Here is a 72,089-nt window from a genome sequence, read left to right on the forward strand (position 1 = left end):
CCAAAAACGTGTGTAAACCCTTACAAGAACCTTAGCCACGTTTTTGAGCCTTAAGGGGTCTTTATATAGTTGGGCTATAAGGGTTATCTAACAAGGAAACCCTAATTTGGATGCTTAAGCCCTAAGAAACCCATAGACTCCTTGTATTAAGCCCATGGACGATTTCCTTATAGGTTTCCCATTAGAATTCGTCCATCCCTTAATATAAGGCAATCCATGGCCCAAATTATAATTATCTTATAATTACAATTCCAGTCCCTTAAGTTTAATTAATCTCTTTTAGTCACAAAACTAATTACCAATTAATTATTGACTAATAGTAATTAAACAATATGATTTCTCCTTTAATATATTATTCCCATAATATATTAATAAATCATATTTAATCCTTACTCTCCATAAATCATCCTATCAAGTTGCTTTCGTGAAGGCAACCCAAAAGGACCATGCACCATCGGGTCAAGTACATACCAAAATAGTTATGGACTTAGACACTAATCCAACAGTTTAGGCCCTCATCCACCTGAATATCATCCAATGAAATGACTACAGACTCGTCAGTGACACACTTTTGAAGCTAAGACACGTGGAAGGTGTTGTGAATCTGGCTAAGCTCCTCTGGCGGATCCAAGCGATATGCCACGTTGCCTACCAGGGTTGTGATCCTGAACGGGCCTTTGAACCGAGGCCCCAGCTTGCTCCTCTTCTGAAACCTGATAATTCCCTTCCAAGGCGACATCTTCATTAATACAAATTCCCCACCTGAAATTCAAGATCCGATCATCGTCGGTCAGCATAACGTTTCTGAAGGCTTTGCGCGACCCGCAGCCAGTCGCGCACCTGTTGAATCAGCCCGGTGGTGTTGAGCACTACTTCAATGTTCCCTATGACCCGGTACCCAACCTCGTCCCAAAAAACCAGGGTCTGGAACCTCCGACCATATAACATCTCGAATGAAGCTCGATCAATACTGGCATGGTAACTGTTATATACGAAAACTCTACTAGTGGGAGGTACGTGTCCCAAGTACCTCCAAAATCCAACACACATGCTCGAAGCATATCCTCCAGCATCTGAATCATCCTCTCGCTCTGGCCATCAGTCTGGGTGTGATACGCCATACTAAAATGTAGTTAAGTACCCAGTTCCTCGTGGAACTTCTTCCAAAACCTGGATGTAAACCTGACATCCCTATCAGAGACTACCGACACTGGCACCCCGTTCCTAGCCACCACCTTTCGTACATAAATATCCTCCAACTTCTCCACAGATATATCCTCAGAAATCGGAATGAAGTGGGCACTCTTCATCAGTCTGTCTACGATCACCCAAATGGCGTCCACGCCCCTAACCGTCCTTGGTAACTTCGTGATGAAGTCCATAATGATCTCTTCCTACTTCCACATGGGAATGGGTAGTGTATGTACCTTTCCATGAGGTCGTTGATGCTCGGCCTTGACCTTCCTGCAGGTCAAGTACCGTTCCACGAACCAGGCGATCTCCCGCTTAATGAAGGGCCACCAATAACGTAGTCTCAAGTCCCTATACATTTTCGTAGCCCCTAGATGTATAGAGAACTTGGAATTATGTGTCTCCTCTAATATCTTCTGTCTCACTTCCCCCCCCCCCCCCCAAGTCACCGGTACCCACACCCGGCCACACTACATCAAGAGGCCACGACTATCCTTAACAAAAAAAAAGGATATTGTCCCAGATTTTCTCTATCTTCCAATTCTCTTTCTTCACTCCCTCAACCTTGGTCTCTTTGATCATATCCAATAAAGGAGAAATCACTGTCATCCTCATACAAATGTTCCCAATCGGGGACCCTGCCGTCTTGCGGCTCAAAGCATCAGCCACCATGTTGACCTTTCCTGGATGGTATAGGATCTCACAATCATAATCCTTCAGCACATCCAGCCACCTCCTCTGACGCATGTTGAGGTTTTGCTGATCCATCAAATACTTCAAACTCTTGTGATCGGTATAAATAGGTCACCACACCCCATACAAATAGTGCCTCCAAATCTTGAGGACAAACACCATTGCCCCCAATTCCAGGTCGTGAGTGGGGTAATTCGCCTCGTGAGGCTTCAACTGCCTCGAGGCATAAGCTATCGTGTGCCCCCCTCTGCATTAGTACCGCACCCAAACCTGAAATCGATGCATCGCAGTACACCACCAAATCGTCTAATCCCTCGGGTAGTACTAGGATTGGAGCCTCACATAACCTCCGTCTCAGGGTCTCAAAATTCGTCTACTGATCTGTGCCCCAACAAAAGATCACATTCTTCTTGGTCAAGCAGGTCAATGGCACAACAATCTTGGAGAAATCCTGAATAAATCTCTGATAATAGCCCGCTAAACCCAAGAAGCTACGAATTTCTGATGCGTTCTTTGGTACTTCCTACCGTATCACAACCTCGACCTTGGATGGATCGACTGAAATGCCCTCTTGATTGATGATATACCCCTAAAAATTGTGCCTCCCGCAGCCAAAAATCACACTTGGAGAACTTTGCGTAAAGCTTCTCCGCCCTTAGGGTCTCTAGTACCTCCCTCAAATGCTGCTCATGCTGCTCCCTGGTCTTAGAATAGACCATGATATCATCAATAAAAACGATCACTAACTGATCCAGCATCGGTCGTCACACCCTGTTCATGAGATCCATGAACGCTATTGGGGCATTGGTGAGCCTAAACGGCATCACCACAAACTTATAATGCCCATACCGAGTCCTGAATGTCGTCTTCGGTATATCCTCATCTCGAATCCTCATCTGGTGGTATCCGGACCGTAGCTCAATCTTGGAAAACCAAGACGCACCCTGAAGCTGATCAAACAAATCATCGATCCTTGGAAACGGATAACGGTTCTTCACCGTTAGCTTGTTCAACTCTTTATAATCGATGAACATCCTGTGTGATCCATCCTTATTTTTCACGAAAAGGATCGGTGCTCCCCATGGGGAACTGCTCGGACGTATGAACCCTCGGTCTAGCAGCTCCTGAAGCTACGTAGATAAATCCTACATCTCAGGTGGTGCCAACCGATATCGTGCCTTTGCTATCAGAGCGACACCAAGCACCAAGTCGATGCGAAACTCTACCTGCCTCTCTAGAGTCACTCCCTGTAACTCTTCGAGGAAAACATCCTGAAAGTCCTGCACAACCGACACACTTCCCACATCTGTCGTAGTCTCTACCCTCGTATCCGAGATATAAGCTAGAAATCACGTACAACCCTGCTGTAGAAACCTCTTAGCCCTCGCAGCCGAACAGAGAGTTGGCCCCTGCGAGGCTCTCTCATCATAAATAACCAGTTCTCCCACACTTGGGGTTCGAACCCTAACAAACTGGTGCTCTCAATCAATCATGGACCCGTTGGCTCCCAACCAGTCCATCCTAATGATCACCTTCAACCCCCGTAATGGTATCAGGACTAGGTCGACACAAAACCTCTCACCAAGCACATATAGGACACAGTCCTGATACATCCTCACAGCACTAACGATGCGGTCATCTACAATATCTACCTCGAGTGGGGAATCCAGAGTTCCAGGTACGTCCCGTAACTTCTTGCTAAGCGCAAGAGACACAAACAATCGAGTAGCACCCGAATCAAACAAAACATGAGCAGACATACCATTGACCAAAAAGGTCCCTATACAAGCATAAAGTAACCATAAGTCATACAAATCATAAGATCAGAGAATAATATACACGTACCAACCACGACATCTGGCGTTGTCCGAGCCTCTACGATAGTTAGTTAGAATGCACGACTCTTCACTGTCGGAGCGTCCACCTTAACAGGGTGGCCATTGGTGATCCTCAATGTGGCGGGTGTAGGCACTGTCACTTCTTCCCCCCCCCCCCCCTCCCTGCAACCTTGGACAGTTGGACTTTTTATGGTCAGTCTAGTTGCAGTGGAAACATAACAAGCCCTTCTTGGGGTAATCCCTGCTCAAGTGGCCCTGCTGACCACAAGAGTAACATCCTGATATTCTGATTGTCCGACAAGCCCCACTGTGAAATCTCCCGCACCTGGGACACTGGCCTCGACCCTGCTAGCCCCTGCTGGGAGTGTCTGAAGTCTTAGGCTTCTTAGCCTAACCCACTGTTGCATGTGCCTGCTTCGTCTTCTACTTGGTGTGGAGGTCTAACTCCATCTCCCGTTCTTGGGCCTTCTCCACCATCTCATTCAAGGTTTTGCACCCTGTAAAGCTCACAAACTTCCAGACATCATCCCTCAGCATGGAATGATATCTCGTCCTGCGTATATCCTCGTCAGTACCATAATGCGGGATCAACAAAGCTCGTTCTCGAAACTTTTTGGTGATCTCTGTCACAGTCTCGATGGTCTTTTGAAGGTCATGAAACACCCTCACAAGTTGCTGCACCTCAATGACTAGTGCAAACTCCAAGTCAAATCATCGAACAAACTCGGCCCAAGTCATCTCAACTACACTGGCTGCTCCCACCTGACTCGTAACCTCACCCCACCAATCATGGGCCCTGTCTCTCAGCATACAAGAAGCAAATCCCACATTTTCCGCATCCAGGCAAGAACTCGTGCGATGGGGGTTCTCGATATCCGCCACCTAGAGTTGGCTAACAATGGGGTCCCTGGCCCCGAAAAATCTGGTGCCCCACACGCCTTGAACTCCCAGAATGAGGGAGTTCGGGCCCCAACCTGACGCACAAAAATCTCAGCTCTGAATGCCTTGAGTCTCTCCTCCATAATCTCCATCATACCCTCCTTGACCGTCCCAAAGATGACTGGGGTAACGTCAAGGATGCCCATGGTAACCTCGACTGTAATAAGCTCGTGCAGCCTCTCATCAATCACATCAGTAGTATCGCCTGATCTTGACCCCCTGCTCCAAATCGTGTCACCACCATGCTGAACTGAAATGTCATAAATCATAACGATAAAAATTTCGATATAAGGGATCTTACCACTCCGATACTCCTTGAAGTCGTCAGATCTAACATTGGTTCGGGTACAGGTCATGTTCTTTTAGTAGTATGGGTCCAATACTACTTTCCACACCTACATGTACCTTTCCCTAATGCTCTACCTGATAACTCCAGTTCGTCCCGAAACTGAACCATATTCTACAACTACCACATACATCAATCTCAGGCTGTCCTAAGATTTACTCTACTCATATCAATCAAACCAATCATAACAGGTTACCTTTATGCATGCAAATTATACACAGAAAAGGATCAAATAGACTTTCGAATAAAAGATTCTACCCTAGGACCACAACTAGACAAGAAACAGGAAATAAGGCCAAATCAATCATTCTGAGGCTATAAGCTCCTAACCGTATACAATTTTAAAAGCATACACATAGCAAGTTCCATATAATCAACAAAGCTTAAATATCAGTATAACATAGCTAACATATTGGGGAACTAGTTACTTGGCTTGGATGATCATGTGTGTTGCACTCTCGTCTTTACATTTCTTTTAAAACCCTTTTTATGTTATTTCTGAAAACAGTTTTACCATTTCCTTAGTTTGAGTCCTGACACACCCGAGGGTGTGCCCGATTCCCTAAAACCAAGGCTCTGATACCAACTTGTAATGACCCAATTTTTCAAAGAAATTTTTTTCATTTTTGAATGTCAAATACATTTCCACAATTTAAAAAATCCAATCATAATTGTTTTCAAAACACATGTTAAATACAACTTTTATCCTAAACATCATATTGTGGATAAAACGCCTGGGAGAGAGTGCACGCCACACCATCACACCTTGCCTTTGCCCTTGCGATCTGAAGTACCTGAAACAAATTCACAACCTGTAAGCTAAATGCTTAGTGAGTTTCCTAGAGCATACCACACACACAATATACATAACACATATCCTGTTAGCTATACAAGCTACCTATAACACATAAGCCATGCATACATAAAACCTGTAAAGATGTCATGGGCTCCCCCAGGGTCTTACACCTTCGTGCCATGGGCTACCCCCACATGGTCTTTACCTAGGAACGCCATGGGCTACCCCACATGGTCTTACATCCAATGTCATGGGCAACCCCACATGATCTTTACCTAGGAATGCAATGGGCTACCCCACATGGTCTTACATCCAATGCCACGGGCTCCCCTTGGGGTTTTCCATGCAATAACACACAATCACATAGCATATAAAATCACAAAAATGACTAACACATATACCATAATCACATAATGGGCCAGCCATGGTGCCTTAAACCCATGGGTATGGTGAGAAGACTCACCTACACCCGAAGAATCTAAAACAGCTCTCCTAACTGTCTTTAACCTCCCGTACTGAGTAATAGAATTAACACATCTTAGGACATCACATAATCAAAGGGGAACCCAAACCCCAAGTCCTTCAATGAAGACCCAATTATCTATTCTTTGTTAATGGGTCCAAAGTCCATGTCTAAAATCAATAATGGGCTACCTGGCCCAATAAGACCCTACCATAACTCCAATGGCCCAACACAACGACACATATAAAATGGCCCACTATTATCAGAATGCAACCAAGTCCAATAAACAAATAAGGACCAAAAGATCAAAGGCCCAAAACAGATCCAAGCCTATCTGTGATGCGTACTCTTAGCGCACCACCCCGGTACACATAGCATACTAGGGTTCGGGGACTTACGCACAACGTACACTGGGTTACGCCCCGCCATTGGCGGAACTTTATAAGGGAAAGGGGGTTGTGCCCCCCCCCTGATTTTTTAGTTATAAACAACCCTTATACTTTCATTTTATACATTTGGCCCCAAAATATAAAATTTTGGCTGTGGCCCCCCTGCTTAACAATTGTTTTACATATTATATTTCCAGCCCTCCTGAAGCAAACGTTAAAGCTCCGCCCCTGCACCCTGCATACTAACAGATTAAGAACTTTTTCCATTAAGTGCTTAATACTCGATTCTTTTACATCTAAAAGTCAGATCTAAGCTTATTAAGACGGCCTATGGCATAAAGTTGGCAACTTTATGCCTTTGCATGCTTCATATGCTCCCAACACCCCCATTAAGACCTTTCTAAGGTTCTTAACCCATGCATGAAGTCAAAACACTCACCAATACTCCATTTTTATGTTGACAAAAGACCAAGGGACCTCATATCTGTCATTTCCATCCTCTGGAGTTGCTTAGCTCACAAGAGGAGGCCCAAAATCAACCAAAGGGACAAAACTAGAAAACCCTAGCTAAATCAAGTGAATAAGATGTCAAGGTCCAAGCTTTATACCTCCACAAGCTTCTCAAGGTCGACTGTATGTAGATTCTTGATGCCAAATGACACTCCAAGCTTCCTTGACAACATCTCCTTCTTGAATGAACACTAAAAGGACCACAAATGCACTCTTAAAGCTCAAAATGAACTCACAAGTGGTATTAGGGTTTCCAGAGACATTTAAAGGTGAAGGAGGCTATTTAGGGTGAGGCTTAAATGAGTTAAGGGTGTATACATAGGTCTTAAGTCTGGAAATTAGGGTTTTGGCCCTCTGTTGCATACGCCCGTCGCACCCTTACGTACCCCTTGCGTACACAAGGCTCTTTCACGATCCTTCTCCCATTGCATGCTAAGCGTACCCTTAGGTACGCCCAGCATACGAGAGGGACCATTTTTTCCAATTAATTCATTTTCAAGGGTTTCAAATATGCACCTGATTTGGAGTGTTACATAAAAAGCGTGCCATGATGCGCCTCAAGGCATGTCATGGCGCGATGTGTGGTTTAGGTGTTAAAAAACGTCAAATGCGGGTTTTTTAAGCGTGAAGAGCAAATAACATGTCAAGACGAGCCTTATCGCGTTATGACGTGAGTTTTTCAAGGCTCATTTTTTTTCTTATCGCGTTAGGCTTATTGCTACTAAACAAAATATTGTTACGGGACGTCCAAAGCACCCAAATCACCATAGAAATCACCGAATCTACAATTGTCCGTTATTGCCTAACATTCAGCCTCGCATCAATCTAGTACATCATGTATCTCATAGAGTGGAAAACAGGGAAATCCAAATCAAGCCAAAGACTAACCCGCCTCCAAACTTGAGTCGCAAGTGTGCATTGAATAAACAAGTGCAACACGTCTTCTAGAGTATTATGACATAAAGGAGACAATCCCGACTCAACATCCATCCCTCTCTCCACCATCTTCGACTTAACAGGGAGCCTATCCATCAACACACGCCAAAGGAACACATTTATTTTAATAGGAACTAGACGGTTCCATCGAGTGGGAAAGTTACCCAACGGAAGTCTCGAATCATCAATCTAATTCCTAGTCGATTTAACTGAAAAGCACCCTAAATTATCCAGGGCCTACACCCATCTGTCTGACTCCGTGCTAAGCATAACGCCTTCCAAAAAATTCATCAAAATCGCAAGCTGTTCCTCCTCAACCCCTCCTCTAATATCATGACGCCAAACAAAAATGTAACCTGATGAAGACCAATACTCCCTAACCAAAGAATTCTGATTAGAAGCTAGAGCAAAAAATCTACCAAATTACACCATAATAGTAACATCCAAGCACCAAACATCATGCCAAAACTGAATAGTAGCTCCATTCCCGACCAATCTAGACGTAGCATTCATGGGCACCAAACCACTCTCATGGAGATGATTAATAGACCCAACAATTTTTTGCCACATACCTCCACCACTTGGAATTCTCGGACCCCCTGAAAAACCTCCCCCTTGTACATGATAAAACTTTAACACTTTCACCCATAGAGCGCCCATTTTATTCCGATCCAGGAGGGCATCTCGGCTGAAAAGTTGGCTGATATTTACATCAGGGAGATAGTAGCGCGGCACGGGGTGCCGGTGTCAATGATATCAGACCGAGATGTGCGATTCACTTCCAGATTTTGGAAGAAGTATCATGACGAGTTGGTCACTCGTTTGCATTTTAGCACCGTCTTTCAACCGCAGACGGATGGTCAAAGCGAGCGAACCATCCAGACTTTGTAGGATATGTTGCGGGCATGTGTGTTGGATTTCGGTGGTAGCTAGGATACCTATCTTCCCTTGGCCGAGTTCTCGTACAATAACAGCTACCACACGAGTATAGATCGTCCCCCATTCGAGATGTTGTACGGATGGAGGCGCAGGACCCCGATATGCTGGGGAGAAGTTGGCCAGAGGGTCATGGGAAGCACCGAGGTGGTGCTCGAGACGACCGAGAGGATCCAACAAGTTCGGAGCAGGCTTCAGACTGCTCAGAGTCGGCAGAAAAGTTACGCCGACAAGCGTCGATCCGACTTGGAGTTCCAAGTTCAGGATATGGTTCTCCTGAAGGTGTAGTCTTGGAAAGGCGTCATTCGATTCAGGAAGCGGGGCAAGTTGGGCCCGAGATTTATCGGACCGTTCAGGGTGGTAGCCCGGGTGGGCAAGGTGGCGTATAGATTGGATCTGCCGGTCGAGCTCAGTCAGATCCACAACACTTTCCATGTCTCTCAGCTGCGGAAGTGCTTAGTTGTTGATTCAGCAGTAGTGACATTGGAGGATATTCAGGTTGACGACAGCCTGAATTACATTGAGCGCCCAGTCGCAACCCTCGACAGGAAGTTGAAGGATTTGAGGAACAAAAGGGTGGAGCTAGTGAAGGTGCAATGGCAGCACCACAAGGGTTCGGAGTGGACTTGGGAGCCGGTGGATGAAATGATGGAGCATTACCCCGAGCTGTTCCAGGATCGAGCAGCAAACTTCGAGGACGAAGTCTAAAATAAGTGGGGGAGATTTGTAGCACTTGGTTCCTGGTACGTAAATCTTATTTGAGTATTTTCCATTTTAAGCCTTGGACTCGGCGAGTCATAGGTCCGACTCGCCGAGTAGGGACGGGACCCGGGACACGTTTAAGTTGGCGACTCGGCGAGTCCATATCCTGGACTCGGCGAGTCACCGCTGTTGGATGAAACCCTAAGTTTCAGGGGTTTGCACCCTATTTAATCCCCCTTTCCGCCCCCAAGCCAGCCCCCATTCACCCTCAGAGCCATACACCTCGTTCTAAGCCTTGTTTTGTGGATTTGAAGCCATTTGGTGTGTCCTCTTGAAGATTGGAGTGAGTAGGAAAGGAGATCAAGAAGAAGAAGAGGAGGTCAAGCACTTGTGAGCTATTTTAGAGTGTTCACTAAGGTATGGCTCGTTTTCCCCCTTGTCTTCATGCTTATGGCCTCATTAAAGTCCTTCATGACTCATTTTCCAAGCTTGTATGTGCATCATATTTCGAAATAAGTTGATTGGCCTCTAGATCCAGACTTGGTTGATCTCTAGGAGCTTAGATCTACTACTTTTATGAACCCATATTGCATGAAAACCTTAGATCTACTCTTTTGGTGCATTTTGAACCCTAAAAACCCCATAGATGGATATTTACACGTAAAGTTGGAAACTTTACGTGTTATTCATGCTCTAGGAGCCCAGATCTACGAATGGTATGGACTGGATTCGAGCAAAATCGCATTTTTGGCTCTTGCATGAAACAGACTCGGCGAGTCGCTCATCGGACTCGGCGAGTCTAGTCGCGAGTCTCCGAGTTTGTCCCCTTTTAGCTATGTCGAGTTGCGTAGTGAGTCCAGGGTGGACTCGGTGAGTTGGAAGCCAAAACTCACCCATAATGGAACTCGACGAGCCGATGCCCAGACTCGGCGAGTTCAAGGCAATCTCCTTAGATCAAGATCAGACTCGACGAGTTGTTCATACAACTCGGCGAGTCACAGTATAACTTGTTCATCAGATGAAGATGAACTCGGCGAGTTGTTCATACAACTCGACGAGTAGGATGAAGGACTTGAACATCAGTTTGGAAGGAGAACTCGTCGAGTCAACGCCTAACTCGACGAGTAGAAACAGAATTCAGGTCAGTCGTTTGGATATGGACTCGACGAGTTGGCGAGCCAACTCGGCGAGTTGGGTCAACTGGAAGTTGACTCTGACATTGACTTAGGGCATGATCAGGGGTAAAATGGTCATTTTACCCAAAGGTCAGTTAGCAGTTTTTGACTAAGTGTTTGGTGGGAATTACAGCCGGAGGATTTCCGGAGCAACAGCAGCAGCAATCAGACTATTCCCACGCAGATCAGCAGCTACTCCGAGGTGAGTTACTTTTCAGTAGCGGTGGATCTAAGGCCACAATGCCGGCCCACAAGTAGGAGTTGTATGTTAGATGATTGTCTTTGTGATATCATCTAGGTTTGCTACTACCGATATGTTATATGTTGGCATGATATGTTGTACGTGATAGTAGTAAAGTTTGGTTGTTAGGACCGAAGGGTAGTCAAGCACCCCAGATACGTCTGATATTATGTTTGTGTTATGATATATGTGATGGTAGTAGTAGGGGTGAAATAGTCCCCGAGGTTCGGTTATTAGGACCGAAGGGTAGTCAGCACCCCAGAATAGCTCGACATGGGTAGGTCAACACCCCAGAATGGCTTGACATGGGTAGGACGGCACCCCATAATGGCCGCATGGGTAGTCGGCACCCCAGAACGGCCGTACCGGGTAGTCAGGCACCCCAGAATAGCCTGGCAGTATGTATGTTATGTATTGTATGTTATGTGGTACGATGGGGGAACTCACTAAGCTTTGTGCTTACAGTTTTCAGTTTTGGTTTCAGGTACCTCTTCATCGAAGGAGAAAGAACCGGCACGGTAGCAGCACATCATGCACACACACTGGTTTCCGCATCTATTAGACTCCTCTGGGATTTATACTTTGATGTTTCGATTGGTTGTATGACTTGACTTATGAACATGGTTTATGTTGTGATGTAGTTTGATCAAACAATGTTTTTATTTATTAATGTTTTCTAAAGTAATGTTTTAAAAACGAAAATTTTTGGACATGAAAATTGGGTCGTTACACATGCCTCCATGGAGTTTCTAGATCTGCACTAGGCTCAGGTACATGTCCTGGGCTTCTAGTAGTACATGCCTAATACTACCTTCCGCACCTACGTGTACCTTCCTCAAGGTTAGTCTTGATTCCTCTAATTCACCACACTAAAACCATAAACCAACCTTATTCTATACAACATTCATATCCAAAATTCTCCTAGGAAATCCCAACTCCCACCACTCGCAATACCAAGAACCTCAATCAACACCACTGGTTGTCTTATGTATGCAAGTTATACACAAAATAGGATCACATACACTATCAGATGATAATTCTACCTTAAGTCCATAACCAAACAAGGAACAAGAAATGAGGCAACATCGATTATTCTAGGGCTATACAATCCTAATCGTATATAACTTTGAAAGCATACACATAGCAAATAACTAAGCCAAAATCAATTCCAAGTAATACATAACATCAAGTTCTACTAGGCTATAAGGCATCACACAAATCAGGATATTCTATCATATGAATCCTGAAGGTATCCTTAGCCCTAATCTACCATGCAATTCTTATATCAAGCATATTACTCATAATAGATAGGTATGGGTAATTTGGGAACCACTTGCATGAGCTCTGTTGATTGCACGCATTGCCCCTCTTCTTAATAAAAATTCTTTTTAAAAGTTTAACTCCATTTTTATTAATAAAACTATCATTTCTCAGTTTGAGTTCAGACACACCCGAAAGTATGCCCGAATCGCTCAAACCAAGGCTTTGATACCAACTTGTAATGGCCCAAAAACAATAGTAAATTTTTTCTATTTAAAACTTATCAAATCATTTGATAATCATTCAGAATCAACATCAAGTCATAATATCTGAAATGTCATAGTACAAATATATCAAATGCGGAAATCGTGAGGGGAGGATGATGTGTCATCATGTCAGGCCCTTCCCTTTGGAACTAGATGTACCTAAAACCATAAACATAAACTGTAAGAATAAAGCTTAGTGAGTTCCCCCAATTACCACATACCACACATGAAAGAATATAAATGATATGGGCCAAATCATAGTCATATAATCATTTCCTGCTATAGGCCAAGCCATGGTCTTTTCGTTTCGTTTCGAGGGCCAAATCTTTGTCTTGCATACAAATGTTGGGGGCAGATCCTGGTCTTTCATATAACTGCCAGGGGTCAGACCCTAGTCTTTCATGCAAATTCCAGGGGCCAGATCCTGGTCTTCCATATAATTATCACAAGGTATCTAACATTCTACACAACAAGCAATGGTTTGACATTGGTGCCTTCGAACTAAATATCTAGTGAGGAAACTTACCTCAACTGTTGGAAAACCAGATAAATCCTCGGGCTGCTAGACTAGAAAAATCCTCATGCTAACTAAACAGACAAAGCCTCAATTAATAATTAGGACATAACCCATAGCTGAAAACCTACATTACTTGCCTAATGTCCAAGGTAAAAGGGCCAATTTATCCTTTTCTTTTAAGCATAATATAATCCTAAACCCAACCCCAAAGATCATCCAAAGTCCAAAAAGGACCCAAAATCAAAAGTGACCAATTACCATGAAAATCTATGGTCCAAGACCAACAAGAAAAACCCAATGATTTAAGGCCCAAAATCATCAAAGTTGGATTGGGTCGTACGCCTAGCGTACCAACTGGTACACATAACGTACTCAACCGATACGGGCATGGATTGAGACTGAGGTGCAGTACGTGCGACATACTATGAATTGCGCCCAACGTACGCACCCCTAAGGCAAAACCCATAATAAGGTCTTACTGCCTTAAGACCATACAACCAAAATTCAAATCTGAGCTTAATATGACCCCTAAGGCCATAGAGTTGCAAACATTATGCCTTTGCATGGCTACAAGAAGCCCAACACTAAAAACCTAGCTTACCCAAACCTTTTCTACACCATAACTCTTGCATGGGGACAAATCAGGATCCAAGCTTGCATTTTTATGACTTAAAATGCTTTAAATGTCTGCAAGGACACCTTAAAGACTTTGGAGTACCTCCTACTCACCAAGCTCTTGGTTTTGGGACAAAAAGGATGAAAATCAAGGCTTAACTAAGATCTAAAAAAACATTAGCCAAGTTTAGACCTTTATACCTCCAAATTGTGCACAATAAAGAGAAGATGTTGGATCTAAAGTCTTGAGAGAAAAACCTACTCCTTGAAGATCCTTCTTCATAAACAACGAATCACATAACTCATTTCAAAAGCTTAAAATGGACAAGGGTTTTCAAGGAGGGTTGATCTTGGGATGGAGGTTGATAAACGGAAAGGTCTTGGGGCTATAATGGTGCATAAATAGTGCATAAACCCTACATGTTAGGGTTTTGATATGAACCATGTACGCCAAGCATACCAGAGTATGCACAACGTACTGGCGCGTATCACAATACACCCAACATACCAACGTGTACACCCAACATACTCAAGCAGCACCCAAAAGTCAGGAAATTGCCATTATGGACCCTTATTGCAAACAATTCATAACTCAAGGGTCCAAAAGCAAATACCTATAAAAATAGATGTTACAAAAGTCTTCTTCGGCAGATCGCCACATCGTGGTCACTCATTATCCATGACACGGGAGAAAAAGACTAAATAATTGGGCAACCCCCAATCGCCACGTCATGGCCTCCCTTTGCCATGTCGTGGCGATTGGGTCTCAACAACTTAATGGATTAATATGTTTTTCTTCAACCTCAAGAGCTCCAAAGCTAAGATCTAGTCCTTCCCAAGGTATTGATGGGTAAAGTTTCCAACTTTACACATTAAGACATCCCAAGGAGTCTAAATCTCTTAGACCTAGAGTCTTAAAGACAACTTAAGGCATGGACTCAACCATAAAACTCTTAATAACCAAATCCACAAATCCATAACTTCCAGAAGGACTTCTCACTTCTATTCCATCATAAAAATTATAGCTTTACAGTCATGCATGTCTAATGCAAGTCTAGATCTCAATTTAGGTCAAATGGGGAAAAAAGACAAAAAAAAAAAAAAAAAAAAAAAAAAAAAAAAAAAAAAAACTCATGCATGAAGTTCAAAACACAATCAAACTTCAGATCCAAAAGATATAGTGACCAAAGAACCAATATGGGCTATAAAGTTGCAAAATTTATCTCATCAAACCAACCCAAACTCAAATATAAGCCAAGAAATGCTATAAATCTTATATCTATGAAGGAAGAACCAAAAAGGTGGAGGCTTTATACCTTCCAAAGCTCCACAAGATGTGTGAGGTGTAGGATCTGAAGTGATGCACTCTTCCAATTAGCAAGCACACCCCTACTTCTTCCAAAATGCAAGCTAAAGTTTCAAATTTCAAGAATCACCATTAATACAACAAGAATCGCTCCAAAGAGGATAGGGTTTTGTTTGAAAGGGTTGGAGGCTGAAAAAGATACCACAATCCTTGATATTAGATGTTTAAATATGGAGGAAACCCTAAAAATCAAGGGTTTGAGCCGCCACGTCGTGACCTTCCCTTGCCACATCGTGGTGACCAGCTAAATGCACGATCATGCACAAAATGCGCCATGTCGTGGTGCTCCAATCACTATGCCGTGACACCTAGGTTTTCCTATAAAAAAAAAATCTGATCTCAAATCCCACCAATCCTTCACCTGATCCATTCTGGAAGACGGGTGTTGTAATAGTAACATAAAATTCTAAGTTATGTTGCATTATCTTAAAAGCAATGGTTGATATCTTATATAAACATCATGATTTGAATTAAAATATGGACAAATAAATAATTTTTAAATTAATTAATCATAACAATATTTGAAAGTAACATCAAATCAAGAGTTATATTTAATTTTATTGATATACAAGTTGCAGGTAGAGGTTATTAAGTAATATGATTTTAATATAAATAAATTTTATCATATTGTTCAAAATCGATAGAGTTTTATATATCAAATAAGGATAAAAATTCATAATTAATGTTAATGACATAATCATTTTCAATAAAATATGTTTGTCAAAATTTTAACTTGCACAAAATGTGAACATTTGTCTATTATCTTATAAAATTTCCATATTCTTACATCATATATATTTGAAACTCACATCACTTTTCCTGTTTCAACATAACATATTTAATTTATCAATTTAAATATGTTATTGAATGTAAATATTATCGTGTTAACGATGGACTTTTTACATTATCAATATAACATATTTAATATATTAATTTAAAAATGATGTTAAATCTGAATATAATCAAAATATCAAATAAATTTAAAAATATTCAAAGACTATTTTTATTTCTAAATAGTCGAAGAAGGTTTATTTTTCTAAATGTAAAATTGACATTTCAATAAACTTAAAAAAGAAGTATATATATATATAAAAGGGTGAGAGATAAATTTGTTATAATATTTAAAATATTAATAATTATTTTTAAGGTGACAGTTAATTATAATGTTATAACTAATAAACAATAAAGAAGAAAGATCATTGGTTTCCTTTTTATACCATTTAACTATTCTTCCATAGGAGATTTCCTTACAAAATCACAAAAAGAAATAGATACAACAAATGATTCAACCCATCCTACAAGTTCAAAGATTCACCATGAGAAACAATTCAAAGGTTCATCACAACTTAGCATTGCAAAATAACTACAAAATTGATTATAGTCTACGTGCACAAATCAACATTAAACAAGAAAGCAATACTAATTGATAATAAATTAATTAAGAATAACAATTAGATGTTAAAAAAGAACTTCTGGATAATTAAAGAACAACCTACCTAATCAGATGATCTTTAATTGAACACATAAACACACAAAGATACTGATTGTAATTGTCGATGAACACGCATTAGACACACGCAAGAGTATTCTAGGTCAAGGAGGGTCCTTCAATTGGTTCAAACCGATGGGAATTGCAAATGATGAAATGAACACACATCCCTTGATCGATTTTTGGATGAACACACATACCAACGAGAATTGTAGGTCGCGTAATGGAGATCAGGAGGATGAAGCAACATATATGTATATAAGTTCACTCCATTTGAAAGTGGGATGAAGAAACAGTCGTTGAAGAGCACGATGAAGCAGCACCGACTGAAGAAGCATCTGCGAATGAGGAAAGAGAAAATGTTGTTTTTGTCGTTCGTCTTCTCTCTTCGTTTGTCATTTGGAACTTAAGAACTTTCTCTCTCTCTTTATTATTTTTTTAATTAAATTAATGATGGAGTTGTCATTATAAGTTTTTCTTCCTTGCATATAGAAAAACTCTATGGAAAAATATGATCCAATCAAAGTCATATATAGTTTTATTCAAATGCAATTGAATGCAACACTTAGATGATGTGATTCTAATAAATTGTTTATGTTTAAATATGTTTCAAAGTAATTACAAATTAATATATTTTTTATTGCATATTATTGTTGTTTATAAAATAAATATTTATATACGTTTATATTTTATTCTAAAAACCTATCAAACGCAAGTCTTTTTATTTAATTTAACCAATAATTATTACTTTACATTATTATTTTTTATTAATTATTTAATATCTATTGATCGGTCAATATCTTATTATATTGATTGGTTAATATAATATATATAATAATTTGTTTATCTAACTAAATTTTTTTAATAATATTTTATTTTATCTTTTTAATTTTATTTTACATTTAAATAATTTTTATTTCTTTAATACATAATTATTATTTATATTAAATGGTACAAATTTTTATATATTTACAAATTAGAATAAAATTTAATACAGACCATATATAATATATAATATTAAATAAATAAAAATATATTTATAATCTTTTAGATAAATAATGATGATCTAATTAAATTTATCCTTGGAGATGTAAATAATTAAACATCAAAAAATCAATGAAACGACGAGCAACAATAACTTTTATTCGCATATGCTTACCATCGGAGATAATGATATAAGCATCTATATGTCAATAGTCTAATTATCTAATTAGTGACGTACTTCTAAACGCAATGCACAGCGAAAATATACAATAAAACAACCAAAACGGTGAGAAACGTCGCCGCTTAAAAAATAAAATAAAATAAAATAAAGATATTTGAAGAAAAAGGACGAATGAAGGAGTCGCCGGAACCGTCTATAAATAGCGGCGAATGAAACCGTCATAACCTACCAATTCATTCACTCTCATCCTCCACATTTTCCTCATCTTCTTCTTCTTCTTCGCTCTTCACCTCCTTAACTTTCTCCCGCCGCTTGTAATTTGTGCATCGTTACTTGTACGGTAGCCATGTGTGGAATACTAGCCGTCTTGGGTTGCTCCGATGACTCTCAGGCCAAAAGGGTCCGTGTCCTCGAGCTCTCTCGCAGGCATGTTCTTGTTTCCCATACTTAATTTTATATTATTTGAAAACCAAAATTCTCATAGGAGATGAAATCGATTACCAAAATATCTTCTCAACGTTGTTTATATGTATGTGAACTTTGTACAGATTGAAGCACCGTGGCCCAGATTGGAGTGGGTTATATCAGCACGGTGATTGTTATCTGGCGCATCAACGTCTCGCCATCATTGACCCTGCTTCCGGTGATCAACCCCTCTATAACGAAGACGAAACGATCGTTGTAACGGTGGGTTGAGTGACATTAATGATCGATGAATCAGTTTGTTAGATTATCAAACCCTTCAATTTTAGCTCTAATTTCGATCGGAAATGCAGGTTAACGGTGAGATATACAACCACGAGCAGCTCCGAGAAAGCTTGACAGGTCATAAGTTCAAAACGGGGAGTGATTGTGACGTTATTGCCCATTTAGTAAGTAATTACGAATTGTGTTATAAAATTTATTGTTGAGATTGTGGGTTTGAATGTAATCGAGCTTGTTGACGTTTTGTAGTACGAAGAACATGGCGAAAACTTCATCGATATGTTGGACGGAATGTTTTCGTTCGTGTTACTTGATACACGCGATAACACTTACATAGCTGCTCGTGATGCTATCGGGATCACCTCGCTGTACATTGGTTGGGGACTCGATGGTGATTATCAAATGCTTTCGATCATACTGTTTTTTTCATTGATTATAGAGCAAATTAGTAACAGTAGTCCTCTTGTTCTTGTTCAGGTTCTGTTTGGATTTCGTCTGAACTGAAAGGTTTGAACGACGACTGCGAGCACTTTGAGGTGTTTCCGCCGGGCCACTTGTACTCTAGCAAAACCGGCGGATTCCGGCGGTGGTACAACCCACCATGGTTCTCCGAAGCTATTCCTTCTACGCCATATGATCCTCTCGTTCTCAGGCATGCATTCGAAGACGTGAGATTTCTTTCTTTAATGTTTTCCATATATATAATTTTATACTTATATCACCATCAAGTGTTGAGAAAACGATAAACGTGAACTGTAGGCCGTGATCAAGAGATTAATGACCGATGTACCCTTCGGAGTTCTCCTCTCCGGTGGGCTAGACTCGTCGTTGGTCGCAGCCATCACCTCCCGTCATTTATCCAGTACAAAAGCTGCTAAGCAGTGGGGAGCTCAGCTTCATTCCTTCTGTGTCGGCTTAGAGGTAACATACTAACATAAAGCTTTTCTTTCCATTTGGAAACATGAAATTTGTGATTGGAACTTTTCTGATTCCATTTTTTGACCTATAAAACAGGGTTCACCGGATCTCAAGGCAGCAAGAGAAGTAGCTGATTATTTGGGAACTGTTCATCACGAGTTCACCTTCACTGTACAGGATGGTATTGATGCAATTGAAGATGTAATTTACCATATCGAAACATACGATGTGACAACAATCAGAGCTAGCACACCTATGTTCCTGATGTCACGGAAAATCAAGTCATTGGGGGTGAAAATGGTTATCTCCGGTGAAGGCTCCGACGAGATTTTTGGCGGATATTTGTACTTTCACAAGGCACCCAACAAAGAAGAGCTCCATCGCGAAACCTGTCGCAAGGTATCTTCATCGTTGACTCTGTTTTTATTTTTTATCCTAATCAGGTCGTTAATTAAGTTCGCCGGAATCGTGATTTACATAACGCAGATAAAAGCACTTCACCAATACGACTGTTTGAGAGCAAACAAGTCAACATCCGCTTGGGGTTTGGAGGCTCGAGTCCCGTTTTTAGATAAAGAATTCATCAACGTTGCCATGAGCATAGACCCTGAAGCGAAAATGGTAAAAAACAGAGCTTTTAATTTCCCCTATAATTAAAAGTTTACGATACCAACAAGCTTCATGAACTTATTTGCAGATCAACATGGATGAAAAACGAATTGAAAAATGGATTCTTAGACGGGCTTTCGACGATGAAGATCACCCGTATTTGCCAAAGGTCTCCAAAATCAATCTTTTTATAAAAATAAAAAACAAACTCTGTTTCGACTTTCGAACCATAATCAAGTTTCTCCTTTTAACACGTGATGTATCATCTCCTACCTACAGCATATTTTATACAGACAGAAAGAACAGTTCAGTGATGGAGTCGGATACAGCTGGATCGATGGACTCAAAGCTCATGCTGAACTCCACGTAACAGACAAAATGATGCTTAACGCTGCACATATCTTCCCTTTCAACACTCCAGTCACTAAAGAAGCCTACTATTACAGAATGATCTTCGAGCGGTTTTTCCCTCAGGCAAGTTCTTTGTTCTTTGTTCTTAGTTCTTATGACTTGTACATCATGCAATAATTCAAGTACTTGGAATCTTTACACGTTTCCTTTTTCCAGAATTCTGCAAAGTTGACTGTTCCAGGTGGAGCGAGTATAGCTTGTAGTACAGAGAAAGCAATCGAGTGGGATGCATCGTGGTCAAAGAATCTTGACCCTTCAGGAAGGGCTGCATTAGGGGTTCATAACGATGCGTATAAGCAGCAGAAGGTGGCTTCTATTGCTGCTGCTGCAGGGAATTTGGCGACAAGTTTGATTGATGATGTGCCAAGGACGATGGATATTCAGGCTCCAGGGGTTGTGATTCGGGGATAAAAATTGTTGTTATTGTTGTATAATTAAGTAAAAGTTATTACGAGTTAGCAGCATGGCTTTTATGATATGTTGCTGTATTGTTAGGTTGTCGTTTGGTTTTAATTGTGTGATAATAACTCGAATGTATCGTTGTTTATAGACTCTCGTAACATTTGATGTAATGTATTTGTAGCTTTGTAAAGCTTGGTTTCTTAAAGACATTGTTTTTAGTACTTTATTATATGGAAAATGGAATCCTGAACTAAATGAATAGAAACTGATTGTTTCGGGCTATGCGCCATTGGGCCTAACCGACCTTTCTAAAAACTAAAAAGCCCTTATGTTTTGGGCTTGTTAGAATCTGGGCCTTATGTCGGTTTGCTTGCTTCTATAAGGTTGTAGAGGAATCCAGTTTTAATCGATGCATCGACTCGTTGACGTTGTGCATCTTTCTGGTGGGTTTCTTCGTGGGCGTCTCAGTTGTCATCAGGTTAGATTTTCGTTTAATAAGGTTACGGGTTTCTGTCTTTATTTTTATTTATGCGTACGTGTTCTTAAAGATGGTTGTATGAATCTTAGTTGGCTTAAAATGTTTTTGAGTTCTTCGTCTGTATTATTTTTTATGGATGGATGTTCTGCTAGGGTTCCATATTTTATGATTTTTTTCATTTTAAGGTTGGGAAAGATTAAGCAGTTTTTGACGAAATTGTAGGAATTTGTTGAATTGTTTATGTGATTGAATAAAATATCCGTTTTGCGGATGTGAAGATGTGCCTGTGATTCGTATGGTGAGGAAATAATGTTTGATCGTAAATCCTTTAGGTTATATTTATCAAAATGCAAATTGCAAATCATTTAGTTGATTAAATATCATTGGCTCCTTTTGAAGCAGGGCTGTTTGATAGTTGATAGTTATTAATTGAGTCTGACCCAGCTTCTTAATGGACCAATAAGAGGCATATTATATGATGTTGAATCCTAATAATAATAAAAAAATTGATACTATTGTTGAATGCAGGTTGTGGTAAGTTAAAAAAAAGTTGTAAGGGAAAGGAAAGAATGGCGAAGCATCATCCTGATTTGATCATGTGCAGAAAGCAGCCAGGAATTGCAATTGGAAGGCTATGTGAAAAATGTGATGGAAAGTGTGTGATATGTGATTCTTATGTGCGTCCTTGCACACTTGTACGTGTGTGTGATGAGTGCAACTATGGTTCATTTCAGGGTCGTTGTGTTATATGTGGAGGTGTAGGCATTTCTGATGCATACTATTGCAAAGAGTGCACACAACAGGAGAAAGATCGAGATGGGTGCCCAAAAATTGTGAATTTAGGTAGTGCAAAAACAGATCTGTTTTATGAACGGAAAAAATATGGGTTTAAGAAAAGATGATCTACAAATTGCCTATGTAATATCATTTGCTTGTAAAACCTTAACATATAACCATTTAGGCATTTAAGTATTTGGTCTTGTTTGTGTATTAGATGTTAATAGTTGGTTATTATCCTCTTTGAATAACTTGTTTGTGTTTTATATGTATTTGCAAGACTTTATTATCTTTGACATGCCATCTGTAGGCCATGTTTTTTTAGCATATATGTTTATGTCTCGGAAGGGCATTTATTTTTAACCATATCATGTCGACATGATAAGCATCTCCCTCCCTATGGTTGTCCCAATTTCCAAAATTTGTAGTTTCATTTGAATTTTCTTCTCAGTTTTCTAAAAGTCTAAAAACACATATAATGTTCCCTATTTGCTATTTGATTACAGTTTTGGATCTTGTAGTTTTTAATTTGCATTAATTATAATTTTGGTCCTTATAAGTGAGTTATAACTTATAATTGGGAGATCAAAGTTTCACACTTTTTGCAATTATTTTGTTACTAGAAGTGAGAAAAAGAGAATTATGGCTGACTACATGAGTAAATGTGAATGAGGTCCCATTTCATGTATGTACATCACATTCATTGCTCTTTTGATATTGCAGACTCCCATGAATGATGTTACCCCTTTAGCTAGTATAAATATCCAATTACACTGTTTACTTATAAGACAAAAAATAAAAAAGGTTTTAAAATCTCGACTATTGTTAATAATTTTCAAACGATTAATATGCAAATACTTTGTTAAGTACGTAAAAGTCTCATAATCATGTTTAAGAGACTCGGTTAACGTGAGTGGAATCAAAATATTACATGTATTGATATTTGATATTTTATGTTATTGTTGCACACAAAAGAAAAGGCACATTTTCATTAAAAAAAATAAAATTTTGGGAACATACTTTTAAAATCAATATTTTGCGTCACGTCTTATAAACTCGTAAGATAAAAGCCTCAGCTAATAACAAAGATCAATTTCTATATTGGTAAAATGGTTGATTAATTACAAAAATCAATTTCTATATTAGGTAAACGAAACTATTATTTTAATATACATACGCATAGTCTCATAACATAATTACATAAATCCTTATAGTCTTACATGTCGTTTTCAAAAAAAATTATATTTTTTAAAGTTAAACAAATTAACGCATAAATGAATAAAGATTTTTTTCAATATACAATATAGAGGATCATAAAAACATAAATTAAAATACTTTCCCTCAACATTCAAATGAATATCCCGCCACACTTCTTTTCCCTGTTCCCTTTTCTGGTATTCGTCTTTACATCTCTTTTTCTTTCAGTTTTCAAATCATTACTACTCTGAATTCAATTGTAATCATCAAACCACCATGAAATTCTTTCGATCTGAAACCCAATTATCCAATTTCAAACATGCAACCGGCTGCTGTCTTCCCGGAGTTCTACGCCGCCTGTCCTGCTTCCGTGGTCTTGCTGCCACACAGCACCACCGCATCAAGGAATCAACAGAGCTTCGTTGCACTTCATATAATCCCGGAATCGTGGCGAAGCTAATGGGACTGGAGTCAATCCCACAAAGGATTACTTCAGTTCATCGTCAACAAGATCACAGAAATTCCAACTCCAGAAGCCAATCCATCAGTAAAACACCAATGGTTTTAGAGCTTGAAAAAAGGAAATTCTTCATCCTTGGTCTCGAAGCAGGATGTAAAGGTGAGGAGTGATCATGAATTTATCCCAATTCACAGAATTTGACTCTGGAAATTGAATCACGGTTTCTGTTCTTGATTTTGTTGAATTCCCAGATCATGAATTCGAATAAAACGTTTGTCGATGATGATTTATATGAACAATTTCAGGTAAAGGAGATTCAAGGTCGGATTCTAGGAGGAAATTATTAGAACATGATGGATCAAAGAAGAAGTCAAATGGAGTGTTAAAAGAAGGTGCAAATGTTGATTTCGATTTGGAATTTTTTGATCAAATGGTTCTGGAGTTAGTATACATATTTTGAGTCTTTACTTATTATAATTGTAGTTTTCAACTAATTTAATGGGTGGTGTTGCTCCCAACGAAAGTCCACTCTTGAAGAAGTGTAGTGTGGTTGTCCTGTCTGTTTTTCTTTCTTTTTCTGTGTATGTACTCTTTCCAGCTCCTCGCTGGCTTTTCCTGTTTTAGTAAAATTTTCTTGCAGTTTTAAATATAAAACAATTTAAGTTTACGTTTTATCCACAAGGTGTTTTGATATTTATAGGGCATTTGATTCGCTTTTTTATAGTGATTATTGTATGGATTAACAGAATAGAATCATATAATTAGCCTTTACAAAATTATTAAGTGTAAATGTCCAGCCTATAATGCGAATTTTATTGAAGTAAATCAAGTAACCCATATTTCAAAAAAAAAAAACCCGATTATTTGAATCCATCCGGATGTACTATGTATATGTAGTGTGTACCAATTGTTTTGTAATGTCATGATTTCTTGTAATAAAGTATGTTTTCCTGACATCTATTCAATTTTTAAAAATGAAAGTGATTGGTAGTTTATATTTGCAATATTTAATGAAAATTCTAAGAGCATTGGCTGTGAGCAACAAGGTGCAACACTACCTCACATGCCACATAAGCAAGTGGTGTTATAACACCAAGTGGGGAAATGAGCAACAAGATGCAACACCAAAGAAAAAAAAAAAAAAAATTACATCTTAATGTCTGCCTTTCATTATTTTGTCCCCAATCAACATTTTTTTTATAATTTCAATATATATATATATATATATATATATATATATATATATATATATATATAGTTGAGATCGTTTGAGAACTCAAAGTTTCCCGAGAACTAATAGTGGAGCGTTGGATCAAAAGTAATTCATTAAGGACACGATCGTCATCTTACCAATCTCATTTAATGTTTAGTTTTTTGTGTTATTTAACATATCAATATAAATGTCCAAAATTTTATATCATAAATCAAATTTCATATTTTTTTTAAAATAATATTTTTCATTTTTTTTAAATGCAGATTTTTTAATTTTTTATAGAAAACATGACATTTTGAAAAAAAAAATTATTGAAAAATTATTTTTAAAAAAAACGGCAATTATTTCAAAAAAATTGCACTTTTTTTATAAAAAAAAAAAAAAAAAAAAAAAAAAAAAACCTGCAACTTTTTTTTCAAAAAAAATGCAATTTTTTTAAAATGCAATTTTTTTAAAGAGAATTGCATTTTTTTCAAAAAAAAAACGGCAATTTTTTAAAAAATAAAAAAAACTACATTTTTTTTAAAGAAAGTTACATTTTTTCAGAAGAAGAAAAAAAAAAAAAAAAAAAAAAAAAAAAAAAAAACTGTATTTAAAAAAAAAATCTGCAATTTTGTTTAAAAAAACCTGCATTTAAAAAAAAAACAATTTTTAGGTGCATATGTGCATATTTTTTCAAATGCACATATGTACATTTCTTATACTATAATATTTGTAAATAAATCACAACAAATCTTATATTTATTAGTTAATCTATAAACATAATAGTACAAATATTTTATTCGATACAAAATAAAACATAAAAAATAAAAAATGCTACAAATTTCAAAGCGTTTTCATATCTTCGTGTCAATATTTCCTTATTTTCTTCAATTTATCATTTTTCGTCTCTTCAATATTCACCACAATTTCTTCCAAATCTACAAGAAAATTAAAAAAAAATATGGATACGAAAGCACTCACAAAAATAAATATGTGATTTTCATGTGATTAACATATGAATCACATGGAATTCACATGTGAATCACATTTACATATGACATCTTATGTAAATCACATGTGATTTATATATGAATCACATGTGAATCGAATGTGAATCAGATATGATTTATATGTGAATTACATGTGATTTATATGTGAATCACATGTGAATTACATGTAATTCATATGTGATTTACATGTGAATCGCATGTAATTCATATATGATTTACATGTGAATCACATGTAATTTATATGTGAATTATATATGATTTACATGCGAATCAAATGTAATTTATATGTGAATTACATATGATTTATATGTAATTCATATGTGAATTATATATGATTTACATGTGAATCGAATGTAATTCATATGTGAATTATGATAGCTTATTTTATTTCCTTATTTTTATTAGTTTATTTTAGATTTTTAGCTCTTTTTATTAATATGGCATTGTATATTCTTTATTTTCTTTATCAAAGATCGTATCGGGGACTTTTTATTTTTCATGAGGAATTTTGCAAGATTTTGGGGCTCATTGCGGTTGCGGTTTGATTGGAGTTGGGCTTTGTGGGCTTTCGAGGCATTATTAGGCTTTGCGGATCCATTAAAGGAGATTTTGGCTTAAAAGGCTAAAAACTTGTATGAAGTGGGCTTGTGAAGATGGATCATGGATTGTTATTTTGGGCTTGGAGCATCCACATTTGAAGCTAAAAGATGATTGGTTAATTTGAATCACATGGATATAGAGGGGGCCAAAGGAATCTTTGGTAGTGAAAGGGTGGAGAAGAGGAATGAGGAGCCAAAAGCATTACAACAACACTTGCGCATGTGGGATCTTTGTCTCGCGGGTACCCGCGCAACTACCCAGTTTGGGCATTTTGGTTATTTGGCACACCATAATCTTAGGGGATCAGATCTATCAGCCACATTCTCGATTTTTCACCATTGGAGACCTAGAGGAGGCGATTTTGAAGCTCAAGACTCATTTCTTTTCATCTTTCCAAGATATTGGTAGTTTATTTATGCAATTACACTTTTGTGATTGTTGTTCTATTGCCATGAGTGGTTAAAGTCTCTATTTTGGTAGACCCTAGCTAAAACCTCTAAATGTTTGTGGGGTTTTGAAGGATTTATGCTTATTTATCATTTATCTTATGTCTATGATTCTAGTTCATATTTCCTATGCTTGTTTAGTGCTTTGATCATGAGCTTGGTACTTTAATAAGCAATTATTGGTTTATTTCTTTGGTTTAGCATTAAATCATTGAATTTACGTAGAACAAGAGCTTTATGATGGTAGAAATCATCTCTAGCTTATGAATCATAACTCCTTTATGGATGTGTAAGCATTGACACCCTCTAGGAATTGAGGATTTCTTCATTCTTAAGGCTAATCAACTTCTTGGGTTCAATTGCTTCAATTGGATCTTTGATTTTGATTAAGAAGGTGTGTTGTGGGCTTCCCCAACCTCCATAATACCTATGATCAATTTTGACATATCATGCTTCATGATTGCTATAACCAATTTGGGATGAATGATAAGCTTCATGTTAAATCCTAATGATAAACACACAAACGTTCATTGTGTTGAATTGCCTTGGTTTACCAATTCTCTCCAATATTTGAGCATCTCACTTTCTTGCTTAATTGCAAGTTTTTAGTTATTATAATCTTTTAGTTTCCAAGCAATCATAACACCCCCCCCCCCCCCACACACACACACACTTTAATTTAATTGTAGTTAATTAGTTTATTTACAATAGTTCTTTTAGATTGTATTGGTGATTGAATACAACCATTTCCCCGATGATCGATACCCCTTTTTACCATTATATTACATTTTATTTGCAAACAAAGAGTGTAATTTGCTTGGTGGAATTGACATCCCACCAAATTACATGTGAATCACATATAATTCATATGTGAATTACATGTGTTTTACATGTGAATCACATGTAATTCATATGTGATTTACGTGTGAATCACATGTAATTACAACGTTGAACTTTATATAAATTTAGCTAAGTAAAAAAGAAACAACCATAGTTGTCCAAATTTGTACTTGTCTTGCTACAAGTTCCCTAATAACCTGATTCAATTCCAAAACATCAAAAAATTAAAACTAAAATTTGAATATGACTCATGATTCTACATTTTTGGATTTCTACAACTTTGCTTGGATTGTTGTCTACTAACTATCAACAAAGATTACAAGATCATCATGTAAATTTATAAACCCTTATGCAGATCAGAAGATTAGTTCAGAGTGGTTTCACTTTGGCATTTTATCGAATAGATTGTGATCCTTAGAAATGTAATTAGTTTTCTCACCAGATTAAGAACAAATTAACCACCATTCGTTTGGATTCTTTACCAAAAGAACATTAAAAGAAAAACCTAGAAACCTTTCTGAAAATGATAACTAAAAAGAGGAATTTGCAAGAAATGATAAAAATCATCAATCGGTGAAAAGAGAAAGTAATAAATTGATCACCTGGACATGTTTGGCTCTGACGTATGGATAATCACCGGCGGGAACTTTGTGGATGACATGGAAGAGACTGTTGCTATTACTGGATTGCGGTGGTGTCCATTTCTTGACTTACCCCGGCAACGGTGGTTTTCGGATCGGGAATGGTGGAGAAAAATACATGTTTGAAGAATAGCATCGCTTTTTCTTCGACTGAGGTAAACGGAACCCTAGACGATCTAAACTTTATGAGTGTGGATTGATACAAATCTAAACTTCTGAATGGCCAGCGGTGGCTCCAGTAAGATGATTAATTCTATATCTCGATGGAATTGTAGAGGATCGGAGTCGGTGCCTTAAAAATCGGTCGGAGATGAGAGATCGATGAGGAACAATAACTTCAATTTGGAGGATGTGACGTTGATTTTAGGGGAAATGGACAAGCTTGATGAGCGAATCATTGGCGATGGAGGTTGAAATAATCAAAACAATAGATATTTTAGTTTATCAGCATATTCATGATATAATTTAATTAAAATTATATTTCCTATTATACCCCTAATCAAATTAATTAATATACCCTTCCTTTTTCTTCTACTTACAAAAACATCACCTTACATCTTAACCCTTTTTTTTTTTTTATCTAACGTTCCACGTTTAATTCTCAGGTTCTCGGGAAACTATTAGTTCTCAAATGATCATTCATCTCTCTCTCTCTCTCTCTCTCTCTATATATATATATATATATATATATATATATATATATATATATATATATATATATATATATATATATATATATATATATATATATATATATATATATATATATATATATATATATATATATATAAAGTGTTTCGTGGCCGATCCATTTAAACGGGTACCAAAAAGGCAAAAACTTCACATTTTTAGCATGTTATCTAATGTAATTGGGCTCACCTACTCCGGTACTTTGGACAAACCAAATCCACAGGCTAAAATCATCAAATGGCCATATGTATTTATAACAAATTAAGTAATGAAATCAAAGTGCGTATTAAACTATTAATAGTACATTGACCATATGAATTGTAAATACATAGAGATGTTCACATTAACAACATAAAAAAAATTACGAGGTCAAGTCTCTATAAATAACTCCTGTAACTTATTTATACCTGAAAACGAACTTTGGTGAAATATAAAACCAATGACAATAATACGTAAATCGTAATACATTAAAAAAAATGAACCTGAACTTATAAAGAATATATTGATATATAATCAGATGGATGCTTTCAACCTTCTGAATCTCCTCGAAACAAATCGACATGATTATCATGTGTATGTTTAGTCCTCTTCTCTTCATTTTTTCCGGAATTTAATAAGTTGAGATTTAGAAGTTAAATTCACTGAATTAAACGATAAATCACGTTAAATAGTCATATAAAGTAACCAAGTGGAAGTTGATGTAATCAAGCAACCAGTTGATCTTCCACCCATGGCGAAAAATATTGATCTTCTTCCAATGTAACATTATTCTCGTAGCTTGTGCCACTGCCACGTACCCCAAAAGAAGCAGATTTTCTTAACTTATTAAGCTCATCTTTCTGAATACCCCAATTCAACTTCCCATCAGGAGACCCCCAATCTGAAAGCTTCGAAGCCGCCATTGTCGGAACCCCCAACTGGCGGTTGGCTGTTCCACGGTCAATAAAACTCTGACTCCTCTTCGCAAACGCAGCCGATCTTGAATTCATAATCTGAGAGGACATTCTCAGTGGTGATGATGGAAGCCCATAAGAATAGTTCATGTTCTGGTGTGATGGATTACTTCTCGCTTCAATCTCTTCAAAATAATCGCTACCGAAACTAGGGTTGCTAAAGTTATCGATCAGTTGTTGCTGACGATAAATATCCGCTCTAATTAACTCAGATTCAAGGTCCAAATCACGACTACTTGTAGCCCTACTAAACCTGCTACTCACACCCTTCATGGTAGGGGACGACTGGTTTGACCATATTGGGGTAGAAACCGGGGAGTTTGAGCTAGGAGGTATCATGATTGATGGGGAAGAAAGAGAGAAAGGACTTATTGATGAAATATCAGAAGAGAAAGATAAAGATCTAGGCGAAAGTACAGCAGAACCTGTTGAAGGGTGTAATGGGCGAAGCTCTTCTGGTTTGTGAGCAAAAAAACATACCTTTCTGTTGCATCCTATTTCATCTTTACACAAACGGGTTCTATATTGAGCAGGATGAAGCCAACATTCGAAAATTCCATGAGCGTATTCACAAGCATCTCCTTGTCTGCAAGATCCTTTACGAAACTCTGGACATGGGACACAACTGTAGTGATACTTACGTGGATCCCGTCTTCTAGCGTTCTCCCCTGGATGAACAAAAGGGCATTCTGTCCAATCGTGAGAGTAAGCTCTTGAACATGGTTTGATTTTGAAAGTATACATTCGGAACTCGTCTGTGTTGTATATCCCGTTTTTCATGTCAGGGAGAGAGAGGTCGATTGGATACTCTTTCTTCTCGGGCGATTCTTTTGATGAAATCAAAATAGGGGAAAACTTGTGTTCTTCGATATGATCATCGTCTGTAAGTTCTTCACCGTTTAACAGAAGCTCCAAGAATTTCTTTTTTGAACTGAAAGAAGAACCGAAGACCAGAGGGATTAAGTCAACAGGTAGATTCCCGTGAACATCGAGACAACTGATATCAGCAGAAGCGTTGATCAAAAGCTTGACCACTTCAACGGATGACTTGGATCCACCAGCAACAGCCATGTGTAAAGCAGTTGCCCTATCGGAGCCACAAGCTTTGTTAACATCAACACGATTTAATCCAAGAATGAACTTCAGAACCTGTTTGCTACCAAACATGGAGGCAATCATAAGCGGTGTTCTTTCCTCTAGCCTCATCTTCTTCGAACCTATCGATCTACCATACCATAAACCAGAATCGTTGACATCGAAACCATCTTGTTCAACCACTGACCTAAATCCATCTAAATCATCCGCAGCCGCTAATTCTAGCAAAATTGAAATATTACTAACGACTCTATCTTGCTTCTGACCTTCAGCATAGTCCACAACCACATCGCCAGTGCACATATTTTTTGCTTACGATTGTTTCGCGATCAAACACTCGCTTCCTACAAAATAACAGAGTAAAATTAGGACAAACGCAAATATTCAACCATCAGAACCCTAAGCATAAACAACGTATCTGCATAAACGATGTAGAATTGAAGTTAACATCTATCAATCATGAACGAAACAAGTTCAGTATATTTTATCGGAAATTTTCCTCTATCAATCAGAAACTAAACAAAGTAAGTGGATAGTGATGCAGAACTGAAATTAACCTATATCTAAGTCCACGCCAAACAAAATCAGTCTATTTTCTTTGCAAATTGATGATTATCCATGGTTATTGAAACAAACGCACTAAAATATCAAATTCACAGACACTTAACATAGATTCACACAGAACATACCTTGATTCTTCGGTCAGCGGTTAGAAAAGAAGATGAATTCGCGGGAATGCTTTTCTACAGAAGAATTTGCGGAGTCAAAAAAGACGAACTCAAAAGCGCCTTTTCTTCTAAATTTCCATCTTATTTTTCCCTCCGAAATGAAACTCAAATGCAAATGTAAATGCAAATGAAAATGAAGATTTAAATTTGGAAAGGGTTGGTAATGCTTGGTATTAGCGTTGGCCCACCAAAAGTGGAAATTTCTAGAACCAAGTTTTATTCGTGAACGGCCCTCGACTCCTCCTGTTGTCGTGACACGTGTCAACCTATATATAAAATATCTTGCACCGGCGACCGGCTGAATAATATTCTTGTTCATTTTCATACTATTCCACATAAAAGTATTGTAACGAGTTTTAATACTAGTACATGAGCATGCTTTGGTTTTGTTTAGTTTTTGATTAAAATCGAAACCGAACCGATAGTTTCGGTTTTTTATTTTAGAGAAATCAAACTGTCGGTTTTTTTCGGTTTCGGTTTTTCTGTTTTCTATCGGTTTTTTGGTTTTTTAATTTGGTTTTCAGTTTTTTCCGTTAACAAATAACATAAAAACAATTTTTTGTAGGCATCAACAAATACTCCCCATACATGTTTACGAAATATTAGAAATACCTTTTGATTTATATGGAAACCTCTTTCTCACTAATATATAATTAGACATCCTTGCAAGTTGTGCATCTTTCTTATACTTTTCTTTCTTTTTTTAATTTTACTAATAACCTCAACGAATATGAGACATTTTATATAAGTATTACACAACATACGTTAAATTTATATACATGTAATGTGCTTATGAGTATTTTATTCAAGCCTAATATAAAAATAATCTCAATATTATAAATACTTTATTGCATGAAAGTCAAAGAGTTTGTTGATAAAAAAACATCATCATAGTTCTTTGAAGAACATCATAGTAACATTTTCATAAAAAACATCATAGTCAAATCCATCGTCGAAGTAGACTAAAACATATATTTGGTAGTTTGGTTCGATTCGGTTTTTTCGGTTTTTATATTTTAAAAAACCAATCCAAACCGAAAACAATCGGTTTTTATAAATAGCAAAAACCAAACCGTTGGTTTTTCAAACGGTTTGGTTTTTTGGTTTCGGTTATCTTGCACATTCCTAGTACATTGAAATATGAGTTTTTAATCAAGAAATAGTTATATTTTTCAACAATATTATGATATAATTCGTGGCGGACGTAGAAATTTCCAATAGTAATGGCGTCAAAAAATAATAGCGACACTAATTTTTTTCAAATGTTCCACCTTAATAGAAAAACATTTTTTTTTTTACATTAAGAAGCGGAAACATAATAATGCTCACCTAAGGGTGAGCATTTGAACTGAACCAGACTGGTTTGGAAGGATTCTACCAACCGTGGACCAGACCAATTGTGGCCTACCGGTGACGATACCAATTTTTCCAATTCTTGGACCGGTATAACATTTCATGCATATGGTACAAGTCGATGAAGCATATGGTACATTCATTGTGTTTTACGGTACAACATTCATTGCTTATGTTTCAATTCCCAGTCCAATACTTGGAACCGGCCAAACCGAACCTGTCAAAAAACCAAACCGGAAATTTAAGAATTCAAAAACCAAGAACCGGCCCGGCAACATGGTACCGGCCCAAGTCGTGGTCCCGTTCCAGGTTACGAGTCTAAATGTCCACCCCTATACTCGCCCTACTTAAAATATATGCAAAATAAAAATCAACCCGTGGTGAACAACTAGGGTAGAATGGAGTAGAGGTGTTTGTGGGTGTTTGTTTTATTTGATGTACAAATTGTTTTTGTATTCCATATGTTTAGGGGCACAAGTTTTTTTAGAGCATATAAAAGCATCTCAGGTAATCAACTATAAATTGCAGTACACCATTCTAAAATCTAATTTAAAAACTCATCAACACGTAGGAAAACCTTCTGCCAATGATAAAACGTCAAACGTGTGACTATTCCTCTTTCTTCAAGCTTCTTTAAAGAATCACATGTCAAATTCAAGTGGCTTTGTAAGTTAATTTTTCATTATTATAATATAAAGATTGTATTTTTATAGGTATTAAGTTAAACATAGAGTAACAATAGAAAGAAATTTAAAATATTATTTTGTCATAAACCGACTTTTAGGCATCCATGATCCTCTCAAATAATTTCTTCTTAATTTGTCACCAAATCCAGTGTAAATGCCAATCACATCAAGAAACCTTTTGTTAGAAGATGATTTCAATTGGTTGCTAAGAAAACCTTGACTTTTGCTAGTGTTATTTCCATCTCAATTTCCACAATTCTTCTCTCTAAATCCTTGAAAAAGACAATTGTGCCCATAAGACAGTTAACTCATCAAATTAATCCTAGAACATAATGCAAAAGAGAAATAGGAAGACCCAAAATTTACTTGCATCCTAGGACCATTAGCTTTTCTTCAACAGTAGGAATCTTTGGTCTCTGCCATTATTGATAAAACATACGAACATAGTAAAAAAAAGGATAGAAGGTATCTTTTTTAGTAATTTGTGCGAGTTCATGATGAATTATCAAGAGTCACAAGTTATAAAAACATACATGAGAATAATTCTTAATGAGAAAATTAGACAATAATGTTCTGTTCTCAGCATCCTTCCACAACCTGGTAAGATCAAACATGAACATTTCTCATATCCATTGTCAATTACTAATTATTACGTAATTAGTAATCTTTTATTTAAGAGATGGAAAATGAAAACACATCTACCAAAACTATCCTGAAGTAATTTATATAAATTCACACCAATCATTAAAGCCCTAAATTATTATTTCAGCAGACAAATGCAATATTGCATACAAACCTTCAGAAAATAAGATGATCAGATCATAATTAAACTGAAGGAACTTGTCTACAAATCATAAAATTCTGTAGTTTCAGTTCATATCAATCATCAAATTGCTGAAAAGATAACAGTGCACTTATGAAAGCAGAATCCACTCAGCAAGCCCTAAATTCAAATTTTAGTGAACAAAGGTAAAATTGCACTCACGGTTATAACACACCTTCAGGAAATAATATGATCATCTAAAAATTCAGAAGCAAACAAAAAGAACATGTCAGAAAATCCTAGAGTTATGTAGTTTCAATTCAGCGCAATCATCAAATCGCAGATAACATGGAGGTCCAGTCATAAATGCACACATATACACACTTGCACAGAAATCGTACTGATTTATCAAATCACAAATGGTAAATTTATCAAACGCATAACAATACTAATCAGAGTGGATACCTTCCGGCGATGTGAAGCCAAGTGAGACAATAGAAGAAACCAAATAGAATTGAAGGTCTTAACGAAGAATTTTTTGATGATTATCTCCAACGTTGTTTTTCCACTTTAGATATCGTCGTTGGCAAGCCCTCCCTATAGAATGGAGTCCGCTATCCATAAATTCCTCCCAAATCCTTGGTTTAGGCGAATGAATTCAAAATTTTCGATTGAATTACGAAAGAACGATGAGAAAACTGGTGGTATCGATAATTATAGAGATGGAGGCAGTACCATTATAATCAGGTTTGCATCCCCTGATGTTTCTTTAGACCACCATCACGAAGCATCCCCTGAATTCTCTCACGTTCATGAAATAAATCATAACCAAAGTTTAAGAGCAAGAAGATTTTCTAAGAAATTTTAGTTTATGTGGGCCGATTGTACAGAAAGATGAAAGGGTTTACCAAGTCGATGTAGGTATTAGCGTTTTTGGCTTACTTTTCTCAGCACAAAAGTGCTTCTTTGTAAAAGTTACAAAAACTATCTTTTCTACTTACAAAAACTATCTTTTCTATTTTTCCAAAAAGTTCATTTTTTTTTATCAAAACTCCAAAAATAGCTTTTAAAACTAGTTTTGTCAAATATCTTTTGCTTCTTTGTTTTTCAAAAAGGACTTTTGGCTGTGAAAAGCTAAGTCTTACTCATCATTCCTATCTCGGGATGAGGCTGCACCATCGCCTTCAACGATCCTCCAGTTTTTCCACCATGTCTCCGTGGCCCGACTGACTTCCTCGTTGATTCGGAGACGTATTTGAGAGAGAGAAACTATCGACGATGTTATAATGAACATGGATAGTATGTCAATTTGAGACCTGTAATTAGGTGAGAGAGACGGTGACAGATCGAGATGGTGGAGAAGAGAAAGGATTGCAACTAACTATGAATTGTAATCGTACAGAGTAACTGGAAGGAAAGAGCTAGCATGATATTCCTAAGAAAAGGGAAATGTGGAAAATATGCATAATGGAAAAAGCAAACATGAGAATTAGTCCAATGTATCATCAGATCGTGGGTATCACTTCATGGGTTCGTATCAATAAGGAACCGTGTAACCATGAGAGGTAATGGCGGTGGAGGGACTCATATGTGGTAAGCGGTAGCGGCGACCATAGAAGCAGTAAATACTCTCAAAATTGATACATAATAGCGATTAGGATTTCTATTGTGCAATAGAATAGAATGGTGATGGCCGTTGGAGCGGTGAAAACAAATCGATAGAAGATGGCGGTGAATTGATACATAATAGTGATTAGGATGTCTATTGTGCAATAGAATATAATGGGGATGATCGTTGGAGCGGTGAACTCAAATCGATAGAAGACGGCGGTGAACAGAAATCGATGTACGCTTGAAACCTCTGGTGTTGGAGCTCAACTAAACTGATAGCAATCTCAATAAGGATGTCACCACAGAAGCCCATGACAAAATGGATCGACCCAAATGCAGTAGAATCCTTCCAGCCCGTTCTCGAGTTAGAATTCTGCCGGCACAATTCCCGATTTTTCGTCAAAATCTCTATATGTTAAGTTGCATTTATCGTAATTCAAGTGTAACTCATATTTATAGTCATAATTGTTATTATGGACCTATAAATAATATTTATAAGTAATTCTGGTTATAATATTGACTAATCTACTTACGGGAGAGGTGTCTAGAATGGTTATGTTGGCTTGGTTGTTGGATTTCAGAAAAGCTATATGCTGAATGATCCTGCCTCCCAAGTGTCATGCATGGCTGATCCTTATTTGATAAAACTCTCGGTATTCAATGGGATTAGTGAAGGATCTAGATTTCCACACCAGTTTTCCCTAAGGATTAATAGGTTAAAATATTATAGGTTAATACTTGTGGAGTGCGTTATCGTCAGTTGGATCGCCCAGATTATTGTCAATCTTCTGAGTAATTGTCCAGGTGAGTTTATCTCACTATGTTGTATACTCTAGTATGTATCATCTAGATGTTAGGATATAGTTTCCATGTAGTAAACACTTAGGTAATTAGACTAAATTAGTTAGTTGCATGTAGTTATGGAATGTAGTTTGCTATATTTGTTAATATATTATGTGGGGAGTTGAGGATGGACCGGCTTCATGCTGAAGGCCAATAGACTCAGGCGAACTAGCTTTATGCTAAAGGCCAAGTTGAGGGCTAGCTATATGTTAAAGGCAAAAGGGGCGGACCAGCTTTATGTTGAAGGCCAAGGGGAGAACCAACTTTATGTTGAAGGCCAAGGGGAGAACCAGCTTTATGTTGAAGGATATTATGTGTATATATTGTATATGTATTGTAGGATATGGTATATTGGGGGAACTCACTAAGCCTAGTACTTACCGAGTTCTTTATAAATATTTTTCAAGAACCTCAGCAATAGTAAGAAGGACGAGGCTCGGCTGTACACATACATATTCGCAATCATGTTTCCATATAATGTAATTATTATCTAATGTAAATAAATATTTTAGATAAATAAGAAATGAAAATTTTTGTTATAGAAATCGGGACGTAACACCGATGATGCGTACTCTGGACAAAACAACGCTCTCTCATGGAACATCCTAGTGATCTTGGTAACTGACTATGTTGTCTACTTGAGTGACAGGTACTCCTGAGCTAGTCGCTCCCTCTCCACCAACGGTACATACTCATCACGGAACATCTTAAAAAATTGTTCCCAAGTCAAGGTGGCCCGCTCTGCAGGAGAATAAGACTGAGTAGCAAACTTCCACTAATCTTTTGCTCCTAAACAAATAAGGTTTAATCCTTGACCCCGTCGAACTCTGGGGGCTTCATGTTGTTGAACTTCAAATACTACATTGAATCTCCTTCATGTGGCTTCGCAGTTGCGATGACTGCGGTAGTTGCAACAGTGGCAGCCTCAGTGACGGCAACATAACGCTCGTCAAATAACTCAATCGGCATGGTCTTATTAGACCCAAAAATCTCTAGGACTACCTCCTTGATCATTGCAGCCACCTTTGTGGAAATGATCGTACGGATCTCATCATTACTGGTACTCGATCTCTCCGAATCACTATAGCATGAACCTCGGGTAACCACCACCATACTGAAACATATAAGGAAAATGTCAAAACCATACTAAAGTGTACACATACACTATACACACCCCTACAAGTTCCTTAATAGCCTCGTGTTCCTCCCGAACCTCATACATATCTTGTACTTTCAGTAGTACGAGCTCATACTACCTTACACACCTATCCGTAGTTGATTCAGAATTCCTCCCAGGTCCTAAGTCACTTTAGCTAAAATATCCTAGGTGCATCTACACACACATATTTTAACGTCCCAAAAACCATAGATAAAAATTTCATTTTTAATTCAACCAAACCGATCAACCATTTGTTCCTAAAGGTATTAATTGTTGGATTAATGTCTAAGTCCATAACTATAATTGGTAAGACTTGACCCGACCCGGCATGGTCCATTTGGGTTGCATGGCATCATGCACTTGGATAGACTATAATGAGAGAAATAAGACACTTATGGTTATTAATATATTATAAGTTCTAGTATATTAATAATAAGAATAATAAGATTATTTAATTAGTATTGATCAAGAATTAATCTAGGATTAATTAAGTGATCAAAAGAAGACTAATTAAATATATGGGTTGATTGTGTAAATCATCCATACTTGTATAGTGGGCTAATGCTCCATGGATAATCAAGTTGGGCTAAAACCCATAGGATGGTCCATGGATGCTCCATGGTGTATTTGAACCATGGATCCAAGGAAATGGAAAGTCATGACAATTAGGGTTTACCCTAATTGTAACACTATATAAAGATCTTATTCTTGACAAAAATCGGCCACTAGTGTGAGTAATGAAAGGCTAGCCGATTTTCATGAAGTGTAATTTTCTCTCAAGTTATTCCAAGTGTATTTGGTGTTGTGTGAACCATTTGAGGTGTCACACTTGGGGCACTAGGCACTCAAGCTTCATGAAGGCTTTCTACATGAAAGAGGTATGTATTCTATCTTGTTATATTCATTATTTTATATAATAGATTAGGATAATACCTTGGATGTTCATATTTGTATGTATAATAGAGAAAACATAGATCCAAGGTATTTAGGGTTGCATGTACACTTAGGAGTGTTTGAATGCTCAAAACCCAACAGTGGTATCAGAGCCTAGGCTTGTTTTCAATTATACTTGATGCAAATTGCTGAAAAATGCTGAAAAACTTGATTTTCTGGATTTCTGGGCACTGGACTCGCCGAGTCTACTGATGAACTCGCCGAGTCCATGAGTAAAATCATCCTACTCGCCGAGTAGGTTCATGCACTCGACGAGTAGGGGCCCCAGACAGCATATTTTCGGGGTTTTTGGCTAGAAATGGACTATGAACATAACCCTAAGTTGTTTTTGAACTTATCAACTTGTTTTTGATGTGGTAATGTTCATGCTAATCCAATTTCAAAGATAATTGTCAATAGATTCATGTTTTGTATTAGTTTAAGGTTTAGACTAATTACATGAAAAAGTTTGATTTGAATTATCTTGTTCTTATGAGTTGCTTAGATTAATAGAAAAGTTGAGTGAAATAGTTGTTTTGAATCCAAATTAATCTAAGAGTTGATTCTAAAATGTGTTTTTGTAACTTGTCCTCAAGTTATATGAAAAGTCACATTTAAGTTTCATAAAACTCATAAAAGTTGGCAAAGGTTACAAAAAATGAAGAGTCTAGTTCTAATTAAATGGTGTTATGACTCCATAATTTGTCCTCAAGTTATGTAGGACCAAGAGTCTCTTCATTAAATAATAAATTAAAAAAAGTGTAACCTTAATTAATTCCATAAGTTATAAAATAAAGAAAAATTAATTCTTTTATTAGTTTAAAGTCTTCCATAACTTGTCCTCAAGTTATGGAACTTGAAGAGTTTTTGGATTAAAACTACTTTAAACACATAAGTTATGGAATTAATTAGTTTTGAATAGTTTCAAAACATGCCCTCAAGTTTTGGAATTTGTAAAGTTTTCTCTTATGAATACTTTAATTCCAAGTTAGCCCTTAGAATTTTAAAAGTTAAAATTCAACCCTTATACTTTATAATATTATAAGTTAATAATATATATATATGTATAAGAGTAAAGTCAGTCTTACCGCTAGTACGCCTCATTCACGAAGCCGGTCTATAAGGTGGGTGTAAGGTTGTTGCCTATAAAATGGCAACTTAATGGGTGTCCACTCTCACCCACCGCTTGCTTGACTGGTGGAGGGTCGTTAGCCGAACGGGTTTGACAGGACTATAATTCTCCCTTCATTAAAAGTATTAATGATAAATACTAAGTAACTAAAATCTTAATAATACCCAATCTTAGTTACTTAGGAAAATGTGAATAAGGTGCTAATCCATGAAATTACACTTTGCACTTTGTTTAAGTCGGTTAGTGGAGCGTGTGTGGTTAACCGGCACACTAACTCATATTTAACAAGGTAGGCAAAGGGTAACTTGATGTTTATCATAGTATCGATGGAGCGTGTGTGGTTAACCGACACATCGATTGAGGGGTAAACACTTAAGGGTACCAAGTAATTTGCATGGTTACTTCACACCTTGTTTTGTGATCCTCGGCATCCCAGTCACAAAACCTGAAGGGCACACTCGAGATTGAAACATGCCATTGAACAGTTCAATGAATCTCAAAGATCTAGGAGTTTCAAAACCAATTAAAAAAACCTAATTATTATTTTGTTTTTCATGGTGGAAATTGGTGAATCGTCATTCACCTACCTTCAAATATTTTATAGCTTGGATTACGTCATCCCTCTTCTAAGTTATAAAATAGTTTGTTGGGTCCTAGCCTTAATATTTCATATTGGGTGTCATATTAAGGACTTAAGATCAACTATCTTGAATATCTCCCAAAGGATGTCTGGTTTAGACATTTATGATCTTCCCAAATCTCTTGAAACAAGCTTTCCTAATGAAGATGATGTCCCATGGATATCATACTTCTAACTAGGGATGAGCAAAAGGACTGAACCGGCCGGAACCGGGAACCGGCTTCGGCCAAAATCAAGAACCGAACCGGCCCGGCGGTTCTACCGGTTCCGGTTCCATCGGTTCCCGGTTCCTACCGGTTCTTGTCGTGTCTTCAAATGTTGGAACCGACACTCGAAAAATAGCATCATACGGTTCCGGTTTTTACCGGTTCTACCGATTTTTGCCGGTTCTACCGGTTCCGGTTATATCGGTTCCGGTTTCTACCGGTTCCCGGTTCCAAAAATCAACAAAAATAACGTCCCGGTCCCGGCCCGACCGGTTCCATCGGGTTCCGGTTCCGGTGCCGGTTCCCCGGTCCATATGCTCATCCCTAGATCTAATAGATCCCTACATCATAACAACATCCTATAAACCATGATACATAATATAGTGGGTTGGCAATGGTGCATTTGACTCACAAGTATAGTGAGAAAGAACTCACCTGATTCACGAAGTCAGCTAAACCACAACTCACAGCCCCGCACCGATGCTACAACTCACCTATCAAATCATACAAGGTCCAACCTTAGTCTAAGCCTAGGACCCAATCAATTGGTCCCAAAAGTCAACCCATGCCAAAAGTCAATGGTCATAGTCAAAGTCCAAAAATTACCAACAGGAGCTCGCCACGTTGTGGCCTTCCTTGGCCACATCGTGGGCATCCAGAAACAGGTCAGTAGCGATTTTCCCAGTCGCCACGTCATGACCTTCCTTTCCATGCCGTGGTGACTAGTCAAAACATCCCACAATGGGCTAAAATGATCTTTTCCTAAAGCCAAGAGCCCCAAAGCTCAAATATGGTTCTTCCCAAGGTCTTGATGGATAAAGTTTCCAACTTTATCCATTAAGACATCCCACCAAGATAAAACCTCTAACCCTAAGTCCTTAATGTCATCAAAATACATGAGCTCACCCATTAAGCTCTTAATCACCAAGTCACCCAACCAAACATTATAGAAGGCCTTTATACTCCAAATGCATCATATAAATCAGTGATTTATGGACATGCATGTCTCATCCTAAAATGGGTAAAAACCATGGAAGAAAAGAGCTCAAACTTGTGCATAAGTTCAAATACACCAAGGAATACTAGATCTGAAACATATGTCGCTAATATGACCTCAAGGATCCATAAAGTTGCCAAATTTATGGAATCCATCCATTCTATCTTTCACAACATGAAGAATAAGGGACAAAACTTTAGATCTAACATCATAGAAGCATAAAGCAAGAAACTTGGACACTTACAAAGGTCCAAAAGGGAGATGAAAGTTGAGATCTTCAATTTCCAAGCTCCAAGGGTCAATCTTGTACGAATGTATCCTTCTAAAGCCACTAAAAACACTCAAAAATGAAAAGAAGGGATAGGGGAGAAGCTCAAACTATCAATATGGAGGTTAGGGTTTCTCCCAAGGGTTTTTAGAGGTGATGGAGGCTGATAGAATGCTCAAAAAGTAGAACCTTATGCTTATATACGTTGAAAACCCTAAAAATCATGGGCTTGGTCCTGACTGATCCACACACTGTGGGCTCTGATCCCCACGCCGTGGCCACTACTTTTTATCTAAATCCTTTCTAGCTTAAAACGACCATAATTTCTTCGTTTCAACTTCGTTTTCGGTGATCTTTATATCCATAGAAAGGTATTGAAGCGCTCTACACTTTTATCTTGTTACTTTTGGCTCAACATATGTCACAATTAGAAGCATGATCCTTGTAAGCAGTCTGACACCAATCCTTCCATAATTCACCCTTGGTTCTGACACACAGTCCTCAGGTTTAATTTACATAAACAAAAATATCATCCTTCAATAAGGCCATACTTATCTTCCTCAAAGGCCCAAACCCTTCACATAATCAAATTACAGTCTACGAGCCCCGAATTACTGCATGATCTGAAACAGGGTGTTACACATATATGCACCACAGAACTGTAACTAAACTCCTACGTCCTTGTCCTAGGGTTTTTCTCATCCCCAACCTATACTGCTATAAGCCTCCACTAAAATCGCTAATTTCTCTGCATATGCCAATCATACATAAGCCATGATCCGATAGATGGTCGAATACATGATTCTACCCCAAGTCCACAACCAAAAAAGGAACATGAAGTAAGATTAAACCATGTATTTCAAGGCTATAAAACCCTAATTATGTACAACTACATAGTATACACATTGCAATTAACAGTTTCAAGTTCAAATCAAGAAAGGCAACACAAGCAATCTCCTAGGCTATAATGCATCACAAAATCAGGCAACTCTATCATGCAATTCCTGAGGGATCCTTATCCTATTACTAGCATGCATCATTACCAAGTCATATAACAAAAACTCAAATACAACATATAAAACAAGTAATAATATTTTGGAAGATCACTTCTCGAGCTCCGACTGACTGTACACGTTGCACCTTCTCTTCCTTCCTTTACCATTTGATTTTTCTTTATAAAAAGTTTTTATAAAATTTTTCTGATCCTTAGTTTGAGTCTGGAATCACATGAATGTTCATCCAGTTCTCTCAAACCAGGGCTCTGACACCAACTTGTAACGTCCCATTTTCACAACAAAACTTTTCATTTTTAGTTTAGATAAAAAAGTGTCATATTCCATAAAAACGCAAGTCAATCAAAACATATGTACCAATACAATCATCCCAAAAATCAGAGTATCATGTTGCAGAATCTCAGAAACTGCCAAAGGGTGTGTACAGTCATGCCTTTACCTTCCCACGGTCCTCAATAGTTCCTGAAGCACATTTAAATCAACAAGTGTAAGTGCAAAGCTTAGTGAGTTTCCCCAAAATATCACATACATCATATATATCAGTACATAATAGTAACGGGTCAGTAACAACCCCTATTTTGCATCAACCCCGAGTTTGTATCGATTCAGAGTCCATGATGACTCAATACACATATAACAACAATCAATACATAAGACTCGGCTAGTCTAGCATGCATAACAACTATGGTATCTATAATACAGTGAGAAGACTCACCTCGCAGGTAGTAGCTAAGCACAACAACTCTCACACAGTGAGGATCGGTACTACAAGACACATAAATAACAATATAGAAGTACCATCTTAGTCTACACCCTAAAAATCCTCAAGTTGACCAAAAGTTAACAATTGTCAAAAAGTCAACGGTCAAAGTCAACTTCAGCAGACCTCCATGTCGTAGCCATCCATATGCCACACCGTGGCAGCTTCTCGACAAAATAGTTAGGCAACCACCAGTCGCCACGTCGTGGAGAGCATACTGCCACACCGTGGGAACTGGGCTTTCACAGCCTAATGGATTAAGATTTTAATCCATTAAGCCACCCATTTATACACGCCATAAAGCCTCCTATTGTCTAAAATAACATAAAAATCGATGCTTTTCAGTCATGCATGTCTAATGCAAGTCAAGCACTCAAACAACGTAAAAAATGGAGAAATAACACCATGATCTCATGCATGGAGCTCAATATACCAACAAACTTCAGATCTGAAACATATGTCCATCAATGGACCTCAATGATCCATAAATTTGCTAACTTTATGGAATCCATGCACTCAACTCAACCCAAACATGGAGAAAAGTGGATAGAAACCTAGATCTAGCAATATATTATGAGAAAGGTAAGATATTGATGATTTATAAAGTTTAGAAATAGCACAAAATTATGAGGGGAGACTTGCTTGCAAGGACAAAGCACCAAGGACACCTTCTTCTTCTTCAAGGCACCAAAACACCACAAAAGCTAATCAATTACGGAGGCTAGGGTTCGTTTGAGGTTGAAAGGGAGGTGATGGAGGCTGAAGGTGTGCAAACCCTAGCCATCATATCCCTTAAATAAGGCTCAAAACCCGGAAAATTAGGGTTTATAACCTGGAGGTCGCCACATCGTGGCCAAGTCTCCACCACGTCATGATGAACAAAAATGATGCGTGTTTCTCCGGAAATGGCCACGTCGTGGAGCATCCTTCTCGACGTCGTGGCCTTCACAAAATTAAAATTTTAGTTAATTTAATTGTTGTAAGCATAAGAGAAAGCAACATGCGGGCATTGAGTACACATAATCAAGTATATACTACTCTGGCTATCATACTGACTAATCTGTACTAGCGTGCAGTTCATAAAGATGGTACACATATAATAGGCACATAAGGCATCCTTCCTAGATCCTTAGTCCTAATCTAGCATGTTGTTCTCATAAAGCGGATAAACATATCACATAAACTTGTATGGGTAATTTGGGACTACTTACTTGAGCTCGGCTGATTGCATGAACCACACCCTTTTTCTCTTTTCAAAATTCTTTTCTATCTTCCAAATCCTTTTTGTAAAATGATTTTCTTTTGAAAATTTTATACCACTTCCTTAGTTTGAGTTCAGACACACCCAAAAGTGTGCCCGAATCCCTCAAACCAAGGCTCTGATACCAACTTGAAACATCCCAAAAATACAAGCCAAAAATTTCGTTTTGAGAATATTATAAAAACTATAATCATCCATAATCAATAAGAAAACCAAGTGTCATGTATCTCAAAATCTCATATCAAATACTATATCAAAAACAAATGATAAAATATCAGAGTCTCAAACAATCCTAAGCTAAAATACTGTGGTGTGTGCCATACGATCACCCCGAGCTCTTCCCCTTGCTACCGAAAGAAGTACCTAAAACAAAAACTAAAACTGTAATCACGAAGCTTAGTGATCTCCCCCAAACTACCACATACCATACAATAAAACATAATGAGCCCCGCCGGGCATCGGACCGAAGTCCGGCATAAATTGGGCCCCACCCAGCATTGGACCGAAGTCCATAATAACTTGGGCCCCTTCCACTACATCGGACCCCGCCTGACATCGAACCGAAGTCCGGTATAAACTAAACATAAACATATAACATAATCACATATACTGCATCAGATTTGCCCAACATCGGACCGAAGTCCGGAACATATAACACATATCATAAACATGCATGAATCACAAAGACATCAAGCATACATACCTACTTCTCGGGACCGCCCCGACATCGGACCGAAGTCCGGAGCATATAAACTGCATTGGGCTAACCCCGACATTGGACCGAAGCCCGAAACTACTATCAGCTAAACGGGTCGGCATTGTGGTCATAGACCTGTTCCTACTGGAGGAAAATTCACCTCTCAATCTAGCTACTGAAAACTCGTGCACATGTGACACTGTCTGCTGCTCCAACTACTCCCTGGCTATAATGACCAAATAAACACTTAGTCAAAAACTGAATATTCTTCTATGGGTAAAATGACTATTTTACCCCTTTGATCTAAATTGGGCCATGACCTAAGTCCAATCCTTTCTTGTCCTCACTAAGGCCCATTAAGTCCCCAAATGGCCCAATTTTCTAAATTGGGCCCAACTCTTCAAATGGGCTTTCCTTTCAATCCCACAAATCCTTGGGCCCTTAAGTGACTACTGAAGGCCCTTCATGGCCTATTACTACTATGTCCAAGACTTGGCCCAAACCAAGGCCCAATAACAAAAGTCCACTGACTGAGCGTACGGTGAGCGTACCTCTCTGTACGCTATGCGTACTGCTGAAAAGGCTTGTACGATGTGCGTACGCCCAATGTACTCTCCTGTTAAGCACTTTTCTCCAAAACTGCTTAATCCCTTAAAACATTACGTCTAAACTGCAGATCTGAGTCCCATGCTTCGTCCTAACCCTTAAAGCTAATCACTTGGTGGCTTGCAACCCACCAAATGAGCCCAACACTAAAAATGACAATGAACTTCCATGGAAATGGCTAGATATCTTGCATGGCTTCATAAATGCCTCAAAGTTTGCAACTTTACAGCTAAAGGAACCCATTGAGCTTCAAGGGTTGCAACCCTAAGCTCAAAATCGAAGTTGCATGGCCAAGATCCAAACTTTGTACCTAAAAGGTCCAAATCTTCAAAACCCTAGATCTATGATTCTAGAAGGAAATATTGGAGCTTTTGTTGGATAAGGTGTCTAAGTCCATAACTATTTCTGGTATGTACTTGACCCGACCCAACATGGTCCATTTGGGTTGCATGGCACCAAGCATTTGGATAGACTAAATGAGAGAAATAACACTTGTGGTTTATTAATATATTATAAGTTCTAATATAAGAATAGTATTATTTAATTAGTATTGATCAAGAATTAATCTAATATTAATTAAGTGATCAAAAGGAGACTAATTAAATATATGGATTGATTGTGTAAATCATCCATACTTGTATAGTGGACTAGATGCTCCATGGATTATCAAGTTGGGCTAAGGTCCATAGGATGCTCCATGGATGCTCCATGGGAATTACAAACCCATGGGTCATGGAAATGAAGAGCCATGTTACATTAGGGTTTACATGGTGTAACCCTAATGCAACACACTATAAAAAGAACATGACATCCACTAAAATCGGCGACACTAGTGAGACAAGAGGGCAAACCGAATTAGAAGTGTTCTACATTCTCTCAAAGTTTATTCCAATAGCATTTGGTGTTGTGTGAAACATCTGAGGCATCACACTTGGGGTGCTAGGCTCTCAAGGTTTTCAAGGAATCAAATCAACAACAAGGTATGCAATTCTAGCCATCTTTTATGATTAAAGTTCCCCATGTATGCTAGATAGGATTATAAACCTTGGAAAAAGTATTTTGCATGTATTTTAGACAAACATAGATCCAAGGTTTTTCTAGGGTTGCATGTACACTTAGGAGTGTTAGAATGCCCATAACCCTTCAGGTTTATACATCCTTTGAGTTCCAAATGAAGAACTTGTTCCAGATCCTTGAGCTCAAGATACTCAAGTGCTTCTTCTCCAACCTTTCCTTTCTTCTTCCAAGTCCTTCTTTACTAAAATAAGCTCCAAATGTCGAACACACACAAGAAAAGGAGTATAAACGAATTAGGGTTTCTCTGAGGGTGATGGACAAGTGAGGAGGCCAAAGGGGAGGCTATAATGGGGTATTTATAGGTCCTAAACCCTAAAATTAGGGTTTGGCATCTGTCCGCGTATGCTGGGTGTACCTCTTGGTACGTGAGGCATACATCCCCGAGTCCTTCGAATCTAATGAGCACTACGCCCCGCAATACGCCAGGTTACACCCGACATACGACTTATGGGCAACCCATCTTCTTGGCCCATTTTCTAAGTCCATTCCAAATGGGTCCATTGTCCAAGTGTTAGTCCAAAACGATTATTAACATATATAATTTAAATAATACCTCGAGGAACGGGTGTTACATTCCAGTTCCTAGAAATAAAATTTTAAAATAACAATTTAAAGTTTAGTACAAAGCACATTATATAGTTAACTATAAAGCACAACTTAATGGTATTTACAACATGGTATTTACCTCATTTCTTTTCCAAACTCCTTCATTTTCTCTATGATACTTGGACAAGATTCAGTTCTCCATGTAGATGCTTTATCATCCAAAAAGTAAAACCTAGCCATGACATAGATTCTGATGTCGTCTAACATTGTTAGTAGTGGGTTTTCCTAATATCTATGATCATGGAGTTGAAGGTCTCAAAAATGCTATTCTCCACAGCCTTACATGCATACCCTTGTACAAAAATGATCTACACCATGATGGTGGATTTTTAGCCATCAACCAATCATATCCATTCGTGGTGATCTTCTTAATTTCTTCCATGTTAGCCATAAAATCCCCTTCATGTGAACTACTTGCAGCAGCCCGGAACAAGTTCTTTAACTCTAAACATGTATGCCTTTTCCTAAAGTTGGCATAAATGTGTCGTGCACACTGCCTATGTTCAACATGTGGAAGGATAACTTTCAAAGATTCTAGAAGCCCTTGAAACAATAAAGATAACATTAAGCATTAATATAGTTTACTCAATTTGTGAAATACCATAGGACCAAATTTGCAATTTTGTCTTTTTTTTTTTAAGATAAAGACTAAACTGCACAAATAGTCCATGTGGTTTGGTCAAAATTGTCACTTTAGTCAAAAAAGGTTTGGACTAACACCATAGGTCCAAATTTTTCATTTTGTTGCGATTTTGGTACGTTTCATAATTGGAAGTGTGTAAAATGACCTTTTTGCCCTCTCTATTTGGTTTTTCCTTTTCTTTTTATTTATCTAATTAAAATAAAACAAAACAAAATATAAACCTATCCTAATAAAACTACCCCACCAAATCCTTTATACGAGTCACAATATCTCTCTACTGGTTCGCCGACAATCGTCGGAAACCACCACTACTATCATCGGAAACCACCTCCGTTATCGCCAGAAACCACCATTATCACCGGAAAACACCATTGTCATCGACGTATAGCACTACTAGGCGAAGTTTAGACGTCATCGAGGACCACCACTAATCTGAAGAAACCGACCTTCTCGCTAGAACTCTCCCTTCTTGCCGAAACTCCGCCCTTCTCATCACAGACGAAGATGTAAACCACCACTTCACAACGTTCACGTTCTCCCCCTCTCTCTATCTCGCTGTTGATGAAGATGACGAAGCTAGGTTTACTGACGACAATGTTCGGACCACCACCATTTGCGAATATTTAAACGATGTCGGAGTCGGCACCTCTTATCACAGACGAAGACGTAAACCCTCGTTCCAGATTTGAAACCGCTCGTTCCAGATCTGAAAACCCTAGTAGTGGAGAAACATATCTTAAAACCCTAAGAAGCGGCGGCGCGATGGATTTGTCCTTCGTACCCCAGTTCTTTTGCTCCGGCGGCGATGTAACTCGATTAGGTGGCGTCTGGCGACGTAGATCTGCGATCAAATGAGAAGTTCGTAGCAGCAGAAGGGAAAGAAAGAGGGGTGGTGTCTGGGGTGAATCAATTTTTCAGCAGGTGGTTAAGGAGGTGGCTTAATTTTTCCTCTATGTCTCTCTTCGTCTCCCTTCTTCCGGCGGTGAAAATAGTAACACCGCCGCTGTAACCGGTAGCCGCTAAAACCGGCGGCGACTATGGTGGTGGTGGTTGTGATGTTGACGGTAGTGTTAAGTGTTGGAGTTCTAACAAAACAATACAGACAAAGAGGGAGGGGGGTTATTTTCTCTTATTTTTGTTTTATTTATTTCAATCAAAAAATTAATAAAATTAATAAAAAATCTGAAAAAGAAAATATCAAGGGTAAAAACGTCATTATAAAAATGTTTAAACCAAATTGGACTAAACTCGCAACAAAATGAAAATTTTGAATATCCGATCGGTCCAAATTTTTTGAACCAAAGTGACAATTTTGAGCAACCTACGAGACAGTTTTGTCAAAGATAAAAGAACAAGCTGAAACAAAACATATCCAAACGACGTCGCACGCCATCCCTTAATTAACAGTCCCCTAAATCGAAAGGAAGAGAGCCCTTTTCTTTTCATTTTGTTTATGTTAAGTTTTCTGGAGCTACAACTCAAACACCCATGAAATTCGATCGATCCGTGATATTTCTCGACTTCTTGCTTTTTCGTTTTCACGAAATAAGCAGTTGAACTCTCACTCTCTCAGGTACAGTTCGATTTCCCTCTCTTCGTTTGCCTTCTGCTTGGCATTAGATTAAAACGGTGCTCCATTCCCAGCTTCCGAATGTGTGTAGTTGCTATGTGTTTGGTGTTAGTAAATAGTAAGTATTTAGTGTTCAAGATGAAATCTGAGTGTTAATCTGTCCTTAGCTTCTGTTAATTTCAGGTTAATCTTCTATTCATATGAAGCAGTAGTAGATGTACTTATTATAATCTTGAGCACACAAATTATCCTTAGTATTGGTGAGCACATATTCTAATAAGCACATAAGTTAGAAGTATACATAAGGATCCATATTCTAATAGTTGGGAACAAGGTTATGGATAATATTAATAGATACATATGCCATGTTGTGGTTGAACAATTTTTTTATGCTTTTCCTAGAGTTGTTTTGGTAAGTAAGATTGCATTGGCAATTTGCTCCAGTGTTTTCTGTTTTTTAGTTCCCTTAACTATCATCTGTGAATTTGAGCTTGAAGGCTCTATTAATTTTGTTCAAGCACACATTACCTTATTTCTGTGATATAATAGAAACTTGTTTTGCTATAACTTGTTGTTAACCTTGATGAATATTGTGAAATTTGTGTTTTGAATGTAAGGGTAAAATGGTAATTTAGTCTAATGTTTCTGAAGTAACTATATAATATTTCAAAGGAACCATAATCTGTTAAGTAGTTTGAAACATAGTTAAGGTTGGTTTAGGTTGAAACTGGTGAAGATACTTAGATAAATCAAACACTTAGACATACCCAACACTAATATAAGCCTAAAACTTAGGTAGGCTAAAAACATAGATAAGCCCAAATGATTAAAAGTAGGTCTTGTTTGCCCTAAAAGCTTCAATCTTATAATGTAAGTTTACTTGTTCATATTTTTGCCACTAACTTGGATTAACCCAATTGTAAGTACTAGTAGTTGGTGTTAATCTGTTAATCTGAGATTGAGCTTTTTGTTAACAAATAATTTAAATTGTTATTTCTTCATTTTTCTTCTATTAGGTTTTTCATTTCAAGCGAAGAAATGGCTGGTGCTGGAAGCAGTAGCAACAGGTAAGATGTTAGCATCATAAATGCTTTTTCTATAAACATTTAACCTTTTTTATTTCCAGGAGCTGGGCAGATTTAGTGAAGGGTAATAATGGACCTCCAGATCATCCAACAAAGAGCTTTAATGTAGACTTAGGAGAGACTGGAGGATGGATAAAACTGTGCGAAGCACTAGCTTGGTGTGGAAATTTGTTTGGTGATATAGATTTTATAGACACTGAAAAGCTTGATTATACTCTTGTGAGGGCTGTAACAAAGGAAATGTGGAAGAATGCCGAATTATATGACGACCTGGCTGAAAAGTCCAAAGCACAACACCAAATGAGTGAGTATAACAAATATTTGGAGCTTGCAAAGAAACTTAGAATTGGAGCACAAAATCAACAAAAGAAAGACAGCATACGTTTATTTGATAAACGGTATGTTTCCATATTCTCAAGGCATAGTTTATTTTTATTTTTTTGGTAACAAATAATTAAAACTGTTATTTGGTTTTGTTTGAGATTGTAGACAGAAAGAATGTATGACTGTATTTGAACTTAATTGTCATGATCAGCACCAACCTGATGCATACAATATGCTTGTCATACATCTTTGGATTGCTTCTCAAATCAGAAGTAAGTTTGTTGCCTGTTTCAGCTTTTTTTAATTTTATTTTTTTCCTAATATATTCATTTTTATGATATGATGAAGGTATACAAAAGCTTAAGTTGATAACAGGTTATGGGAAAACAACAGGAACGTGTGTCTTGCAACCAATGGTACATATAATATAAGTGAAATTATATTTTAATTAAAGTATTTGTGTATTTACAATTTATAATGTGGTTTTGTGTTACAGTTTATGAAAATGCTCGACGATATAGGGATTCATTACAGCTTTGAAGAGAATAACCCTGGTGTATTGATTATTGATGTTGAGGACATAGGGACTAATTTCAAATTAGGTTAATTTTCTGTTTTTTGTTTTTTGCCTTTTGTTTTTGCAACAATCATTTGGCTATTCACTAGTAGTATTAACATCACATGTGGTATCAACCATAGAACATTGACTTTAACCTTTGCAACATGCATTTGGTGGAAAATATTTTTATGTTTGAAAAAAAATACTTATTAAACAATATATCAGATTTTTGTCGCTATGAAATTGCAAAAAAAGACATGCAAATGTATATAATACTATAAAAGATGTAGAAATTTTTTAAAATCGAAGATAGGCTAGAATAATTAAATGACAAAAAAAAAGGTAGGAAATTTAAGAAACTTGCTATTAATCAAGTCACAATGATTCTTTTCAGTTATACAACAATTGAAGAATAATTTTTAGGTTGACATATTTTTATATATAAATATAAATGAAACCATGTGTTTAGAGGTTACGTAAAAAAACGTTTTTTTTTTTTTCTTTCGTATTTAGCTTATTTCGTATATAAATCAAACCGAACATTTAAACAACTCTTCTAGTAGAAAGTTATGAACGAACTTTATAAAAAATATTGTGTGTTTTATAAACAAAAATACACACAAACAATCGTAACACATGATGCAGGTTTTTATTAAGTTTTATATTATATAAGAATATTAAATGGTGACGCTAATTATGATTAGGGGTGGAGAGAGGTCAGACTTGTCCATCTGTGTCACCGTTGCCGTGTTTCTTACCTCATACCATCTCCGGCCACGTCCCGCCGGCCGGGTATTGGGAACCAAATCCCCTCCCATTTGGTAATTAAGCCTATCCCTAGTCCAAACTGACACGTCCCCGACTCATCGGCACAAACAAACTCAACACACAGCTATAAACGGTATGGGCTTTTCTGAATACTATAAGATCAAAATGTATAATAAACTAACCTAGCTTTACCTCACCGACTAACTCTTTAGCACCACATTCTTGTTGGGCGAGAGTAAGTTATGAAATCTATTTGCAACCTTGGATTTGTAATGAACTTCTTCATCATAGTTTTTGTTCGAGACTCTCTCTCTCTCTCTCTCTCTCTCTCTCATACCATACCATTTTCCCGAATGGCCCCTGTGGTCCTTCTAGAATAATCCTGCAATATCTTTGTTTTGTTTGTTAGTTGCTTTATTAATTCTAATTATGTATCGATAGGAAAGCCGTAACATGACCAAAGGTTTGATGGGTTTTGCATGTAATAATGCAGAATAATCCTTATACTCTTAAGGGTAAATGCCACCTATTAGATCTATTTCATAACACTATTGAAACAACATACTATTGAACAACAAAACTAATAAACCCTACAAGAAATCAAATTTCATAATAAAGGGTTACATACCTCTGATTTGTTATTGCAAACCAATCCTTTAATTCCAACTAGATCAAATCTGAAGTCTCTCTGAAAACAAGCTCCAATTGTGTGTGAGCCTCTAATGGTTCACACCCACAATGCAAGAATCCTAGAAGGATTAGGCGAGAGGGGAGAATGGAGTAGAATTTCGGATCTGGTATGAGGAACAAGTGGCCAAAAATTCTTTATAGCTAATTAGGAAACTCTAGAAACCCTAATTTGAACATAAAATAATATTATTTCAAATAAGGCAGTTATCTAGTCCCTTAATTAATCAAGTGGAGGCTTCCAGATCCCTAAGAGGGTCTCCTAAAACCGTCCACACAAGGAAGGTTCTAGAACCTCTCCTTTGCTCAACTTTTGAACAATTACAAATATAGTCCTTCAACCTTTAATTAATTTTAATTAACTCATAATTAATTCCAAAATTAATTCTAAATTAATTATTACTATTTCTAATCAATATATTAATCATATAATATATTAATAAATCATTTATCTCTCTCCCACAATCAATCCAAAGTAATTTCTTGGTTATGAGGGCAACCCCAAAAAGGACTTTACTTTTATTCATCAATATTATACTAATTTAGTTATGACCTTAGACACCTTAATCCAACAGTCTCCCATTTGGATAAGTCGCTAACTACAATTGCAAGTACAACTTCGAATAACCAATAAAGAGTGTTTTCAAAGACACTGCCAAACTCTGATTAGATGTTGGCACTAAGATAAGTGATCATCTATTCATTCGTTCTTTAAGATATCATATGAACACGAGACATGGATACAAATCAATCTTATTGTCCAATATTATGTTTCCCGATTTCATATTTATGATGAATGGAATCATACTACTAATTGAACACATCAATTTAGTATGGGCAAGGTCTTGCACATGAATGTCAACATCAAATCACCAAGGGGCCCAAAGATATCACTTTTCCTCTTAAGTCAAAAGGAACGAATAAACTTTGACTATATAATCATACAAATTTACTTATCGAATCGTACATGGAATTACACTTTATAGCATCCAGTTATAAGATGTGTTGGAGTGAACCAATGTACAACTGATTCGTAAAACATGACTTATATATCTATGTTTTAAGAATAGAATATATTATTGTCTTAGAATTACTTGTGATTAAATCCATAAAGTAATCTCTAAGTGCAAGTTTAACTAATACTCAAAATCTCCATTTTCTAAGTACTCGTGAATTTTGCAGCAATCCATATGCAATGTCCAATCATATGGACAATCTACAAACGATTCATGACAGTCTTAAATCAATAGCTACTCCCAAAGTATGACTGACTATGGTATTTCGAATATCTTAATATACTGGAAGTAAACACATGCAAGGTGAAACACAAAAATAAAATAATTAAATATGGTTTCAAACTCATTGAATATATTCCCATTATTTAATCACCATATTAATTACAAATTTATTCATTATAGATTGTTTTGTATAATCAACTAACCATTTGAATTAAATAACATCAATCATGCCATGTTATAAACATGCATACTATGCCTCTCTATTGTTAGAATAATTGGAACGATATATTCTATATTGAAAGAGACATAATGAGAAATGAATCAATGATTTAAGAAATAGTGATTGAAAAGGGTTTGATCTTCATTCAATAACATTTAGAACAATTCGTTATAAGTCGGAACTATTCTGTATATGCACGAAAGAAGTGTTGAAAAAGGTAAACTAGTATGCTATTTATAGACACAAAATGAGATGACAATTCCGAAAACAGACATGCCCATTTCAGAATTATTATATAACAAACTCCGAAAACCATTACATTGCCACAACATAAACTCGGACTTAACAATCCCCCCCCCCCTTTGTGTCAAATCAGAATGTAGTAGTGTTCACTGCTTCTTGTCTTGAACTTCAAAAATCTTCGAAATAATATTAAATATAGACATTCTGATAGTGATATACCATCGAATCATATCAGAAACACACTTTGTATTTGCATCAGAATTTGTCTTGTTCGCTTCTGCTTTAGCCAAAATGTAATTCAGAGCTGCTGTAGAATACAAGTGTTTGTCTCTCAAAAAGAACATGCAATTCTTAATCACATCATTTTCCTTTGCCTTGTACACGATACTCCAACACTCCTTATCAATTGATCCAACCTTCAGATTCTTAATTTTGTCAGGTTGATCAAAAGGATTGAAAGTTGGTTTTCTTTTCAGAACGGAAACAACTTCAACATCTATCTTTGCGAACTCCAAAATGTAACACCCCGAGTTCAGAAATGCAAGTTCAGGGTTCTTAGTGTAAATAAGGAAGGTCGACTCGGCGAGTCGATGGATGAACTCGGCGAGTCGAGTCGCGGGTCTGGTCACATGTTAAGTGACCAACTCGGGGAGTTGGTGCTGAAGGGAGAAAAACCCTAATTCAGGGATTGTACCCTATATAAGCACATTATAACCCACCTTCAGCCTCTTGGCTACCCATTTGAGATCCAGAAACCCTCATCTCGTGTGTGTGACTCCATTGATGAAGAATTAGAGCTTGGAAGAGAAAATTGGTGTAAGAAGCTTGGGGATTTGGAGACCATCATCAAGGGGCTTGGATAGATCTGGAATCTACTTCTGTTTGGGCACATTCCATAGGTAAGGAACCTCCTCCTTAAGCTATTTCATTATTGATTCATGAATGGTGGTTGATTTGGGATTCATTAGCTTGTTTGGGAGCTATCTCGAGTTTGAGGCTTAGATCTGAAGTTGCTACTTCAGATCTAGACTTGTGATGGCCCAAAAGGTCCTAAAGTTCCTGTCTAAGAGTCATTGGTGAAGCCCTTTGTCTTGAACCCTAGCCCTAGAAGTGTTTTGGGCTTATATCTCCTTGCTTTCACGTAAAGTTTGCAACTTTATGTGAGGGTTAGGCTGTAGAGGAATGGATCTATGGATTGGAGTCCCTGCATGGCTTGAAAAGCCTCTGTTTGGAATGAGAAGTGAAGAGACTCGGCGAGTCACATGGGTGCACTCGACGAGTTGTATGAATATGTGCATGAACTCGATGAGTTGAAGAACAACTCGGCGAGTCTGTTGAAGATTGCCTTAGACTCGGCGAGTCTAGTCGCAGAACCCCCAATATTTTCTGGTCAAACCTTGAAGCAGTGAGTCGGGAGGTGACTCGGTGAGTTGAGTCGTGTTATGGGAGTTTCTGAGTATAGGGGCTCGACGAGTCGATGGGTCGACTCGGCGAGTTGAGTCAGTCAGGGAGGTTGACTTTGACTAAGGACTTTGACTTTGACCAAGAGTTGACCAGTTTGTCTTCTAGGGGTATTTTGGTAATTATTGAGTTCAGTTATCTGGTTTTGATCAGTGGTGGAGTTCGTGTCGGTGGTTGGAGCAGCGTGATCTTATTTCTTCAGTCGGCAGTTGCAGGTGAGTTATCCTCACTATACTGACAGGGTCTACGGCACCAAGGTCGGCCCTTTATCGGAGGGAAATCCGGGTATTGTTTGTTATGTTATTGCTTTGCTATGTTTGCATCCGAGTAGTTAGGATGGTATGCTTTAGAGACCTGGTTAAGGTCAGTATCCTGGTATGTAGGATGATGATATGCTAAGTGACCGGTTAGGTCGGTATCCTGGTTAGGATGTTGCTATGTTATGTGATATGCTAGTGACCGGTTAGGTCGGTATCCTGGTTAGGATGTTGCTATGTTATGTGATGTGCTGGATCGGTTTGATTAGTTGTGAGATGTTATATGACTATATGTTTATGTGCACATGGTTGTTGGACTGGGGTTGGGTTAAGGCGGGTCCTGCTTTGTGCTGTAGGCCAACATACCCAGGGCGGACCGGTTAGGACGAAGGCCCGACGAGCGGTCCGGATAGGCTGAAGGCCCCAAGAGGGTGGACCAGACGTGCCGAGGCTCGGAGAGTGGACCAGACAGACTGAAGGCCCGATGCGGGCGGACCAGTCATACTGTAGACTCAGAGACTGGACCAGGTGGACTGAAGGCCCGGTGCGGGCGGACGAGTCATACTGCAGACTCGGAGAGAGAGTGGACCGGGTGGACTGAAGGCCTGGTGCAGGCAGACCAGTCACACTGTAAACTCGATATGAATGGCTGTTCTGTTTATGATATGATATGATATGTGTATGGTATTGTGGTTGGTATTTTGGGGGTAACTCACTAAGCTTTCGGGCTTACAGTTTCAGTGTATTGTTTCAGGTACTTCAGGAGACCGTGGCAAGGTGAAGGTGTGATCGTACCGCTCATCAGTTTTATGTTGATGTTCTGGTATACTCTGATAATAAATGAATTGAAAACCTTTTTGTAATAACTTAATGAATATGGGTTGTTTTTGAAAAGTTTAAATTGGTTGTAAATTTCTGGATGTTACACAAAATGTAACACTTAATCAATCTTTTCATATGAGCATATATCGGCTCGTATTTCTTCACATTCTTTGCAACGATGTTTAAAAGATACATCCAATCATAAGGGTTCAGAAAAGGTAGATCAGCTAAAGTGAATTCATGAACTATATGATTGTGTCCTATAAAGGCTTTGAAGTGATATAATACTATTTGGAAAACAAGTTTTATAATGATGATTGGTTTTGAAATGTTTTGAAAAATTTCAAATTTGGCATGATTTTATGAGTGTTACAGATCCATGAAGGAAGAGAAGGAGGGATCACTGTCCTGCTGAAGATGCCTCTGGATTTCAGATGGGATGAAGCTGAAGTCATAGTCGATGGAAATTAGATGTGCTATGTTATTTGGCTTTGGTTCATCCCATTGCAAGGAAAGAAGGCAGATCAATGCAGAAGAGATATGTGCCCAAAAGAACATCAATTAGGAACAATTATCCTTTATCTGGTCTCATCAGCACGAGGCTTTATGACGATCAACATGGTCATCAACTTCAGGTTGAAGCAGAACATTGTTGATGAGAAGATGCAGAGTCAACAACAACTGATTCATATCAGAAAGATGTAACATTCAATATGTCATAAGTTGATCAAAGCACATAAAGAGAAGAGATAGGAGAGAACATTGAAAAGTTAGTAGCAATGAATAGAACAAAAGCTAAAATGTATACTCCTTTGGTAAAAAGTAATCAAAATAAAAGGTTCAGATACAAGACAAAAATATGTTCAGAAGAAATTAATCAAAAGGCATCACTTCAAGAGTAAGAAGACGTTGCTTTTCGTGGATGCAGTAGTCATGACTTTGTTTTCAGAGTCAAGAATTATTCCTCCATCACGATCAAGGAGAACCTTGAAACCGGCATCATAAAGCTGATTGATGGAGATAAGATTTCTTTTTAGATTTTTGATGTAGAACACATCCTTCAGTGTGAACTCTTTGCACTCAAAAACTCCAAGTTCAGAGATTTTTCTTTTGTTGTTGTGGCCAAGGATCACCATAGGACCATCTTTTTCTACGAAATCTTACAGTAGAGATTTGAATCCAGTAAGATGACAAGAGCACTCGTTTTCCAGAACCCAAGTACGCATGTGATCAACATTGAGTTCTTGATTGTGATAGACATCAATGTCAGCTTGAGACCCATCAGCTTGAGTGATATAAGAGTTATCATTGACAAGAGCCATAAGACCTTTGACAATTATCTTCTTATCCTCGGATGTATCCTCATCTTCATCCCACGTCTCTCTGATCTCTTGTTTGGCAATGAAGGCTTTTGGAAATGAAATATTTTCCTTCTTCAAGTGGGCTATCAGCTTCTTATACAGTTCCTCATAGTTCTCTGGGCTCTGGGCTTCTTTCTTTTCCTTGCAGTCCCTGGAAAATTGGTCAGGACTACAATAATTAAAGCAGTTATCTGAGCCTTTCTTTTCTGAGGAGAATCTTCTAGTTGAGTTGCCATTCTTCGGAAGGGGTCTACGAAACCTGTTTGCATTGTTTTCTTCATAGCGCCTGACGATGAGAGAAGTGTTGGCGACAAGCTCATCAGTGAGATCTTCTCCGTTCTCCTTACCCTGATCCGAGACGTCTGAGACGTTGATAGAAGATAGTGGTTCTTTGCGAGAAACCAGTGCGACAAATTTCTCTTTGCATGAGTCTTTCATGATGTCCTAACGAAGGGCTTTGGTCTCTTCGTAATTTCATAAATTTTCAAACAGGGAGTTTAGATCCATGAAGTTGATCTTCTCGTTGTTCTTCAGGAACATTAGCGTGATGTTCCCAGTTTTTCCCAAGAGAGTCAAGGAACTTCAAGACCAGTTGAGAAGAGTGATTGACGATGCCCAGCCTGAACAAGTCATTGACTAGACATTTAAATCAGTTAAAGGTTTGAGTCAGAGATTCACCTTGTTGAGCAAAGAAGTGCTCATATCGACGATTGAGATTGTTGATGGTTGTAGCTTGAACTTCTGTTGTTCCTTCATATGCAATGGTCAGCATCTCCATCATCTCTTGTGCTGATTCGTAGTTCTGGACAAGGTTGTCACACCCCCAAACCGGAACGGCGGAAATATTCGGGTGCGGAGGTTGTCATGCGTAGTATCACAAAAGTTGTATCATAGCAAGCATAGTAAACACAACCAAACATTGAATTCATATATGAAAAAGGTTTACATTGTTTTAGTACATAGTTTTGTTCATAACAAAAGTAAAATCTAAAGACGTGACTCTAACACGCCAACTTCTCCAAAATCCTGGGAGTACCTGTCTACTAAATCCCTGAGAATACAAGCAGTTTTGAAAGAATATCAGCATAAAGCTGGTGAGTTCATAAGCATTTGGTTTTTGGTGGAAAAATGTTTCTTTGATCCTTTTGAAAAGTGTTCCTCAAGAAAATCCTATATTTTCTTATGAAAAACGTGTTTGAAAACCCATTTCTTCCATGACTTCCAGATTCATACAAGATATGTACAATCCAATGAGTCGTGGAATGAATATGAATATCCGTAGGTTGTAAAACAATCCGTTTTGAATAGCCGGTCTATCCCGGGAAAATCCTATATTTTTCCTAAAGGTGGTTGGTTGATTATCTGTTTTAAACTGAGGTTTGCAAGTATCTACCATACTCGTGTATATAAAAGCAGTTTTCTTTTAAAAACCCTGGTTACACCCAGAGAGGTATATTAGTCTTAAAAACTAAATAAAAGAAAACCGTGATGAACTAAGTCCTGAAGATATGATTATTAATACCCTCCAGTAATCTATCGTTCATTACTTTGAGGTTAGTTCACTTGATTCATTATTACAAAAGTAAATTCCTATTATCTAGGTTTTGAGTTTTATAACCAAAACTGACTGGATATAGCCCGTAACGGCCTGTATCCTTAATGACTTTATCACCCGCAGATCTGCCGGTCCGACTGTAGCTAGTAGTGAGGTGTGAGATTGTCAGTCCCATATAGATCTATACACAACAGTCACGCTCTCCCTACAAGAGACTCTGGTCACAAGTGCTAGTTATACACTCTGATTCTGTGGGAGTGTTACCAAGGACGTGTCTCAAACTTAGCCTAACAAATTTACAAGGAATAACACAGAAAATCCTGTTTATGATTTGCATGAATCCTTTATAAAATAATACATTTTACTACATGATTCACAAGTTCATTTTTCTAGGTTTGAAAACTGTTTCTACGTGTTGATTTCTTAAACGGTTGGTAAAACTGTTTTCCGTGTTTAAAAGCATACTGAAAATATAATTATCTTAAACAAAATAATATATTTAAGCACAATTTTCCTTGTACTTTTGCTTGTATTCCCCCCTGAAAACATGAAAAACTCGGAAAAAGCGTAGGGGTATGAACTCACCGTTGACGTGTGATTCGAATGCAAGATCGTTAGGCATGTTGAGTGTCAAGTGCAGCCTCGAGCACAAACGGACCGTATTTAACATATAACGATACATATATGGACATAATTAGTGTATAATACAACCAATCATGATAAGTGACACCCAACAGGACTAGTAAACACTTGGGACAAGTGTTACGATCACATATGATTGTATGAAGGGAGGTGTAAGGCCACACAAAGGGGTGTGTGGTCAGAAGTGCGGCCAGAACGGGTGTGCGGCCCAAGTGGGTGTGCGGCCGCACACTCATAATGAAATGTGCCAAAAGTGTTTTCAAGGCCTTAAGCAACATCTAGGAAGGGTTCTTGGTTCATGCTTTAGCCTTAGAGGAACTTTATTACCATTTTGGGACCTAAAAAGGGTGTGTGCGGCCATACATAGTGTGTGCGGCCGCACACCCTTGAAGGTCTTGCCCAAATCGTGTTTTTCATGAAGAACATTAAGTGTTCTTAGCATATAACTGTTGGATTAGTGTCTAAGTCCATAACTATTTTGGTATGTACTTGACCCGATGGTGCATGGTCCTTTTGGGTTGCCTTCACCAAAGCAACTTGATAGGATGATTTATGGAGAGTAAGGATTAAATATGATTTATTAATGTATTATGAGTATAATATATTAAAGGAGAAATCATATTGTTTAATTAATATTAGTCAATAATTAATTGGTAATTAGTTTTGTGACTAAAAGAGATTAATTAAACTTAAGGGACTGGAATTGTAATTATAGGATAATTGCAATTTGGGCCATGGATTGCCTTGTATTAAGGGATGGACGAATTCTAATGGGAATCCCATAAGGAAATCGTCCATGGGCTTAATTAAAGGAGTCTATGGGTTGCTTAGGGCTTAAGCATCCAAATTAGGGTTTCCTTGTTAGATAACCCTAATAGCCCAACTATATAAAGAACCCTTAAGGCTCAAAAACGTGGCTAAGCTTCTAAGAAGGGTTTCTACACGTTTTTGGCAGCCTCCATCCTCTCTCCTCTTCATCCTCTTGCTTATGGTGTTTGTGAGCCATTAGAGGAGTGACACTTGTGACTCTAAGCATTCCAAAGTCAATTCAAGGAGGAATTGGGATTGTTATTGCTACATAACAATCAAGGTAATACTATAAACTTATTCTCATGTTCATATGATTATATGTATGCTAAAATTAGGGTTTATAGTCTTGGATTCAAAGCATGTACAATAGAGAAACCTAGATCCAAGCATTAGGGTTTGTATGAGCACATAGGATGTCTTATGACCAAAACCCAACAGTGGTATCAGAGCCTAGATTGGTTTCTATTGTATTGATGCTTGATGTAACTGGAAAAAATTCGATTTTTTGGATTCTGGAGGCTGGACTCGCCGAGTCCATGGCTGAACTCGCCGAGTCCATGCAGACTCGACGAGTCCAAGGCTGACTCGACGAGTCAACTCGTCAGATTATGATTATCTCGGGATTTCTTGCTGTTTTTGGATTAGGATAGTTACCTTATCATGTTGGATCAATATAAATCCGATTTTATGATATATATGATTATATTTTTGATCTAATAGTAGATATCTATCAATTAATAAGATAATTGTTTCCTTATGTGATAATTGTTTAATTATTTTGACTTAATTGGTAAATTGTTTTGCAAGAAATTATTAAACAAATCAAATATGGATAATTATGTGATTAAATGTTAATTTGAATTATTTGTTATTTGATCCTTGTTGTTATGAAAAGTTTCATATTTTGCCCTTTAGGTTTTATAGTTTAAATTTGAACCCAAAAGGTTTTGTTGTTTTGAAATTTAAATAGTTAAAACCCTAATGTTTTGAAAAAGGTTTTAAAACTTGTCCTCAAGTTTTGGAATTTAAAAGTTGATTAAAAGGTTTAATTAGAAATGTTAAATTCTAAAACTCTAGTAATGTTTTGAAAAGTTCAAATCACACCCTTATGGTTTTATTAATTAATTAAGGAGTATAATTAAAAGAGGTTTAATAAATCCATAAAAGTTTAGGTTAACCATTTAATTGAATTAAAAGTGTAATTGTTAAAGTTAACCATATAGTATTTCAAAAGTATGAAATACACCCTATACTATATATAACATTAAAAGTCTAACATTATATATATGTATGAGTAAAAGTCAGTCTTACCGTTAGTAGGCCTCATTCACGAAGCTGGTCTATAAGGGGTGTTTAAGGAAATTGCCTATAAGATGGCGATTGAATGGGTATCCACTCTTACCCACCGCACTCTTGACTAGTGGAGCGTCGTTAGCCGAACGGGTAGGATAGGACGAAACCTTCCATTATAAGTATAATGAAATACCAAGTAACTAAATGTTTTTTTTCAAATTCCCAATCTTAGTTACTTAGGCAAAAGTGAATTGATGCAATTCCATGAAATTACACTTTGTGCCCTTGCGAAGACGTTAGTGGAGCGTGTGTGGTTTACCGGCACACTAATTGGTTCTAAGCAAAGGTAGCAAAGGGTGACTCAATGTTTGTCATAGTTCGGTGGAGCGTGTGTGGTTTACCGGCACATCGAATAGGTGATTGTAACATGTGAGGGCACCATGTAGTTTGCATGGTTATTCACACCCGCTTTGTGATCCTCGGCATCCCAGTCACAAACTAGAGGGGCATATCGAGATTTAAACATGCCATTGAAATGTTCAATGAATCTCAAAGGATCTAGGAGTTTTCATAAATTTAAAACTTAAATTTCTTTTTCGTTTTTCATGGTGGAAATTAGTGAATCGTCATTCACTTACCTTCAAATGTTCTGCATTTGGGTTACGGCATCCCTCTCCCGAGTTGTAGGATATTGTGTTGGGTCCTAGCCTTGGAATTTCATTTGGGTGATTTACCAAGGACTCAATCAATCAACTAACTTGAATTCGTTTTTCTCCCGATGTCAAAGTTCGACAACTATGGTCTTCTCAAATCCCGTGGAACAAGCATTCCACATGAAGATGATATTCCACGATTCAATCGAGGAACAAGAAATCATGCTTCACTTCCTCCTCCTCCTCCAATTATTCTCCCTAACCCACAAGATTGTAAAATTGAAAAGTTCAATATCATTCAAGCCCTTTTGGCAAGTAAACATAAAGAAGGCAAGTCGGTGTGTGCACACGTCCTAGGGATGAAGTCGCACATTGATAGACTAAGAATGATAGGATCCATTGTCGGTGAAGAGATGGCTGTTGATTGGGTTCTTCAATCACTTCCTAACTCATATAGTGAGTTCGTAAGAGAGTACTATATGATGAACCGCGATGTGACCCTTATAGATCTCACCTATATGCTTATTGCTGCTGAATCAGCAATGGTTTGGCGCAATAGAAAAGCAAAGTTGATTGGTGAATCTGCCTTCGACACCTCTGTGGATATAGACAATGGCAATGAAAGACATGCAATGATCGAAAAGTTTGATCATAAGAGAAAGGCGATGTCTGAAGTAGTTCCATGTGTTGTTCCAAAAGGAGTCAATTTGCTTTTATTGCCAAAAGAGGGGGCATTGGATACGAAGCTGCCCTATTTACCTAAGAGATCTAAGAGATGGGAGAGTCGAAACGTATGGCTCTAATCTAGGTAAAATCCATTGACTAACTCTTTTAAGCTTCATTCTAGATTCTGAATACATAATGTGATAAGATTACAATTGATGTTTAGAAGGATCGAAGAAAAGAAAAGAAGCTTAAGGGAAGAAGTGAGCAGAATCTAAACGTGAAGGAATGGATTTCGATTGCATTTCTCGAAGATTAGATTCTTGAGCTACTACTTAGAGTTAGAATTAGATTGCTAAGAAAGATGTATTCGCATAAGTTTTTCAATGAGTTGCATTGTGAAGGACAAATTTTTCCGCAATAAAATAAATTTTGATTTTAAATTTTATTTATTTATCCTTACAATGGCGTGTATGAAAAATTGATGTTAAAATTATTAGCAATAATGGATTTGTTTCTTATGGAAAGTCAAGAATTTACCAAATAGGGAGAGTTTCTCATCGCCCAAGTTTCAATTGGACAGAAACTTGGAATCATGCAACTTGGTTGCATGATGAATGAGAAATTTCATATTTGATAATTAGACTAATTCGTTGACAAAGTGTCAAGTGAAGGACAAGGAGATCGAGTACACAAAGTTGTGTGTTGATCAAGTTCACCATAAGAGTAACAAAGATATTCGTCATCATTTACTAAAGGTTTAGTAAATATGATTATACTTACAAGATTAAGTGTAATTTTGAATTGATTAAAGGGTTTAGATCAATAGCAAAACGAATAAGAAGAATCAAATAGGCAGAAAGATAAGAGTTTCTCCATTCTAAGAAGAAGGGAGAGTGGCTTTTATGTTTTATGATAGGTCTTAATGATTAAGAACCATATCTCAATTGATCCTCTAAGTGAGTCTTGGTACAATTGTATGTCCAAGAAGAGGAATCAAAGATTGATGAAATGGTCAAATCAAGAAGACAATCATACTTCGTTCCAATAACAAGTCTTAAAGTTAAGATTGTGACAATGAGTAAAAAGTATTAAAGGTTTATAACATTCATCAAATGTGGAAAGTTGTGATGTCTTGGATAAGACAAAGACCAACTATGACCAATTTATGAAGTGTTTTGATACAAGCTACACTAACTCTTGAAAATTTGTTTGTCAAGAAATGTTTATTGACAAAAGAATCTTATATGTCAAGGAGTCAGTGGGAGTCTTAATGGTCTCGAAAAGTTTCAAGAACAAATCAAATAAACCTTATCGATCATCACTAGCACACGAGTTGAGGTTTACAACCTATCGTGAAGACATTATTTTGTTTCTGTGCCAATACAATCGAGTTAATTATGCATGTGAGTCCTATGAGTTCTCATTTGAATGCATAAAAAGGCAAGGACCTTGATCAATGAAAGGTACATTGATAGGAAAAAGGTAAGATGCTTAACTACTTGGAAGACGTGGTGGGCAGCTGTGCTACCATAAGGCAAGAAATCAAGATTAAGAAAGTTCGATCCATATGAGTTTGAATTTGTCGTAAACTTTGGTTTTAACAAATTCGCATGGATAGGAACACATACACCGTTTAAATCTAAGTGTCATAAGATTTCCTCCTTCATGAAAATGATTGTGAGAAAATGATTTCACTAAGAAAGATTTTAAAAGATAGTGATTGTAAAATTGCATTCTCAAATTCGATCATGGTTACGGCATCCCTTTCCATAATTTGAATTGTGAGGTTTGGCAATTAGTCTTAATTGTTAAGACACACATATGAACTATCTAAGGCAAAAGTGTATAAGTTCAAGAAGCCTTGATAAAAGATTATCAAAGCACTAAGTATTAGAAACATGAACTTAAGAAATTCAATAAGTATTGTTTTTCTGAAAGTTAAGATGTTTATGAATACATGTCGAAGCTAGTGGGAGCATAAGTGTTATGTTTTATAATAATCATCATGCTAGTGGGAGCATAAATGTTATGATTGTATGATTATTAAGGCACGTATTGCATAGTTGGCAATATTAATTATAGAAAACAAGAGTCATACTTTGCAAAGTTGTAAGAATTGAAAGGTTGTTTTGCTATAATTAAGGGAGAGAATATTATGCTTCATTTCAAATCTAAAGGATTAGGTTGCGAAATGTTGATAAATTTAGTCAAAGGTACATAGTGTGTTCTTAAAATTTCGATTGTGATTACGGCATTCCTCTTCGCAATTCGAATTTTGAGAACATAGCAAATAAAACATTATGCGTCGTGTCCCATACGCTTCGGGTATAGGATCGATTGCGAATGCTTTAATGTTTGACCATTCTAAAATTTTCCAAATGTATAGTGCATTTAGAGGGAAAAGGGACTAGAATTGGTTTTGACTAAAATAATTAAACAACTATCAAAGGACAATCCAAAGTTCGACGAGGATTGGTCGCTTGCGAGTAGTTGGAAGTATAGTATTGGAAATTATGGAAGTGTTTCCATATTGGATGGACGATATCGACATCATTACGAATAGATAAGATTCTATTAAGAATGAGTTGTCATATAGAAAATATGGAAGTGTGTCCATGTTGGGAAGTAAAATCTATGTCTAGATTAGAAACTTTATGCGAAAGGATGTTCAAAGAAATGTACTTTGAGTGAGAGACATCATATCTAAGGAATTGTCTTGTAACAATTTCCGATAGAGGAATTTGTAATATCATTGGCAATAGTCTTTGAGACTTTGGTGCAGTGACATTACAAAAGGATCGTTGCATAAAGTGTTAGAATCTAGTGTATTCTATAAGTAACAAGAATTTGACATTCTTACACTTAAGAAAAATGGATTTGGTGTTGTAAAATGAGAATGATTGGAAATGTGTTCAATTTGTCTATTTCGCAAAAGTAAGAACCATAGGTAAACATTGTGTACATGCTAAGAGCATGGGACAAGTGTTGGAATTCAAATGCGAAGTTGATTACCCGAAACGACAAATAATGAGTAATCGATATGGTGATAAATAAAACGTGTTTTGTTTATACTCAAAGGTTTGAGGCCATATGGGATTAGTATTATTCTTGTGTTTCACCTTGCATGTTTTGACTTCCAGAATAATTGAGTTTATTAAGAATAATCGAATTATTCAAACGGGCCACAGTCGTTCATATGTTGGAAGTAGATATGAATGAAGACTGTCATGAATTGGTGTGTGGATTGTCTAGAAGAGTATTAGACATAAGCAAATGTTTGCTGCAACGTTCATGAGTGCTTACGAATATGATTTGAGCATTGGATTAAACCCACGCTCACTTGGATCACTCCATGAATTGTATCACGAGTGATTGGTGAGACGATAACATCTTATATTCTTCAAACCGAGATGTGTGAGTTGTATCTTGCGAATCGGTTGCACATTGATAATATGTAAACGCACTAGTAACTTGGTGTTATAAAACGTATTGTTGTGTGTGATTTGGTTAGTGAGTGCAAGCGAACATTGTATCAAAGTTTATCCGTTCCTTTTATCCAAAAGTAGGATAAAAGCGATATCTTTGGGCCCCTCGATGGTTTAGTGATGACATACGTAAATGCTCGGCCGGGCTAGGACTAATTTGATTTGTTCAGTTAGTCTGTCGTCATAAATCAGAAATCGAGAAGTAGTACAAAGAGAATGATTAGAAATCATATCTCAGACGATATCAAGAATGGAGGAATATATGATCCCTTATCTAAGGACACGCGTATCTGATATGATCAGAGTTGACAGCGGCTTTGGAAAGCTACGATTGCAGATCAGGATCTGAAGTCATACGCAGAATAGTTGTTAGACTTATCCAAGTGGGAGACTGTTGGATTAGTGTCTAAGTCCATAACTATTTTGGTATGTACTTGACCCGATGGTGCATGGTCCTTTTGGGTTGCCTTCACCAAAGCAACTTGATAGGATGATTTATGGAGAGTAAGGATTAAATATGATTTATTAATGTATTATGAGTATAATATATTAAAGGAGAAATCATATTGTTTAATTAATATTAGTCAATAATTAATTGGTAATTAGTTTTGTGACTAAAAGAGATTAATTAAACTTAAGGGACTGGAATTGTAATTATAGGATAATTGCAATTTGGGCCATGGATTGCCTTGTATTAAGGGATGGACGAATTCTAATGGGAATCCCATAAGGAAATCGTCCATGGGCTTAATTAAAGGAGTCTATGGGTTGCTTAGGGCTTAAGCATCCAAATTAGGGTTTCCTTGTTAGATAACCCTAATAGCCCAACTATATAAAGAACCCTTAAGGCTCAAAAACGTGGCTAAGCTTCTAAGAAGGGTTTCTACACGTTTTTGGCAGCCTCCATCCTCTCTCCTCTTCATCCTCTTGCTTATGGTGTTTGTGAGCCATTAGAGGAGTGACACTTGTGACTCTAAGCATTCCAAAGTCAATTCAAGGAGGAATTGGGATTGTTATTGCTACATAACAATCAAGGTAATACTATAAACTTATTCTCATGTTCATATGATTATATGTATGCTAAAATTAGGGTTTATAGTCTTGGATTCAAAGCATGTACAATAGAGAAACCTAGATCCAAGCATTAGGGTTTGTATGAGCACATAGGATGTCTTATGACCAAAACCCAACAATAACATGCTAGGCTAAGGGTAAACACGTTATAGAGGCTTAAAAGGGTGATTTTAGGTCCAAAAACTTAGTGTGTGTTCTTGGTGTCTTTGAAGATCAAACCCAAAAAGATGAATTTCATGAGTGAAACCAAGGGTTGATGCTAATTAATGTAATGTATAAACTAATCAAAGGATGAAACACTTGTTTGTAGATTGAAGTGAAAAGTTGGATGATACTTGAGATAATTTCGAGTTCTAGCCTTGGGGGAGTGAGAAAGGTGATTTAAAATGACCAAGGATTACTCATATATGGGAGAGTGTGTGGCTGGAATGGGTGTGTGGCCGCACGCTCGTGTGTGTGCGGCTGGGATGAGCGTGTGTGGCCGCACACCCATGTGTGTGTAGAGACTAGATGTTGTAAAAGTCGAAGTGTTTGTTTCTTTAGTTTCGCATGTTAGTTATTTTACTAAGTTTTCATTTGTGCGAAGCGTAGAGTTCAGGACTTAGTATATTTTTTGTACACTCAGGTTGCCTATAAATAGGGACTCAGGTTAGAAGTAGAGAAAAACTCGTGTATTCATTCTGCTTAAACTCTGTAATCAGTTCTTCATCAATATAAGATCTGATTAATATTTACTCTCTGTGTTCTTACTTTTCATTCAAATAATCATGATTGCTTTCTGAATCTCGATAACAATTCTCTTCAATTGGTATCAGAGCAGGATTCAAACTACATTGATCTGATTTTCGTTTTAGAATCATTTGTTTTTTGAGTAGTAACTTTACTCAAAATTTTCCGCGCATTTTGGTTCTGAAAATCTCTTTTGATCTTCAGATTTGAATCGATTCTGCATTTGAATTGTTTAGTCGAGTGATCGATTATCAATCAGTGATTAATTCATTTGATCAATTTACAAATTCATCAAGTTTTTCAAGCTTTCTAAAAATTTCTCGTGTTCATCAATGGCGAACTTCAACATGAATACAATGACTTCTTTCTCTCACTTACTTGGTTCTTCAACCAAAATTCCAATGTTAATCCCAGAATATTATGATCAGTGGGCTGATAGGATGGAGGATTACTTAAATGGAGTTGATGAAGAGCTTTGGAATTGCATCAATGGAACAGTTCAACCTCCTGCAAATGTTCAAAAAATTGGAGCATCTGCTACTTCAAATGATGTTATTGAACAACTGAACCGCTTAAAGAAGAATGAGAAGAGATGTATGAGGGAACTAAGAGGTGCTCTACCTCCTGTGGTTTACAATTACATTCGTAGATGTACAACAGCCAAGGAAATTTGGATCACACTGAAAGAAAAGTATCAAGGTAGCGAAAAGACGAAGATCAACTCTGTTAAGCAATGTCTTGTTGAACTTAAGGAATTCATACAAAAGGATGTTGAAACTCTCGAAAACTACTATGATCGTCTGAATGAGCTTCTCTATCGTTGCAGCAAGTATGGAATCACAAGATCTCTTATGGAATACAATCTTACATTCATCATGGGTCTTCGCAAGGAATGGTGTAGTGTAAGTATGATGATAAAGAACCAACAAAGTTTTGATACTTCCACGTTGAATGATATCTACAACCAATTGAAAACTCATGAAAGCGAAGTTACGGAAATGTTTGAAGAATCGTAACAGAGTCTAGGAGGTCCTTTGGCGTTAGTTTCAAAGATTTCAGAAATTGATACTGGTGAAACAGAAGAATCAGACAATGAAGGTTTCTTAATGAACTTTGATGATGAAGCAATTGAATTCTATTCAAACAACAGAGTTAAGAAATTTTTCAAAAGCCTTTCAATCCAAAAGGAAAGTCAAATGATGCGAAGAGTGGATTCATAAAAGCTGGAGGTGAGGAAAAGAAGAAATTGGAAAAGGTTGAAGAAAAGCAGAAAGATGCGAAGGAAGAGAAGAAACTAAAAGGTGATTCTGGAATTTACTGTCATTACTGCAATGGTGCAAATCAC

The 72,089-nt window shown here is 37.4% G+C and overlaps 4 protein-coding genes and 2 long non-coding RNA genes across 7 annotated transcripts; 4 read left to right on the forward strand and 2 right to left on the reverse strand.

The window, feature by feature from the left end:
• The first annotated feature begins 18,054 nt into the window (after positions 1-18,054).
• Positions 18,055-21,083, forward strand: LOC145013994 (asparagine synthetase [glutamine-hydrolyzing]). The gene is made up of 11 exons (XM_078972341.1): positions 18,055-18,259; positions 18,382-18,520; positions 18,610-18,705; positions 18,788-18,929; positions 19,016-19,206; positions 19,298-19,459; positions 19,553-19,855; positions 19,943-20,077; positions 20,154-20,234; positions 20,345-20,539; positions 20,633-21,083. Exons 1-11 carry the CDS (start codon positions 18,180-18,182, stop codon positions 20,885-20,887), a joined length of 1,779 nt encoding a protein of 592 aa, XP_078828467.1. The 5' UTR covers positions 18,055-18,179; the 3' UTR covers positions 20,888-21,083.
• Positions 21,084-21,259: 176 nt separating this feature from the next.
• On the forward strand, positions 21,260-22,325 carry LOC145013995 (PHF5-like protein). Of its 2 annotated transcripts, none has more exons than XM_078972343.1 (2): positions 21,260-21,356; positions 21,885-22,325. In XM_078972343.1, exon 2 carries the CDS (start codon positions 21,926-21,928, stop codon positions 22,256-22,258), a length of 333 nt encoding a protein of 110 aa, XP_078828469.1. In that variant the 5' UTR covers positions 21,260-21,356; positions 21,885-21,925; the 3' UTR covers positions 22,259-22,325. The 2 variants fall into 2 exon arrangements, with proteins under 2 accessions (XP_078828469.1, XP_078828470.1); XM_078972344.1 differs by lacking the exon at positions 21,260-21,356 and adding an exon at positions 21,579-21,654.
• A 1,122-nt stretch (positions 22,326-23,447) lies between these two features.
• Positions 23,448-24,464, forward strand: LOC145017540 (uncharacterized). The gene is made up of 2 exons (XR_013666559.1): positions 23,448-23,949; positions 24,096-24,464. It is a non-coding gene; the product is annotated as an uncharacterized LOC145017540 (long non-coding RNA).
• Positions 24,465-29,478: 5,014 nt separating this feature from the next.
• LOC145015361 (zinc finger CCCH domain-containing protein 66-like) lies at positions 29,479-32,088 on the reverse strand. The gene is made up of 2 exons (XM_078973827.1): positions 31,950-32,088; positions 29,479-31,604 (listed from the first exon to the last, which is right to left on the reverse strand). Exon 2 carries the CDS (start codon positions 31,561-31,563, stop codon positions 29,917-29,919), a length of 1,647 nt encoding a protein of 548 aa, XP_078829953.1. The 5' UTR covers positions 31,564-31,604; positions 31,950-32,088; the 3' UTR covers positions 29,479-29,916.
• A 1,775-nt stretch (positions 32,089-33,863) lies between these two features.
• Positions 33,864-35,733, reverse strand: LOC145014352 (uncharacterized). The gene is made up of 4 exons (XR_013665505.1): positions 35,256-35,733; positions 34,561-34,624; positions 34,394-34,443; positions 33,864-34,299 (listed from the first exon to the last, which is right to left on the reverse strand). It is a non-coding gene; the product is annotated as an uncharacterized LOC145014352 (long non-coding RNA).
• Positions 35,734-50,663: 14,930 nt separating this feature from the next.
• Positions 50,664-52,901, forward strand: LOC145017558 (SMR domain-containing protein At5g58720-like). The gene is made up of 6 exons (XM_078975569.1): positions 50,664-50,815; positions 51,829-51,879; positions 51,939-52,295; positions 52,387-52,493; positions 52,570-52,637; positions 52,718-52,901. Exons 2-6 carry the CDS (start codon positions 51,851-51,853, stop codon positions 52,826-52,828), a joined length of 672 nt encoding a protein of 223 aa, XP_078831695.1. The 5' UTR covers positions 50,664-50,815; positions 51,829-51,850; the 3' UTR covers positions 52,829-52,901.
• The last annotated feature ends 19,188 nt before the right edge of the window (positions 52,902-72,089 follow it).

This window comes from Lactuca saligna, chromosome 9, assembly GCF_052625555.1.
Source record: "Lactuca saligna cultivar CGN05327 chromosome 9, ASM5262555v1, whole genome shotgun sequence".
NCBI classification, from domain to species: domain Eukaryota; kingdom Viridiplantae; phylum Streptophyta; class Magnoliopsida; order Asterales; family Asteraceae; genus Lactuca; species Lactuca saligna.

Bases quoted from the DNA above. Each gene is read 5' to 3' on its own strand.
- LOC145013994 (XM_078972341.1), top strand. From the start codon at position 18,180: ATGTGTGGAATACTAGCCGTCTTGGGTTGCTCCGATGACTCTCAGGCC. The intron at 18,260-18,381 runs GCATGTTCTTGT...AACTTTGTACAG, and splicing joins GTCCTCGAGCTCTCTCGCAG to ATTGAAGCACCGTGGCCCAG. The intron at 20,540-20,632 runs GCAAGTTCTTTG...TCCTTTTTCCAG, and splicing joins TCGAGCGGTTTTTCCCTCAG to AATTCTGCAAAGTTGACTGT.
- LOC145013995 (XM_078972343.1), top strand. From the start codon at position 21,926: ATGGCGAAGCATCATCCTGATTTGATCATGTGCAGAAAGCAGCCAGGA.
- LOC145015361 (XM_078973827.1), bottom strand. From the start codon at position 31,563: ATGTGCACTGGCGATGTGGTTGTGGACTATGCTGAAGGTCAGAAGCAA.
- LOC145017558 (XM_078975569.1), top strand. From the start codon at position 51,851: ATGGCTGGTGCTGGAAGCAGTAGCAACAG. The intron at 52,296-52,386 runs GTATGTTTCCAT...TTGAGATTGTAG, and splicing joins ATACGTTTATTTGATAAACG to ACAGAAAGAATGTATGACTG. The intron at 52,638-52,717 runs GTACATATAATA...TTTGTGTTACAG, and splicing joins CGTGTGTCTTGCAACCAATG to TTTATGAAAATGCTCGACGA.